Source organism: Lichenostomus cassidix, chromosome 3 (assembly GCF_008360975.1).
Source record: "Lichenostomus cassidix isolate B80296 chromosome 3, HeHo_3.0, whole genome shotgun sequence".
Classification (NCBI taxonomy): Eukaryota; Metazoa; Chordata; class Aves; order Passeriformes; family Meliphagidae; genus Lichenostomus; species Lichenostomus cassidix.
Window position 1 is genome coordinate 56,035,222 of NC_139483.1, and position 52,194 is coordinate 56,087,415.

The 52,194-nt window shown below is 41.5% G+C and overlaps 2 protein-coding genes and 1 long non-coding RNA gene across 4 annotated transcripts in view; 1 reads left to right on the forward strand and 2 right to left on the reverse strand.

The window, feature by feature from the left end:
• The first annotated feature begins 6,806 nt into the window (after positions 1-6,806).
• Positions 6,807-31,604, forward strand: SLC22A3 (solute carrier family 22 member 3). Its single transcript, XM_085055885.1, has 11 exons — positions 6,807-7,542; positions 16,784-16,887; positions 18,452-18,606; positions 21,006-21,171; positions 21,953-22,070; positions 25,870-25,967; positions 26,077-26,291; positions 28,700-28,808; positions 29,053-29,165; positions 30,535-30,634; positions 31,358-31,604. The coding sequence occupies exons 1-11, from the start codon at positions 7,129-7,131 to the stop codon at positions 31,413-31,415; spliced, it is 1,650 nt and encodes a 549-aa protein (XP_084912011.1). The 5' UTR covers positions 6,807-7,128; the 3' UTR covers positions 31,416-31,604.
• LOC146439771 (uncharacterized) lies at positions 18,600-24,988 on the reverse strand. Its single transcript, XR_014850898.1, has 3 exons — positions 24,807-24,988; positions 20,385-20,418; positions 18,600-19,045 (listed from the first exon to the last, which is right to left on the reverse strand). It is a non-coding gene; the product is annotated as an uncharacterized LOC146439771 (long non-coding RNA).
• Positions 31,605-35,256: 3,652 nt separating the features above from the next.
• PLG (plasminogen) overlaps positions 35,257-52,194 on the reverse strand; it is a 24,415-nt gene continuing 7,477 nt past the window's right edge. Inside the window, exons 4-19 of one of the 2 annotated variants that reach the window (XM_085055884.1) lie at positions 49,887-50,001; positions 49,110-49,249; positions 48,404-48,521; positions 48,163-48,281; positions 47,117-47,279; positions 46,372-46,502; positions 45,444-45,609; positions 44,502-44,668; positions 43,434-43,582; positions 41,887-41,980; positions 40,244-40,364; positions 39,439-39,513; positions 38,955-39,095; positions 37,763-37,869; positions 36,763-36,908; positions 35,257-35,968 (exon numbers count right to left, since the gene is read on the reverse strand). In XM_085055884.1, the coding sequence (XP_084912010.1) occupies positions 35,807-35,968; positions 36,763-36,908; positions 37,763-37,869; positions 38,955-39,095; positions 39,439-39,513; positions 40,244-40,364; positions 41,887-41,980; positions 43,434-43,582; positions 44,502-44,668; positions 45,444-45,609; positions 46,372-46,502; positions 47,117-47,279; positions 48,163-48,281; positions 48,404-48,521; positions 49,110-49,249; positions 49,887-50,001 (2,114 nt within the window). In that variant the 3' untranslated portion in view covers positions 35,257-35,806. Of the gene's footprint in view, positions 35,969-36,762; positions 36,909-37,762; positions 37,870-38,954; positions 39,096-39,438; positions 39,514-40,243; positions 40,365-41,886; positions 41,981-43,433; positions 43,583-44,501; positions 44,669-45,443; positions 45,610-46,371; positions 46,503-47,116; positions 47,280-48,162; positions 48,282-48,403; positions 48,525-49,109; positions 49,250-49,886; positions 50,002-52,194 lie in introns of both variants that reach the window. The other variant, XM_085055883.1, reaches the window with a different exon arrangement.

Here is a 52,194-nt window from a genome sequence, read left to right on the forward strand (position 1 = left end):
TCCTGCTGCATCATGGTGACACTGGCAGGGACCACCTCTGTAAGTTTCCTGATCACTGTACTCTCCTTACACAGGGTTCTCTGTTAAGGCCTGGGCTTGGTGACTGAAAGCTCAGCCTAGAAATACAGAAATCATCTCAGGGACTTCCTCTACTGCCTACATTATTTTACCTGGTCCAGCTCCCCACCATGCAGGTGTTACACTTGCCATCCTGTTACTGCAGAATTGTTTATTGGGAAAATGGATACAATCACTGCACCCTTTTCAGACACCCTCATCTTGAAATGCCTTTGTTTCAGTTCATCTAGTTGCTCAGGATTTTGGGATCTTAGACAAATGTAAACAATTCCTTCATTTCTGAATTTGTTGAATCATTTTTGCTTTGCATCACCACATCAAATATTTACATCTTTATGGTTTTTTTCTTAAATACTCTCAGGAATATTCACTGAAGGAAAAAGGAAAAACATTCACAGGAAGGAAAAATGTAATAAATCCTGTGTAATAAATATTCTGACATTTGAAATCAAATAAATGCTAAAATAACTGAGTAACTGAAGTACTCTGTGGTAGAGCCACATAACTAAAAATGCCCATTTTAAGTAGTGTGCTAAGAGCTGGATCATGGACAGAGAGCATGTTCATCCAGCTAAGTGGTCTGATGAGACTAGTCTGGTCCCTCTTCCCATTAATAAAGCATTCTAATAAAGCAGGAGGTAAGAATCCAGCTGTGAAGAATTCCTTTGAGTTGGTGTTATGCAGTTAGGACAAAGGACATGATGTTATATCAGAGATAAACTACAAAAATAGAGTGAACTTTAAATAGATTGTAACCACAACGGGTTTCCAAAAACAACTACAGAGAGAATAGGGAAAGGCATTGAGGAATTACTAGCTCCCATCCATCCTTACAGGATAACTTGAACTTTTGCTGGTCCGTTTGGAGTGTGCTGGGTCTCTGCTGCTGCTCTGAATTGACCTGATCCTGCAGCTTTTTTTAGTATCTGCAGAGCTGTTTCTCAGTTATTTTTCAGTGGCATTAAAAATAATTTGCTATTGTCTAGGAAAAAGAGAAACAGAAAATCTGCTGAGATCAAATAATTTTTCACATAAATATGAAATGTATATTAATTCTACTATATGGAGTTTGATCAAATAAATATTAAGGCTTATGGGGTATTTTGAACCTGAATTGTCTTCTACCTCAGATCAAACTGCTTCTACTCAAAGCTGCCCATAAGATGGACAGTAGTGGTCTAGGGGAATTTCTCTGTTAGTTTCTTCTCATATGTATGAATGCTGGCATTTTGGTTACACTGGATACCTTAGTGATCTTTTACATTCCCAAGAGTTCTGAGCAAAAAAATAAAAGTGCGATAGAAAGGCCACAAAAAAAGGCTTGTTGGGAACACTGAATATAAAAGTAAAACTGAGAAACAGTATGAAAGTAGATAATAGAGTCTAATGTTAAAAACCCTGCAAGGTGTTTCATGTGGGGTTTTTTCTCTTTTTTTTAAATAGAATCCCCCCTTCAGAAATAGCTAGGGAACTATATAGCCAGAGAGGGGCACTCTCAAAACTCTTCATTTCATTGACACCATCCTTGTTAAGATAGAAAAGTTTAATCTTTATTATTGTAAAATGGATCTAGAAACTTCAAAGCAAAAAGTCCTTTTCTTAGTATTTAGAAATGTTGACTTCCAAGCTTAGTGGAAACTGAGTTATAGGGGAGGGATGTGCAACAATGAGGAATCACAAACAAAACTGATGTGAGTTTTTCTGACTGCCCAGGCAGGAATTGGGGCCCATGCAGCTGAGAGAGGAAGCAACCTTGTGATTTACATCTGTCTGAAAACATGAGAGGGAAGATTTTCATTTTATTAGGCCTTTACACCCATCTCTGGAAATACGCCTTGTCTGTTCCATTGTGTAAAATACCCTTTGGTGAACTTGGCTTGTCTTATCTTATGGCTGAAACGCTTGGTTATTCTGAGTCATTAACAAGGATCCTGATAAACCTGCAGTGGAGTTACAGCATATTTATCTGAACAGGAAGGTAGAGCCTGGTGTAACCTCTTCACTGTTCTCCAGGAAGACTGGGTGAAAAGGACAATTATGTGGGAAGCCACATACAGACTTATATGAATATGTGTGTGTAGGAACCCCTTTTCCTCTGTCTGCCTTTCCTTCATATGGCCTTGAAGAAGCTGATGAACCTTTTCAGCTCCTCAATCTGTCTGAGATCCTGAGCTGAAATCCTGGCAAGCAGGTGTTCCCACACGTGTGTGGAGAGACACATGTTTCTGCTGCTTTCCCTCAGTAGGTTGAAAGCCAGTGAGGAAGGCTATTGTCTGCAAGCACCCAAATGTGCGGTACCTGAGCATCCCCAAGAGGCAGAATGCAAGCACCGTGGGGGTGAAACAGCACTGTCTTTGGGTAATAAAGCACAGGCCCAGCAGGATCCCATTTGCCTTGAGCAGAGACTGCTTCACCCCAAGAAAGAGCCTGTGCAAGGAAAGGTGTGGGACGACAGGGAGGGAGACCTGGTGGCTGCAGAGGGGATGAGCCTGGGGGAGCCCCAGGGGCTGTGGGCATTGTAACCCTGTATGTTCCCACTCTCTGCACTTGCCGAGTGGGAGGAGAAGCTCAGGGTGTGAGAATGAGCACAGGCTGCAGTTTAGGATGGCATCCTTAACATGACAGATACAGGCACTCTTCAGTGCGGTCACTATTGGTCTGATTTTTCCTATCCTATGAGGAGAGAAACAGGATCCTCTTTGCTACTGTTTTGCTTTTCCTTTCACTCTCCATGTTTCTTTTTCCCCTCATTTTGATTTTCACTTCTTTCCTCATGTGTCCGTTTTCCTCTGCTATTTCAGCTGCTGTCCTAGCAATGAGTACAGATTCCCCTGGTTGTTGTATCCTACAGTTCCAAGTGCTGCATTTATTTATATTTGGTTTTGGGGTCAAGATGGTAAAAATAGCTTAGAGTCCATGGAAATAGTGAGGGAGTGAAGTGTAATGCATTGTGCATTGCTTTAATGGATTGCCAAAAGGTGGAAACCCTGTTGATTGGAATTGACTTTTCCCATGTCTCAAAGTCAGCCTAAAACTTGCTAAGTTGATCTGAAGGCCTGGGAAAGGACATATTTCATTGAGTACATTTGCCACCTTTTTGAAAGAAAAAGAAGAAATCTGGAAGAAGAGGAAGGGGAAGATAAAAGAAGAAGATGAAAGTGGGTGTGGGAAGAAGAAGAAAGATTAATAAAGTGAAGGGAAAAAAGCCAACAGCAACAAAAGCCAAAAATACAGGAACTGTCAGAGAAAAATCTACATGTAATTTAGTGTCCTGACCTGGAATGTAATTGTACCATGTGTGGGAGAGGGAAGCCTCAGCATCTCTAATTGCCCCATAAAGAGGTCTCACTCTGATCTTAAAAAAATCCACTATTTATTTAATCTCCAAAACTGAGCTCTGATGTCCTCTCTAATTCCTGCCATCTTCTGCTGTGAACCAAGCCTTACCATTAACATCTGTGCAATATGCTTTGAGCTGCTACTGCCTGGTTCCCTCTTGCAGTCTCTGCTGTGGGGTCACCAGTTAGCAGAGGCTCAGGTAGTCCCTAAATGCAGGGTTGTGGAGATCCCTTCCCCTTCTCCTGGCATGGAGAGTGAAAGAAAAGGCTGCGGTAGGCAGTCTCCTGGCCTTAGGTGTGAAGCTGACTGGTTTGCACCCCTGCTGCTTAAGGCTATCTAGTCTTCACAGTTTTGTCTGGGGGACAAATATTTGGTACAATATGAAGCTGCCTCAAGCAATGAGATAACACGCTGGGTGGATGATTGCTGCCCAAGCTTGTTCACTTTACGCACTCTTTTATTTAGCAAGAGGCATGTGTCTGTAGGGATCTTAAACCTAGGCCATGGTTTTCTGAATAACTATCAGTGCTGTTACAGAGATGGTGCCCTGAGGTGCCTGCAAACTGGGTGATGTCACTGCCCCATTGCATACAGGGTTCCAAGGAGGACTTTGAGGTTTTTAAGTGATTATATGATGCAACAGCAGAGGTTATCTAGGGTGTTGCAGTAAAGTTTTAACTTTCCAGGATTCAGTCAGAGTAGGTATTGATTGAAATGTCTCATGCTGTTATCCAGGCATGTATAAATGGTAGTCTAATGCCACATGTGTAGAGAGAGTGTGTGTGCCTTCCTCTTTAGACTACATAGTTTTCATTCCGTGTCCAAAATAGCTGTGACATTTGGGCTGCTAAACAGAGCTCCCAGGGAAGATGCTTGTGATTGTAATTTGGTTGTACTTGTATGTCTCTTTCTCCTCTGCTCCCCTTTCATCATCACTTTTGCATCTGCTCTCTCCCTGGCTTGCTCCCTTTACACTCTTCCCCCTCCTTCTTTCTGTTCTCCGTGTCTATTTTTACTGCTTCTGTCCTTCTCATCAGTCAACATATTCCTTGGCTTCTTTCCCAATATTAAAGAGTATAATTTTTTATTGTATGCATAGGATAAAATGATGGTTTGACCCAGAGATCTGTTCTCAAAGATTTAAAGGCATTCTTTCATGAGGTTACAGTCACAGGCTTTGTGTACAAACCCATCATCTTCCTGTCCTTAGATGTGCTCAGCTCTCACAGCCCATGAAGCTGAAGTTCCAGGAAAACCATGCGGAAGCTAGGAATTGCTTGCTGTAGAATTAATGCACTAATGCACACTCCCATGAATCCGTCACTGGGGTTTTTCTTTGACAAACTGGAGTTTTGAAGTACACTGATATGGTGGCAAATACTGATAAGCTGGTTTTGGACAGAAAACTTAAAATGCAGGTTAACACTGAGGAACCAAGGTCGCTTTGACATCACATATGCCAGGTGGTGGAAATTATTTCACTGAATGAATCTTTGCCCATATGACCAGCAGTGTAGCTGCAGAGAATGTTAGGGAGACACCCAGATGTGCTTGGCCATGACTGTAGCACTGCTCTCTCTCAGCTACAATGCTTTCTGACTTCTGGTCTGACAGACTACGATGCACATGCTGTGCATGACAAGAGCATAATGGACAGGGATGTGTGAAATTTTGCAAAGGGCTAGTAGACCTTGCTTCCTTTTGGGAAAGAAAGAAGCTCCAGATGCAAACTTGCAATAGTGGACTCTGAATCTGAATTCTCTCAACTGAATCTGGTCTGGCTCCACTGATTAGCAAAGAACTGGCTGCAGTAATTACACCAATGGATTTCTGAAACAGGTGGAATTCTGGGCACAGCTACATTGGTGCATAGCTTACAAGGGACTGACTAACCCTCATGATTCAGAGCTGAGCTAATATTCTCTAGTGTAAGAGTGGGAGGTGTCCCTGCAGAGGGGTTGGAACTAGATCTCCAAGGTCCCTCTCAACCCAAACCACTCTATGATTCTATGGTAATATTTAACAGGGATAAAACCAAGACTTTTTTACTGGGGTAAGGCTTGAAGAGCAGTGATTGTTTCATACACCCTTTAGTGGAGCTGTGAGAGCAGCACACAGCCTGATTATCAGGCACTGTCCCCATTTCTTGTCCTTATGGTGTTCCCTACAGAAGCAATCTAGTCCCCAGTCACTGGAAGCTGTCGGAGTCAACAATATCACCTTCAACATCTCAGCATGATTGACTTCCCAGTTAGCCCTTTTGGGACAAAAGAACTTCTCTTGTTTGAAACCACCCATCAGAGTGTTTGTTCCCCATCTCCACCTGGACCCAAAGGTGATACATTCATGGCCTCTAAGCTTGAGTACTACAAAATAGCATAACCAGGCATCAAATAAAATTCCTTCAAAAACATATTCTGATGCAAGCACAGAAGTGTACTCACCTAGAAATCTGCATCTTCACCACAGCATCAGTTTTCATGCCAGATCACCTGTATAGTAATCAAAGCCTTCCTTGAGTTGCATCTGTTTTTAAAATTGTACTTTGTTTCAAAATCACTGACATCCATAGTCAAAGCTGTAGGTAACCAGACAAGGGATTGCAGGAGACATCTTTGGTAGATTCTGTCCCTCAGCTCCTAATCATAAAAGAATAGTGTCCATGGACCTCATGATCCTGAGCAACGTTCAAAAAATCCCACTATTGCATGTCTGATTTGATTCATGGTGTCCTGCACAAGATATGCTCATTACACAAAATATGCACCCCAGTCCTGGCTCTCTCTTCCCTTCTCCCCCTTCTCAAACAAACAGTTGAGTAGGAAAGTGAGATAGTTTGTTTTCCATTCATTTTTGAGGAAGAAACACTGTCATTTATCTTTTAAGTATTTTGAAGACTTCGTGGAATTCAAATTAGCAAGGTCATAACCCTTCTTGAACAGGTAGATCAAACTTTAAAAAAAAATCTTGGATTTTTGATGGTTGCATTTTGGGACTCTGACTTTATGCCACAGAAGGAAAAGGCTCTTGGGAACTGTGTGTACAGATGCTGAAGTAGCACCTTGGAGAAGTAATTAAACTGCCGCGGCATTTCTATTTGTGGAAGGAAAGACTATAGATCTTTTGAAACAACTGTTTTCCTGCCCCTGCCATCCTGCAGAGAGCCTGCATCACTGGCTGATGCTTTTTACAACGGCTTCTGTGCTCTTTCCCATTTATCTCTCCACTTCATCCTTGCACCTATTAATTTCTCGCAACTGCTGCGGGACCTGGCATTTGCGGCTCGCCCTCCCCGAAGGAGTTAACCGGGTTTATTACATAATCTGTTTAACATTCGGGATGAATAGGAAAAGCACGCCCCTCCTCTCCTACAAACTGTTTGTGCTCTGTAGCTGGGACTTCTCGCCGGCGGTGTGCGAGCCCAGTGCCACTTGTCGCGCCTTGTGTGTCCCCGGCTGTGCTGGCTGCGCTCCTGCATGTCTGCCTGCAGCCGTGCCCCGCTCCGGCTCCGCTCATGCCACCGGCAGCATCGCATGTCTCCGTGCCTGTCTGTCTGTCTGTGTCTGTGTGTCTGCGTGTGCACGTGAGGAGAGAGGAGCGAGGGGAGGCGAGATCGTCACGTTTATAAGCAGTGCCGGCAGCCGATGCGAAGTGTGAAAGAAAACTCTGCCATCTCCCGGGCTGCTGCAAGCGGACGGATCACCTCACATAATGCCATCTTTTGATGAGGTTTTGAAGGAGGCTGGGGAATTCGGAAGATTTCAAAAGAGGGTCTTTTTCCTCCTTAGCCAGACAGGCATAACTTTTTCTTCCCTGTTCGCCAGCGTGGTTTTCCTTGGGCCAGCACCAGACAACTTCTGGTGCAGGATCCCCGGGGCTGCTGAATTAAGTGAACGATGTGGCTGGACACTGGAAGAGGAACGAAACTTCACGGTACTGCCCCTGCACCTGGGGAACGAGTCGGTCAGCGGGGAGTGTGAGAGGCTGGATGTCACTTGGGACACCTCTGTCAGCTGCAGCAGCCCTCTCACCCACCATGGCAATCGCAGCACGGGTAGCCTGCCGCTCGCCGCTTGCCACGATAGCTGGGTGTATGAGCAGCCCCACTCCTCCATCGTCAGCGAGGTAAGGAAAACTCCCATCCTCTAATCAGCGGCTTCTGTCCTGGTGTGGGATTGCAGCAGTAAAATGGGATTGCTAATGCAAGGGTCGTTGCTTTGCTGGCTGCTTTTCCTTTCCTGATTTATTTAATTTTGAGTCACAGGCACATTGGGACAATGAGTATGCTCTAGTGCTGGCATCAAGCTTTTAGGAAAAGGTGAGCTGATATGAAAGGTAGCTGTCCAAAGCCAAGTGCCCATGCAAAGTCAAATACCCTGCACAGATACTGCTCTGTCTGTAGAGGAACGTCAGATTAAAACAGAGTTAAGTCCTTGCAGCTGAGGCTCCTGGTGCTCAGTTTTGGGCCAGGAACTTCGGTGGTGTAAACTCCAGGTGTACTTTATGACCTGGATCAATTATCTATTATTACATTAGTACATTATGTATTTTCTATATTTTCAGTATTGAATATTTAAGTTTTCAGGTAATAAAAAACAACAGGTGGCAGACTGCGTGAGATCTGGCAGGAGTCAGCAGAAGTGATGTGTACACTATGACCTGGATCTATGTACATTATCTATTTTATGTATTTCCAGTGTTGAATCTTTCAGTTTGCAGGTAATTAAAAAAAAAAAAAAACAAACAGGTGGCAGACTGCCTGAGATCTGGCAGGAGTCAGCAGAAGTGATTGTGCTTACTAGAGAAAAAAAACCAAAAAACAAATACACATTTTTACCCAAAGCTAACATTCAACTTTTCCTGAATTCAGTGCCAGAGAACAGCAGGCTATTACCACTAGTGGTAACCACTGGCAAATGCAGTGATTTTTTAATGAGGCTTCAAAAGGCCATTGAAGATGCTTTCCTAGGAGATCCTCTGTGTAATCTGTAATTGAGCTGTGGATGTGCTGTGGTCTGTCTGCAAAATACAGTCTGCACACTACGAGTGTGTCTTTCAGGGTCATTCTGACAGCAATTGTCACTCATATAGTGATGAAAAATACAAAGTGTGCTTAGAGGGATTGGCTCAGAAATAAGCAAGGTGCACTGCAAAATGTGTCAGCACAGCTGAGGGCTCTGGTTCCTCTCTGTCTCATGAGCCTCCTGCTGTGGTTTTTAACTGGGTGCTTGCAGTGGAGCTGTGTCCTCTGAAACACAGAGCATGGCACAGCAGGCAAAGCCCTGAGCAAACACTGGAAAGAGATGCCTATCCCATCCTCTCAGTTCACCACCCTCCTCCCGTCCAGCTGGGACTGCTGTATCCACTTGCTGGCCTCAAGCTGCCCATAGCAGCAGCTTTTTTCCCTGAGCACTGCATGCAACCTGAGCAGTTTTAGCCAGGGTCTCTGCTCAGGGGAAATCAGAGCACCTGACTGGCCTCGAGCAAAGGTTCAGAACTGACTTTTGTGTATGATCCGTGAAATCAAGGCTGCTCAGAGGGCTGCAAATGACATGCAGGGAGCTGGTGTCAAACTTTGGTCCCTCATAATGACATATCTCTTCACACGTTGGCAGTGGAAGGCAGGGCTGGGTGGGCAGGAGGACAAATGGTGCCTGTGAGCTGCAGCCTGGCTCTGGAACAATCCATGGGACATGGCTGTTGTGGGATGTTTATACTCCTGCTGCCTCCAAGGTACCTCTGCTGGGGAACTGTGAGGAGTTAGACCTTAAAAATAAAAATAAAGAAATTAGTTTTCTGTGGTTGTCCTCTTTCCCCATCAGCCTATAGGAAAGCATATAGGTTGTGTCCATAAGGTTGTGCTCAGAGTCCGTTTATAGCAGCAGTTTGTGTATCTAACAAAGCCACAGGCATTTTCCAGCAGCAATGAGCCACTGGATACAGCTATGGGAAAAGGAATCCAGTATTTGTCTTGCAGCAATAAATGGGAGTGAAAGGTCCAATGTTCTTGGCAAATATCTCGTCCATCTGCACTTTCTTCCTCTTTTCTGCTGGGGAGACCCTGCAGGGCCAGGGAAGGGAGGAGGGATGAAGGAATGCTTGGGAAAGTGCTCCTCACCTGTACACCCGAAGGTGCATATTGGGAAAACCATGGAGTAACAGCCTGCAAGGAATGACAGGCTGGGACTGTCTCTCCCCTGTGCCAGGGCAGCAGGTCCCACCATCGGTGTCACTGTGACTCCTAGAGACACTCTTGCTGGCCAAATCCACCTCGGATGGAGGCTGCTGGGCTGTGACCTGTGCCACTTGGAACCTCTTCCCACTTTTGCAACATTTTCTGGATAAATCGTATCCCACGAGGCTTGATTTCTTCATCTAAAAAGGAAGCTTGTGGCATGCATGTCCTGACTCAATTCCTCTGAGATCAGCTACTAAAAGGAGCTTGATATCTTATTAATAAGTTACACATCCAGCAAAGACAATTTCAATCCCAGATTTAATTTAGTCTCTTTTCTCCCAGCTGAGTCTGTAAAAAACCATGACTCAGTTAAGGCTCTGTTTAATTAGCTCACCAAAGACTTACTTTTTCATCCATCTACTTGTAAATGCTTCATTTTGTCCATGTGTGCAGAAATCTTTTTGTTTCTTTCAACTAAAGATTTCTGGCATTTTATGTCTTGTTGAATCAACATTGGAAGTGACCAGGGAGACAAAGTTAAAAGGATGAGTTACAAACCAGTCTCAGGATGTATGTTCAGGGAGAAAGAGAGAAGAAGGGGGGAAAAGTCAGTGTAGTTAAGGAGTCCTTCCAGGCCTATGGCAAGCACAGATCCAGTGTGGATTTGCAGTGTGGCAGGAGATTCAGAGGGAAAAAGGAGGCATGTAAAGCCTTCTCTGAGAAAAGAGATCCCACAGCAGGTCTGCAGCCAAACCACAGGCTGTTACAATAAGTTCTGAGCATCCTTCAGAAGCTAAATCATGTGGCTGGATAGACTGATTTGTGAGGAGCTGTGAAATGAATGACATTGTGGTGCCTGACTTCACTGCTCTTGTTGCTCACTGGCCATTCTCATCTTACATAGTTGTCTTATCAAAGGTGTTCACAGTAACATCAGCAGATGGAAGCAAAGGAGAAAAGGGGACTGTGGACTGATATAAAGCGCACACTTCTTTGTAAGCAGTATCTGGGCTGTGTTTCTGTGCATCACCTGCTCCTGCAGGACTTCTGAGTCTCAGTGTTGAGGAACAGCAAGGTTCTGGGAGAACATACCAAGACTTTCCTCCTACAGCGTTGAAGGGGAAGATTAAATTTTATTAAGAAATCATCAGAGGAGCAACACATGGCAAAGCCAGTTACCTTTTTCTAGTGATGAGCAGCACAGTATTGCTAAACATTCCCTCTTAAAATTTTCTTTTGGTGTACAATGGCCTTTGAGAATAGGTCCCCACTTCTGCAGTGACATGGCCAAGGGTTTCTGTGCCCCATTGCTTTAGGTCAGGCTTTTCTGTGTTTCAGTCCAGATTCGAGAAAGTTGTCACTGGTGCTGCACACACAGATCAGCACTGTGTTAGGACTGAAAAAACTAGAGCTGGGTTGACATAAAGGTTTCAAGATAGCATTTTGGGACACAGCTGTGCTGCAGGTGGTGGATCTGTGCAGGGAACCTTGGCCCAGTGCTATCTGCTCTGGTTTAATTGAGGGGGTTTTTCCACATCTCCCTGTGAAACTGAAAGATGCAGCTGCATGCATCATCAGCAGGATGGGAATGCAGTGGCTTCTCAGATTTTGCCTGGAGAGGGAAGCTGAGGGGGTAAATTATCAAGCTAAATCCATTCCTGGCTCATGCCAGCTGGTACCATCTGAAATGATTCTGGTCCCAGCAGGTGTCTGGCACTGCTCAGGAGGGAAGGCTGGTGTCAGCAGCAGCTCTTATAGAGGGTGGATTGAAGGAAAGGGCTGTGTTTCTGGGCAGCAGATGGAGATGGAGAAAAAACAGGGGTGCTGGGAGACTGCAGTGGACCATGGTGCCACAACCTCATGCTCTGGCTCAGGTCACTGCCCGAGCTCTGCAGCACTTGAAACAGAAAGCATTTTGCCTGCGGAGTCCTGCTGGGTGAGCCTTGTGAAGGACCCCTGTATCCAGGACATACCAAATGAGCCTAATTCTCCCAGGAAACTATGCTGAAAATGGGATCACTGATCTTTAGTACTGCTGGGCTTTGGCACTATGTACTTTTATCCCAGTGGAGACAAACTCAGCACTTTGTGACAGGGCGGCTGGAAATCATGTGCAAAGGGAGAGCCATTTTCTTCAGACATTTTTGTCATTGATGACTCCTCGAGGCATGGGCATGAGTTACAATTGTGACTGCTGGTGGAATGGCCTGAGGTGGTGGAGGAAAGGAAGACGGAGATCTATATGGTCATCACCAGCTACAGCACAGCTGGGTGTATTTTGGGCAGCATTTATTTCAGCCTTTGTTGGCAGGAGTTGAGCAGAAGGGACAGATTCCAATTTGTCCTATCTGCAGCAAGTCTTCACATTGTAGGTAATGTCATTTTAAGACTAACAATAGTTTGTTCCCAAAGTGTGAGGTCTGAGGTGGAAAAATAATCATCTGAACACAGCCTGTTACACCTGCTGGGAACCAATCTTCGTACTTCTCTGCTCGCTGGCCATCTCAGAAAATATCAGTCAACATTCGCAGAGAAACCTGGAAGGAAACAAATAATGTTTTTCTCATGGTTTTTTACAGTCCCTTAGAGAAGGAGATAACGTCAGTCAAACTCAGGGTGGAGAAAGCACACATGGTCTTTCTGCTATCCTCTTTCAAGAGAATAAACAACTAAATTCACCCTCAAATTGTTGATCTAGTGTGACTGTTGTTACTGGCATGGCAGCATATCCCGTCTTATTTTCACTGTCATGGTGGGATTAATACTAATTAGTGGAGGGAAAGGGGAAAAGGGCACATAGAGAGCAGAGGAAGCAGCAATTGCAGAATTTCTTATGAAACTCTGACTAAGATTTCTCTGTATGGGAGGGGCTAGAGCAGTTGTTTGCAGGTGTTATGCCAGTGGGACTGGGTTTTTTCCACTGCCATTGAGCCCACTGGTACTAGTTAAGGGTTCAGTCTTTTTCTTATTGTTTTGAGGACAGCTGCTGCTTTTACCCCATTAGGAGATGGTGAGTTTCTCTGCCTCCTTCTTTGCATTGGCCCTGAAGCAATGTAAATAAAAGAGAAGTACAGAACAGAACAGAGTCTGTCCTAGGAGACTCAATGAATAAGATGATCTGTGTGGCAGGGACACAAAGGTAGTGGCTGGACTTTGGGTCATGCACAGGAGAGAAACCTACAAAGCTTTCAAAGCTAATCTGTTCCTCAGGCCTTGAGTCCCATTGTCCTGGAAGCAGAGTAGAGACTCACTCTGCTTGTCCTGTTAAGTGCTCAGCTTGAAACAAGACACGGAGAAGGAAAGTTGCTTCATCCCTTAGCACTGTGACCGAAGCTTTAACAGAAAGAGAAAAACCAAGTAATTTCTCCCTTTCCACTGCATGCACTTGCAGAGAGGTTTGTTGCACTTAGAATGCGGGAAAGATTGCAGTTTGAAAGGCCAGTGGACAAGACAAGTGGAGAAAGAGCTGCCCAACAACAAGTAAGGAACATTCAGCAACAGTCAGCGTCTCCCTGGGTTTCCTTAAATGATGAATATTTCACTGAACCATTTGTCACTAGGAGTGAAAGGGTAAACCAAACTCTTTTTGGTCAAATTTATGAATGCCATTTAAAATGTGTGTGTGAACTCTTGACATGATGCTGCAATTGGGCTGGGGAATCACTGTAAAACTCTTTATTGACCATTGAGTTTAATCCATTGGTTTGTAATTTAATTGTAACAGGCAGTAAAGTGCTTCAAAACTCCTACTCAAGGCTGCTACTTTTTGAGGAGCTTTTAATGGCATATTGTGGTTTAAAACAATATATTTCTACAGGGATATGTGTGCTGAAGTAAATAAAGGTCTGCCATTTACCAGGAATTACAAGTTTGTGGTTAGTCTGTAGGTCAAACCAAAATGGAAAATGTTTGCCTTGTTCCAAAGCTATGAAGAAGTGAGAAGTGGCCACAGCCCCATATTTCCCAGTCATTAGTCATGTACAAGCTCAGCCAGTTGCCACTCCTTCCTACAGTGATTACACCACTAATGAGCTACAAGGAGCCAATGCCAAGCCTCTTCCTTCTCCCACAGACATCTCACCACTCAGGTGGTTTGCTGCTGCTTTATAGATCAGTGAAGCACAGCAGTGCTGTTCCTTCCAGTCACACCACTGCTTCTGTAAATCTGAGCATCTCATTGGTGTCCAAGCCTCAGCAGGTATGCAAACGTTCATCACAGGGATGTATTTCCAACCAGCAGTGGATGGCTGCATGGACTGCAAGGCTGGCAGGGTGGACAGAGCTATTTTTCCTATCTATTAGGGACACTACAGAGAAATGTCCTGAAAGAGATGGTTCCTGCTCCTTGTCTGTGATGGCAGCACCTCATTTCTGCTTACAATGGCAGCTCATCATCAAGGCTAAGAGAAAAGGAGGGAGGAAGTGGACTGTTTACCAGTTTGGCAGTTTTTAGTCAACTCCCTGAACAGAAAGGGTCTGTGCTGGGTGCCTGCACTTGTGCAGTGAGGGGCTTGGCTGGGAAGCACAGCAATGCCAGGAAGAGGATGTGCCCTTGGCTGGAGCTGGCCAGCTGAGGTATCAACTGCTTGATGATTACAGTGAGGAGGCAGCTCTCTGGGGTCTGACAGGGACTGTTAGGGTGTAGCCAGTGCTGTGCAGAACAACAAAGAGGCTTAAGATCAGGGGAAGAAAAACCTACGGCTTTACTGTACTTTTCCATATCCTTCTCCCCCTGCCCCCTGGCACTGAAATAAATGTTTTAGCATTTTTAGAAGAGTAAACACAAGCCACCATGTAAACATGGATAGGCGTATGAGTGTTCAGAAACAGAGAGGAGGCACCATGCCACTACCTTTTGTGGAGGCTGCTAGCAAGGATCATGGGAGGTGTTTGGTAGGGTTGTCATGCAGGAGGACTACAGAGTAACTGGAGGCAGTCTGAAAGTGTGGGTAAACTGTTGCAGACGATTTTTATCCAAGGGATGTATATAAGGATAGCTTTCAGGCACAACCAAACCGGGTCACAGCTGAAGCAGTGAGGTGGATCTGACAGGCAGCTTGGATAAAGAAAAGATCTCTGCAGGGTGTTCAATTCTCTTTTAAAGGTTACATTCCCCTCTAAAGGTTATGTTTGCAAATGAAAACCAAGACATTAGCAGGATGATGACTTCAATGCTAGGTGCTACGTCAGGCAAACAGAAGTGCTTATCTGTACCAGAATTTATTTAAGTGCTTAGAAAATGACAAAGTGCAGGACTAACTTAGAAGAACAGTTAGTGTATTGCTGCTAATCTTCAGAAAGAGCCCATAGCTCCTTAGAAGTTTTCTGTATGTTCCTATTTCCCAGCATACATACAATATTTGACTATAGTGTTAGTGTAGGGGTAGTTTCAGCTGCAGCATAAATCATAGGAAATTGCTGTACAGATGAAAAAGTCCTCTCCATTAAAGATACTTTCTCCTTCCTTTCTGGCATGTGTTTGTTCTCCTGCCTTTTTTCATGATAGTTTATTCCTTGTCTGTTTACAGTAAAGAGAGATCAAATAATTTAAAAATAAATACTTTTTTTTTTGAAAGGGGTCAAGGACAGTCCCAACCTCTGGCATCAGCACAGGCAATTGCATTGTGTTCTAAAAATCTTCTTTTAGTGGTCATTCTCTTAAATCCCCCCTGTTTTCCAAAGATACATATTTTAATGCTATTTTCCAGGCTTGTCATAGCTTCAAAAAGCAAGAAGTTAAGCAGCATTTGAAATCTGAAGGTGCTGCTCCATGTTCAGGCTATTTTAGGAAAGCATTGTAATTGCCCTTGAGTATGACAGCTGAGAGCAGGTTTTATTCCTCTCAGAGGTTTCTGCAGCTCTTGCTCAAGATTTACAGAAGTGGAAACCAGGTGCAGATAGCTTGACTTGGCTGAAAGGTGGCCAGTCAGGCTCCCTGGAGTAATGGGGTTGACATCAAACCCATGACTTTGTTTAACATCCGTGAGGTGGGATGTCTGTCAGCTTGGAGACCTATGAGATGCCCCTTGTGGGTCCTGCACAGGCACCTCTGGGATCTCAGGCCCAGATAATCCTCTCTGGACATTACACCATGAAAATGGGCTGAGATAGAGCTTGGGCTCAGGACATTAAATTTTAGGGTCTGGAGAACTGTAAATGGCAGAAGAGGGTGCTACCTCTGTAGCCCACCCTGTGGCCATTCTGTTCAAGCACAGTGCTCGAGCAGTGGTGTTGTCACATGCTGGTGAACACAAATGTGGCACACTGTGTGTGCTTCAGCAGCCAGCACTTTGTTGAGATGAAAAAATTTCTTATAAGACACATCTGAAAGCAAAAGGATCTCTCTAGGGTAAATGGTGGCAGCTGCTGTTGTCTGTGGCTTCCTTTGGTCCCGAGGCCTCATTGTTCCAAAGATTACCCCAGGTATGGACTGAAACCTCCCAAATCCCGTATAGTCTGCAGTGGTTAATACTTCTTTATTCTCCAAGAACCTCTAAAGTAATTTCCAATGCTGTGCCATCTATTGAATTACTTTGTTTTTAGTTTTATTCTAGTTTTAGTTCCTAGTCCCTTCCTTCCTCTCAACCACTCCCCACTTCCCTTTGCCTGCACACATCACCATCCCCATCCCCTTTAGTGTGCTAGAGAGTTATGGATGCTGCAGTACAAGGAATAGAGAAGTCTGAGAAAGCTACACCAAGAAAATACTTATTCAACGTGTCTCAAATTGTCCTAGATCTGTTTTCACTTTTCTCAGAGACATGTTTTTGCTTTCATCTAGAAGGCACTAAGAAGAATAACCAAACCATTTCTATAAGATGATGTTTTCACTGGCAATAGCTGTGGACCCTTATTCTGCACCGAGCAAAGTCAGAACTTTGCCTTGGTAACGTATTTAACAGTCCTGTTTGCAAAAGAGTGATTTGCTTTCCAAATCTGGACAACTGATACATGAAAGGCAGCATCCTTTTGGCAAGGAGGAGCTTTCCTCCTGTCTTCATGACCACTTGAAGTGTGCTTGCTATGGGCCCACTGCTGCTTGTTACTGAGCAAGTATGTTTGAGCTTTCCCGTCCTCTTCCCCTTCCTTTTCCCCTTCCTGTGTGGACCCATGCAGTTGTATAGTGTTTTGTCCTGAGGGTGACAAATGACCCACCTGGGTGTTTATGCCTCTCCCTTGTTCCCACAGTATGATCTTGTGTGCAGCAATGCCTGGATGTTGGATCTCTCACAGGCCATCCTCAATCTGGGGTTCCTGACTGGTGCATTCATCCTGGGCTATGCTGCAGACAGGTACAGTATAAGATCTGCTGTCCTTTGTTTTGTTGGGAGGTGAAATAATTTCCAGTATCACCTGCAATAGGTATGTGTCAATATTTTGCAGGTTTAATTCACTTTGGATAAACATCCCCAAACTGTGTTAACAAAATCCAGCCAATATAACTTTTGCTTTGATTCAGGCTGGAAACTTTATGCAATCATACTTACTGGTCCTGTTTGGACCTTAAAATGCCATGAAATGAGCTTTTCTTGTGTTTTCCAATGCTTCCTATGCACATCTGGACCCTGTCACCCTGTGCATTGGCTGAGAGCACCACTGTTGATTTCAATGACAGAGCATTTTTCTTCAGTCTGTTAAATACTTTCTGCCTGGTTTATATTTTCTTTGGTATCTGTAGTAATAATAATAACTTACAGTATTATTTCTTCATGGGCGGACTTATCTGTAACGTAATCTCAGAAAATTTTGAACTAGCAAACAAAAAGGACTTTCAAGGGAACCCTATCTTTCCAAGGGATATAGTAATAAGGGAAAAAGATAAGCAAAAAAAGAGGCCATGGCACTGACTAACTTAAGATACCTTTTCTCAGTGTCTGGCTGTGCAATTGTGATACTAGCACCTTAAAACTGTGAAAGAGCAGAGATATTAGAGCCAATTGTTAAAATAATATATATAAGAGTACTTGTGTATTAAGCATAATGTAACTACTGTACAGCTGTGAATGTTGTATATCAACAATGCATCAAAATGTGCTGCAGCCAGATCATTTGACTCTTGTCTCCTTGACAGCCCTCAAAAGAATGGATCTGGTTGAAAATTGCCTGGGTTTTTTCCTGCACTAATTCTTCTCATGAAACCTTTTAAAGAAAATGAACAAACAAATACTGTTGCAAATACTTTATAGTAATATAAAAAACAACATCATTTTTCGCAGTTTCTTCTTAAAACATCAACAATGGAGAAAAGATCTAGTTGTGTTCCAAGGACACAGTTCCATGAAACTATAGGAGGATTTTTTTTTAAATTATGGTTTACCTTGGGCACACAATTATGTTTCCTGATGGAAAATGAGACCACTGGACACATTAGGCAGAGTTTGAAAATAAGCTGTTTAAACCTAAAGCAAACCTAGAAAATCACATAGGGTAGTTAAAGCAGAAATTACTTTCACACCACTGGCTGTATTTATTATTAGGAGACTAATTTGTGAAAACAGAAATTTTCAATAAAAATTGCCCTTATCAAAAACCTGATCAGATTAAACTTGATAAAAAACCTGAACTAGAAAATATGGGCTATAGTTTAGGTACAAAGAGAGAAACAGTTTTTAAAACAAAATGGGGACTGGTGAATTTTGTTTTGAAACTAGTGATGTAAAGACAGTGATAACTCCCAGAGGGAAAAAAGTTACATATCCCAGGGGCCAAGATTACAAAGTTTCAGAGAGCCACCCTTTGGAAAAAGACTGGTCTCACACAGGCACTTTCAGATCTAGCATTGAAATAAAATGTTAGAGAAAAGAAAAAATCTTTGTGTCTTTTCATTATTTTCACTTTCTTTTCCTTTTTCAACAGATATGGGAGAATCCTCATCTACCTGCTCTCCTGCCTTGGAGTTGGGATATGTGGTATCATAGTGGCATTTTCACCAAATTTTACTGTATTTTTGATTTTCCGTTTTCTCCAAGGCATGTTTGGCAAGGGAACCTGGATGACAGCCTATGTGATTGGTGAGAGCTATTGCCTTCTTTTTTTCTTGGTTGGAAAAAGGAGGGATTTTTGGAGGGCAAAGACTCTGACTACATCTGTTCAGCATAGTATTATTTATTGGTAACAAGGCACTGGCCCTGGAATCAGTCAATCCTATTTAATGCATTTGTCATCCAATGTTTAAGAGGTGAAGGAATAGATTATGGATGTATAAAGGTTTTCTTACTACACTGAAGATCACCAGGATGATAAAAAAACTACAGAGCAAGCCCCAAATAAACCGGATGCACAAACATGGTTTATTTTGGCAGAGTCTGAACATCTTCCACAGATGCTCAGAGGAGTTAGATGTTTTTCCTCCCTGAGAGGACAGCTTGGCTTGCAGCTTTCATTCTTTAGCTGGGAGACTTTGCTTAGTGTCAGGCTGGACACCAGGGTCCATATATGGATTATTATTTCCTGAAAAGGGAAAAGGAAGGGAAGCTTTCTCATAAATAGCATCAAAACAGCATCTTTGGTAGATTATAGTTTATCTGTTGGTAGATTATAGCTTATCAGTCCATAGTCTACAGCAATGAAGCTCCTTGCATAGGAAGCTTCCTTTTGACACGGAAAGGATATTGTGGCATCTTGAATGACTGCCAGGTTCAGCAGAGCAGTCATAGAGCATGAAAGAGCAAGATGTTGAGGAAGGCATCCTACTAGAGATGGGATGTCACATTTACTTAAAATCAGCCATTTGGTAATCTACTGTTATAAATCAAAACGGTGATTACATCAATATATAGGGCAAAAACTTGTACTGTTGCTGTTGTCTATGAGGCCTGTGGCAACTGTTTAAAATTCCTAGTGGAATTTAGATGAATGGGAGTGGAATTGCAACCAGACATAAGCACAGTGGGACCTGGGATGATGAATGTACAAACATACCAGTCTAGCCCTTTTAGCACCTCAAGCCCAGAGGAGCCTTGTTTTTCTGGGCAAAGTTACACTGCTGAGCAACTCATGTCCAAGATCCAGTGAAAAGACCAGAACCCATTTTTCCTTACTGCCATGCACATGGCTCAGTTTTAAACTGAGATCTTACCCTGAAACTCTGGCAAGTACTCTGATCAGCAATATGTTTTATGACAGACCCATGGCTTCCTTAAAATGGCCAAGCTTTAATAGAAAGGAGTGTTTTTCAGTGCTCAGATCAGACTGCCTGACTCTAGAGGAAGATTCAGAGATGCTGAGATCCTGAGGGACAGTGTATTACTGCAGACCTAAGCAAGGTGCCCGACTCTTAGATAGAGTGATTCCTTCTAAATCCCTTCAGGGATCAACTTATCTCCCGAGACTACCCAGAGTATTTACCAACCTAACCTATTTTAAGAAACATATCATAGGTTTGGTTGCACCAAGAGGGTGGCTGCTATTAATACATTTCCAAAGCTGTTGATCTGTGTTTCAGGATGCCCCAATAACCTCCCTTTGCTTTTACATACAACCCAGCTCTTTCGGAAGGCAATGCTAAGCAGCTACCTTTAGGCAGCAGACTTGCCTCTGAGCTATGCAGACATGATGAATAGTAAATCAAAATTTACTATGGTGTCATATCTCTCTGCATTGCGAGCCAAACCAAATCATTGTTACTTCGAAAATTATCTCCCCTTTAATAAAATAAATAAATACATTTAAAAGAAAGTATTTTCTGTGTATTGTAAACCAAGGTAAAACCCTCTGCTTTTATTCTGAAGGCCATGTGGTGGTGACAGTTTCAGAGCTAACAGGAGACACTTCTTCATGCATTGCTCACCTCAGTTGTAGATGTCATGGCCATGGGATATTGCCTGAAAAAAGAGCATAGGTTTCAGAGCTATTAGACACATTCACAAAATAGAAAATCCACCAAATGATTAAAAAAACCCCCAAACAACAAAGGCTATAATGGTTCCAGTAAATAAACCAAACTGGATTACACCTTAGCCCTCAGAGCAACCAGCATGGTATGGTTAAATTCTCTTCTCCACAGACACCTTTTCCATATTACCTGCCAGGAACAGCCTCTGCCTGAAGGATCCTCTTGTCTGGGGCATGTGCCAAAACTGCACCAGGGAAGGTGCAAACAATTTCCCAGTCATGAATATGGTGCAATCTCAACCCCCTCTTGTGGCCCCATGTGATTCAGTAGCAAACAGGCAGAAACCTCTCTGGCTGAAGAAGGGTGGGTGAGTTGATGAGGAGGTGTCACCCCTGTTTTCCCTGGACAGCCACAGTGACATGCTGACACTGCTGAAGACAAGATGCTGGGCTAGATGATGAAGACAAGATGCTATGAGCTGATACAGCATATCCTTCCTTATGTTCCACCTCTAATAATTTTTTTCCAAATTAGATTTGTTACTGTGTGATTTATTTTTGCTTTGTCTCTGCTCAGTGACGGAGATCGTTGGTTCTGATCAGCGGATTGTTGGAATCGTGATTCAGATATTCTTTACCCTGGGAATTATGATTCTCCCTGGAATTGCATACTTGATTCCCACCTGGCAGGGGATCCAGCTGGCCATTTCACTGCCCAACTTCCTCTTCCTGCTCTACTATTGGTAAAGTTGCAGTCATTGCTCTTGTCATTATTGTTATTGTTATTCTAGCACTTTGAGAGTCCTGCTGTGGCCCCAAGTCTCTAGACTGGAAGATGTCATAGGTTAAGAAGAAGATATTTGCACATTGTTGATTTTGTAATTTGTAATTCCTTTTTTGTGAATTGATGAGAAAGCAAAGTGCTGTGCCATGTAAACACTTGTCTCATTGTGGCCATCCAATGGAATGGATCCAAAGAAACTGACCCACAGAGCCTCTTCCTGGACATTGCTTCCTTAAACATTGCCGTCTGTGAACTTTTAAATTGTGAATCCTCTTAACCCTAGGCTAGCAGAAACTAAAACACACGTCAGTGGTTTGTGTTCAGTTTATAAAAGATGTATACATTTGTGTGTGTGTACCTTACAGTGATGCAACCAGAAGCTTCCTGATCTGGCTGTACATTTTACTACATGTGTTCAGCGTTGGCTTTCATTGTTGCTGTTCTACAGGAACCTCCATTGCTTGTTGGTTACGTTTTTGACAACCATTGTGCAAATACAATAGTTAGATTTTTGATTTTTCAGCTGTGCAGAGTATTGATATAGTCTATTTTCTTCTTTCTTGTCCACTAGGATCAAATATTTTACAGGAAACTGACTGCAAAGCAGTCCTCAAAAGAGTTTCTTTATCCCAGAGACTGAAAAATCCGTGTGTTTTGTGTTAACACAAAGATAAAAGACTTTGGTTTACTTATGATGTTACAGGGTTAAAGCCTTGTTTATGACTTTTGTGTTCTTACAGGGTGGTTCCTGAATCTCCACGTTGGCTCTTGACTCGCAAAAAGGGAGAGAAGGCATTAAAAATCATGCGCAACATTGCAAAACACAATGGGAAATTTCTCTCACCACATTACTCAGAGGTACAGTCATGTGTTTGAGCTAGAGGTTTTTTCTAAGCTTTCTTAAACTTTGGAAGGTTCAGTGGTGTTAAAATGCATTCTTTTTAAGGGATGGAAAACACTCCTGAAGGGTCACACCAGAACAAGATCGTCAGTCCCACACCTAGTTTGTAAATTACGAGATGGTAAAAGTGAACTGGTTGGAAATATAAGGGCTGAAAAAAAAAAGAAGTTTGCAAAACAATATATCAGGTCTTTCTTTTATAACACTCCCACTTAAAAAACTTGTGGGAAATGATGGAAACTAACCTGAGGGGCAATTTCAGCTTATTTCACAGCAGTTACCATTTTAGGTGACAGAGTGCAGATAGCAGGATCCACTTTCCTGCCTCTTTTCTAGAACTTTCTTTTACAACTGAAAGAGAAAATGAAAATAGAATTTAAGTATCAATTTTCTTTCATCCCAATAGGGGGAAAATACACTGCAAAATTCACAATTGAGGAAGCTCCATTTGAGATTACTATTTACGAAATAGGAAATGATATGTTAGAGCACCTTCCAGTACCTAGAGGGGAGTTAGGAGACAGCTGGAGAGAGGCTTTTGTCAAGAGTGTGAAGTAACAGAACAAGGGGCAATGGTTTCAAACCGAAAAATGGCAGTTTTCTATAAGATATTAAGAAGAAATTCTTCACTGTGAGAGTGATGAGGCACTGGAACAGATTCCCCAAGACACTATAGATGCCCCATCCTTGATGTTCAGGGCCAGGGTGGACAAGGCTTTGAGCAATCTAGGCTAGTGGACAGTGTTCCTGCTCATGGCAAAGGAGTTGGAACTTGATGATCTTTAATGCCCCTTCCAACCCAAATCAATCTATGATTCTATGAATTATTGTCTTTGGCTGGGGCATTTACACTGGTGAGATTCCCACCTGCTGATCAGCATTACTCAGTGCCAAGCGTGTCCCAAGTCATGTAGCAGAAAATTGTGCTGCTGCAGCTTCCCTTCCACATTCAGCCCTGCATTCCTACACCCACTTCCTCACTGAACATCAGCATTTTCAAAGCATCCTGTCAGAAAGATGGGTGTCTTTCCTTGCTTTTTGTTTTAAGTTGTATTTATATTTTTTCAAAATTATCCACACTCATGACCCTAAGCCACTCACAGCTGCAACAGATTAACCTCCACACATCCAGATTTGTGCTGGATCTGTTCCTGAGACCTTTTTAATATAGAATGCCTGTCATCCTGTGTGCTGTGCCCAGACAAAAGAGAGCATCTCCAGGAAGAGCATGAGTAATAGATGAAGTGCATTTCTCACATTAGCTGATATCAGACTTCTGTTTCACAAAGCACCTCCAAAATTTCAGACTAAGAGCTGCAGGTGTGGGGGGACAGTGAGAAGTAAGAGGCATTATCCCTCAAGGCACTTGGGCTCAGATTTTCCAGTATGTCTGTATCAATTTCATTGGCCAAGTCCCTTACACAGCTCTGGATGCTGCAGCTTTGAGTTTTTGTTGGCATGCAAAAACCAGAGATGACCTTTGTATGAAAAAAGGATAAACATTTGCTGCTTTTGCTCTGTGAGTTACGACACTGGTACAGGCCAACTCCAACCAGAGTTCATTAAGTTAACTGTAAATTATAAACTCTTTTTTTCCAGTTGCTCATACTTATCCTACCATGGAGTGCTTTTTCAAACTGATTTTCTAACTCTTAGTCTCTGTCCAAAACCAGAATGAGCTGCAACCAGCTGAGTAGGAGCTGCTTCTTAAGACAATTGTGGTTTGAACCCATCCCTTTATATACAGTTTTTTCCCTGCCCTATAGACTATATCTAGACATCTGTATTTCTTGCATACATTAATCTACATGTGTAAATTATACATACATGGATGTACATAATAACATGCATGGCCCATGCAGATTTATGCATGTGTAGAACTATATACACAAATATTATTGTGGAAAAAGTGATATGTAATTTTGCTGGAATATGAAAATATGAGGGAAGTTATAAAACTTCATCCAAGGTTTTCAGATAGTGTATCTTTGGAAACATGGGCCCTGTCACTGAATTCCTGACTGCACTGATGTGAATAGCAAAGTTCTTCTTGACTTCAAAGAACAAAAAGAGGATTTTTTCCCCTACAAAGAGCTGACTCTCCATCGTGCTTTTTTTCTTCATCTATAAAAAGGTGCTCAGTCATGCTTGGGGTTATTGTGACTTTATTAAGACATAAAAATACAAGTGGCAGTTGTGCTGAATTTATCTCTAGTCCTGTGGAAAGCTAAAACCATATTTGCACAAAGTCACAACTGATGGCTGGCAGCCTGTTCTTATAAACAACAGACATGGCAGCTTTATAACCATATTATTAGACAGCCAAGAGCAGTGTACAAACCCAGCAACCTCAGCCTGCATCACTAAGGGCTCTGGCATTCAGCACAAGTGGCAGTGCTTTGAAGAAAACTTTTGGCTCTGATTACAGAAGAAAATGAGAGGGAGTAGAAGGGAATTTCAAACAAACATGGCATTTCTCTGTCTGTCTTACAAAGCTTTGTATCAATCAGTTATGAAAAAGTCATCTGTAAATCCATCCAGCCAAATCTCATTGAAAAGCAGCTGTGCTACCTTATCATATAATAAAACAAATAAGGGGTTAAAGCTTTGGGCTCAGCCCTGGCTGAGCTGATGAGACCCCCAGGCAATGCCTTCAGCTTTACCCATGTTCTCATCGTGGATCTGCACGTTACCTTGAGCTTCTCCATCCTTTCACTCCTGTCTCCCCGCTGGCCTGGGCTCTTGCACTCGTGTGAGCAGCAGGTGCTGTGGGAATAAAGAGGGGTTTGCTCTTCTCCTTGCCCTCTTAGGCCTGCTCTCAGGAGGGATTAATAACTGAGAGTTAAAGCAGCAAGGCTGTCTGAAGTCCTTCTAAAATGGCACAGCAGGTTTAATCCCATGTTCCCCACAGCTGTTTTGAGAGCTGATAGCAATCCCAGCTGTTGCCAGTTCTTGGCCAGTATCATGGTTTGTCCCTGCCTAAAACCACCTGTGCTTATCTTCCTTGTGTTTTCCTCACTTGCCAAAGGATCTTGTGAACAAAGTGTTTCCACCTGGCTTGGACATTGCCATTAAAACCGCTGGCCAGAGTTAAAAACAGCCTAGATCAATGTAACTAATCCCTCTTTGGCCCTGCTGGTGTTCTGGCTCCATAATATTTACAGCAATGAATTTCAACAGGTAAACACAGACTGTGTGAAATCCTGCTCTGTTCTGTTAGTGTTAAACTTTCTAACAAGTAATTTCATTGTCTCATTGTGATTGTATTGGAGGCAGCTGAGAACAGATTTATTATACTTTGTAGGCAGTATGAGGACCATTAATTCATACTTCTTCTATCAGGGTAAAAGCCATATTCAGCACAGGGTTTTGTGTATTTTAAAACCCTCTGAATTTCCTATGGCAAAAGGCAAATCTGCTCCCAGTGGTCCTGATGTGACAATGACTACTTACTGCCTTCCAATAAAATCCTGGTCAACAACAAGGAAGAAATATTTTTTCCATTTTTAAGTTGAGATTGGGAATTTTTTTAATGGATTTTTGCTTGATCAACATTAAGGAAAGCCCACAGCTGTGTCCAGTGATAAGCTGTTCCAATACCTGTGCACGGCTCTGGAGTGCAATGAGCAGCAAACTGCTCATCAGCACCTTTGCTCGCTGGACTGCAATATTGCAGATCACAGTGTTTACACAGAAACTCTGGCCCAGTGCCTGCCTGACCCCTAACAGCTGACTCCTGCTCACTTGTCTCCTCAGATCACTATTAGCAACGAGGAGGTCAGCAACCCCTCCTTTCTTGACCTGGTGAGGACTCCCCAGATGAGGAAGAACACACTCATCCTGATGTACGCCTGGTGAGTGCCCATGTCAGTCCAGCTTGTCACCAGGGTGCTGGGTTTTGAAGAAAGATTCTCTTGTGACTTTTATTTATTTGCCTCTCAACATTTTCCCTTTGCTGTTTAGGTTCACAAGTGCCCTGATCTACCAAGGCCTTGTGATGCGCCTGGGAATTATTGGAGGAAACCTCTACCTAGACTTCTTCATCTCAGGAGCTGTGGAGCTGCCTGCTGCTTTCCTGATTATAGTGACAATCGATCGCATCGGCCGGCGCCTGCCTTTCGCCATGAGCAACATCGTGGCGGGAATTGCATGTCTCATTACTGCCTTCTTGCCAGAAGGTAATTCCCTTCTCCATGGCAGGCTCGTTGGCTCAATGAATCCTCTCTGAGCAGGGACAGCGAGCCACACAAAATTGCAGATAAAAGTAAAAGCATCTGGTGATAACAAGCAGCACCACAGTCATGGAACAGCACACCTTATTTACATATAGATGGCCCTGGGATGTGGAATAGGTATATCTTTGATGGGTTATGAGCAACAGCTGGGGGTAGTCTTAGAGAAAATGTTTAGAAAGGCCCTGTACTCTCTTTGAAGGCAAATGCAAGGGAAGAGTATGCAAACATAGTGGGAAAATACATTTCCGGGTATGGAACACATTTAGTGATGTAAGAAAACAGTGATTTAGGTGAGTCATCTTGGTAGTCTTTTTGTTTGCCAATAAAACAATGCAAACCACAACACAATGTAGGGGCTGTGGTAGACAACATAGAGATTGTAGCCTTGCCCTTGCTCTCCCAGGGTTTGGACAATGCTAAGAGGCTGGGAGAAAGATATGGCTTTCAATTAAGCTTTTCTTATCTGGTTTCAAGGACAACTAAAAGGTCTGATACTGCACAAAGGCTTCTCAGCACTTGTCTTTTCTGTAAATTGTTTTCCCTACCATGTTTGGGTTTTTTTTTGTTTGTTTTTGTATTGTTTTTTTTTTTTTTATCCCTAGGGAAGCATTTGGAGGTGCTTTGAATTGTATATAACCATAGGATTATGCTTTGCCTTACTGTAGCTGAGGACCAGCTGCTGAACAGACATTAGAAAGGCTCATTCCTCCCCAGAACTGTTCCTGTCAAAGTGAGGGACAGTCCTGGCTGTCCTAAGAGGTTTTAGTTCCTGAAGTTATGTCATGGGGCTGTCAACAGCCTGCTCTCAGCAGTGGTGAAGTGCTGAGAGGACCCTGCCCAGGTGAGGAGAGTACAGCCTGGGGATTAAGGTACTTGCAGATGGGGCACTTGAGGTCCAAGTCCTGGTTGAAAGTAATCTGTTTATACAGATGGAAAGAGCTGCAGTGACAGCTCTGAGCTGTGAGAGTCCCATCACACTGTGGTGCTCACACAGTTTGAGTCCCCTGGCAGAGGGAGGATCCACACAGACGTCATCATCACCTTGGGAATCTGATGGACTGAAGGGGTTCTAGGGAGATGATGTGGATTTGTTTTGTTCTCTCCAGCCTTTGTTTTTCTTATATGTTTTAGAAAACAGAAGTTTTCAGGGCAAAAGCAGCGTCTCTCAACATGGGATGAAATTTGATGGGGGTTTGTTTGGTTGTTTTGGAAGGGAAATAAACCCAAGTGTCTCATTTTTGGTTCAGAGCAAAATGAAATGTTTTCTTGTTCTGCTTATTGAACTTTTGAGAAAACACAATCACTGCCAGAGCCCTCTCCAGTGGCAGAGCTCCCCTTTGTGCCAAGTTCAGGCTTGTTTCACTTGCCTTCCTGTCTGCCTAGTCATGGTTAGACCACGCAGGAGACTGTCCTCTCCAAAGGGCACAGCAGAAGTGTTTATCGCATTCCTTGGGATGCACTTCCAGAGAGCGCCAGCTCTCCAGAGAGGGCGCTTGGACTGCTGAGGGCTGCTCATGAGAGGGGTGATTCTGTCCTGTGGGGTGTGTGTGATCATTGCACCCCTGCTGGTGTACAAGGGCTTCCCACTGATGTATTCAGGGCAGCGGCTGCTCACCGGAGCTTGAGTGGAGCTGGGAGAGCTGGGCAGAGCCAGGGGGGCACTGTCAGGTACAGACTGCGCCAGTTGTGCCAGGTACAAAGACAAGCACCAGGGAAGGGGAGGATGACCACGAGTAGCATAATTACCAGTGTGTCTAATGTGCAATGGCTAGAAAAATTATGAAGAGTAAGTAGGTGGACTGCTCTAGGGAGAATTATTTTATCCCTGGAGGTTGTTAAGAGATGTGTAGATGTGGCACTTTGGGATATAGTTTAGTGGTGGAGTAGCAGGGCTGTGTTAACAGTTGGACTCAGTGGTCTTGAAAGTCCTTTCCAACCTGAATGATTCTGTGATGCTATGCAACTTTAGAGGTACCTTCCTTGTGGTCAGAAGGCTTTGGCAGGTGACTCAACAGTGTTTCTTACAGCATAACATCCCAATATAGATAAATACTCCTTTCTGGAGCAAAATTTGGATGTGGTCATGGAAGCTTATGATGTTCATTCTCCCACCCATGCTGTTATGCCCCATCAGCACCTTGAATCAGTCAACTCAAGTGATTTGTAATTCTCCAAAGCAGCCTCTCATGATGTTTAAAAGCAATAAACACCTGCATATTTTGATATTTAGAGCAGTGGCCTTTCAGTCTGATTTGCACTGATTCTGCTGACAGAGCCTGGGCCTCTCAGAAATACTCTGCTGGTGTGGCAGAGCACATTTCTCATCAAAGTGTTTCTTTTTGTATAAACAGATATCTCATGGCTCAAAACGACAGTTGCCACGCTGGGAAGACTGAGCATCACAATAGCTTTTGAAGTTGTGTATCTAGTGAACAGTGAATTGTACCCTACAACGCTGAGGTATGTCAAAAGCTCCCAGCAACCTTCCAGCTTTTTCCTCAGCTTCTCCCCATTTCCTATTTCACTGTCCAGTAGTTAAACTTGGTTTTCTCCAAAATTTCCCAGATGAATAGCCGCTGCTCAAATGTGGATGACATATGCTGATAAGATAATTTTGGAAGTAAATCTACACTCTGCTCTTGAAACTGCTGGTAAATCTGTTTAGTAGCACTCTCTAATATCTGGTACTTTTTGTCTTTTGCAGAAACTTTGGTGTTTCCCTGTGTTCAAGTCTGTGTGATCTAGGTGGGATCATAGCCCCATTCCTGCTTTTCCGATTAGCGGCCATTTGGTTGGAGCTACCTTTAATAATTTTCAGTAAGATTTGATTTGCAATGTTCTTTTGGTTTAAATATTCTTCTCTTAACATAGCTTTTCTTTCTGGGTAAAAGCAGTATGTGGCCTCACCTTCCCCTCAGACCAGCTGCTCTGCACCTTAATGACTAGAGCAAGAGGCTGAATGGTGAGTGGGTGAAATGTGATTTCACTGCACAGAGTGAGTGAGGTCTGTTAGGATAATTCTGCTGAAGGAGCAGAAAAGAAACCATGTGAAGTGCTTTAAAACTGAGAAACCTTACAGTTAGGTTCTGTGATTGCAGAGAAGTAAGCTTAGGCTGCCAAGAGTAGAGGTTGATCAAAAATCTGAGGTTTTTTATAGGTACATTTATGACTATGGATATTGCACTATCCATAACTTTGTATTCCTGTCAAATTCTTTCCCTCAGTTGCATTTTGGAAAAAACGTAAGTCCTGTGCAGTAATTCTGTGGGGGGAAAAAGTAGTTATTTCCAACAAGGACACGGGAGTCTGTGGCTAATCCAGACTTGTGGGAAGTAGATGTGACTGGGAAAAATCAAAATGAAAAGGATAGAATAAGAAGGGAAATTGGCACTAATGAAAACTTTAGTTGAAAACAAAGTTGGAAAGACAAAAGACATTTTAAAAGATTACCATTATTCCAAGAAAAGACATAGATAGAAGTATAGTGTTTACATTATCTAATTATGAAATTCTGCTGCTTCTGAAAGACATATGAATTCCCTCTGTCTTAAGTAAACAGCTACAAAATCAGAGAGGATCTGATTGAATTGTGCAACAGTCAGGGAACATTTGATTTTTTGCTTCATACTCTCTATTTTCTACTTACTACATTATTTAAATCATATCTATGCAGGAAATTATTCCAAAATATTCATTCCTAATTCAGATTGCCTCTGTATCTGAATGCTGTTTCCCAAGGAGGAATCTTTTTTCTGAATCACATAATTTACTTTGGCCGTGGATAAAGGAAGAGAGTATTTCAGGAAAATCCCAGTGGTTTCAAGAAACACAGATGCATCTACATAACAGAGCCCTTTGAGCAAAGGCAGATTTTTCTTAAGTGAGAAATATTATCCTGGTTCTAGTGCTGTTTTTATACATTTGCCCAAGTGCTCTTATCTCAGTTTTTTGACTTCTAAGATCTCCCTTTGGGGAGATCAGGTGGCAAATAAACTCCTAGCCCTCAAGTGATTTTGTAATAGGCTAAATTCATGTAACATAGAGGTGTTTGATTAGACATAGCTGATGCACTTAAAAAAAAATCACACTTCAGACTTAACCTGAATAAACTTTTCTCCGTGGATAAATGCTGAAAATAAAAAACAATGTTCTTATTGCTTTTGTGTTTCTTCAATGTCCATTGTAGGTATTCTCGCAGCTGTCTGTGGGCTCCTAGTATTGCTTTTACCAGAGACAAAGGGAATCTCATTACCAGAGACAGTGGAGGATGTGGAGCAACTTCCAAGGTATGACATGTTTTTTCTTACTTTTACTTGGGTGAGGTGTCCTGAGGATGTTCTCCTCCAACTTTACCAACTGTCATAAAGTATTGATGTTTTCCAAGTGTCAAATTCCCTAGCTGGGCTTGTATTATATGAGCAGGTGGTATTTTCCTCAATAGAAACCTGAACTTTGCAGTATCACTAAGGAAGGCTGTTAAAAAAATGTATTGTGATAAAATCTGTATTTTTCTCGGAGAGACACAAAGCAAAACAGTGTGCAAGAGAGGTGCTGCAAAGCCCAGCCTGCAACTCTCTGCTCGAGAAAACCAGCCATTACATCAATCAAGCATCCTGTGAAGAAGGGATGCAATTATCATGGATGCAATTCCACAATTCGTAAAGTCATTTAAAAGACACGAGATGGATTTCTAGCTGAAGGGTTGTGGGCACAGCTTTCCCACTCCTGGCACACAGCAAGCCAGACTCTTCACTGACCTGCAGATATGCAGGGAATATTTACACCGTGGCTAAATAATGTGAGAATCTAGTGCTATACATTAATGTTTCAAGGAGAGGCTTTGAATATTACATTAACAACTTTTGCCTGATTCAGTGTAGAAACTAAAGAAAGTGGAAATTTTCTATGCAAAAACTTAATGTTTCAGTACTGCATCTTGGACTACAACTTGAACTGCATATTTTCCTGTTTTTTCACGCTGACACCCCTCTCCCCTTCTGTTTCAACAGTCATTTTGGAAAATGTGGCAAGAAACGGAAACACCAGGACACCAACTCTTATATTTGACTTTTGAATGACAGCACTGAGCAAAGAACTTTGTTCCCATACTGGGAATTTGTTCTCTACTTGCCACTACTTCAAAATTTGCTGCAGAATATGGATTAAACTTCATGTTCTCCTTCTAAGCACAAGGACATTTAATACAAGTAGTGTATTTTTCTATGAATATGGAATAAATTCTTTTTTTTTTCTGAAGTACGCTGTTTGCAAGAAGGGAATGTGGTTCCTCATAGAGAACAGACCAGTTTTAAAAAGATGCACTGTCCAGCTGTGAACTTGTATTTATTTCTTTATCTATTTGAGACATTTGTTTATTGTTTTGCTAGGATTTATGTTTGGGTGGGAAGGGTTTAAACAGTACTGCTTGTTTAAGATTTAGATGACCTTGAGGAGGAGAGAATGACTATTTCAACCTGTCCTCCTTTGCCACTGAAGAATCTGGACAAGTAGAAGATATTATTGCTCAGGAAGGAGGGCACTGATCGGGGTGACTCTTTCCCTGGTTGGCAGAGATGGGAATCAGCAGTGTGCATCAGGAGAACCTCTCTCTGGTCTGATTGTCATCCACAGGGACCCTTTTCAACAAAAGCCCTGCTTCCCTCCTTGTTCAAGGGCTTTCTGAAATGTGGCAGCTGTCCTCCTCACCTTTCCAGAGCTTTGTGTAGGTGTCATACCCTGCACAGATTGTCCTGCTGCCCATTAGTGCCTTTCCCCAGACACAGCTCCATGGGAAGGGCTTCTGCCTGCTCTCCTCTATTGAAAGCTTTTCCAAACACCACTTTCAAGAGCATGCTGATTTTTTTTCCTGTGCAAATAATGCTCTCTGCACATCTGTAAAAATCAAATTCCTTGAGCCTCACCACTGCCAAGGTGACCTGCAATTTCTGTCTTCTGTTCATGATCATTATTTGTCGTCTTTCTGTCTTGGGGATAAATTTTTTGGGTTGTTGACAGAGATGTTAAGCTGTCTTGGGCAGGGATGAGCTTTGGTTATGGAGGAAAGTGTTAATTGGTCCTGATTGTTTGAAGCTGACTTGTAACAGAATAACTGGCTCTGCAAGCAGATACCAGGGACAGACTGCCTTTCCTTTCTCCTGTTGACCTTTGTCAAAACTTGCGTCCTGGCCACTGACTGGTGAGCAATACACTCCTTACAGCAAAGGACTTGAAAAGGTGTGGTTTTCAAAAGGTATCCTGTTGCCAACAGCAAAATAAATAAACAAAAGAAAGTCAGTGAGCAGCTGTTAAGGGCCTTATAAGCTCAGAAAAAAACATGTTTGGCATAAGAAAATATAGGACTGAGATTGGAAGGTTCATACCATAAATGAGTAGCACTGCATTACAGTCAGTGAAGCTGAATGATCACTGCTCCAGTCTCACCATCCTAAGAGCACATATAGGCAGGTTCCTGCACAGCAGGATTTCCTATGGTGAGGAATCTACTGTGCTTTTCAACAGTTGCCAACTCTCCATGCCTTTTCCCAGTAACTGCCCTTATCACCAGCACTTCTGGAGGAAAACAGGACCTTTAATTATAATCCCAGCCTAATGTTTGCACAATTTAGGCAGTTAGTGATAAACGCCTGTCTTTCAAGGCTGTTTCTGACTTACTCTGAGGTATAATAAAGGTCAAAGGGATGCTTAGCAAAAGTCAGTAATGACTTAAAGATATGAAACTAAAATGAACATTTCACAATATATCTGGCTAATCTAGAAGACAACCCAAAACTGGAGCTACTGCTACAGGGAGAAAACTTCTCCTACAGCAATACAGTCTTCTGTAGATAGCTGAAGACAATACCCCAAGGCTGGCTGGCAGAGACCAGCCCTGAACTGGAAGCTGTGCTCTTGTTCTGGCCAGGTGCAGTGCCTCGGTGCAGGGTGGAAAGTGCAGGCACCCAGCCACAGAACTCAGCCCAGCCAGCCCCTGCTGAAGGCACAGCTCTTGGAGAACCAGGGTGAAGTGATCACATGGGATGCTGGATGAGCTGAGCCTCCCTCTTCCATTTTGTGTCTCTTCTTTTTGACTTTTTTTTTTTTTAATTGGTGTCTTAAACACTTTAGAAGTTTGAGAAGAACTGCAGAGATCTTTTAAAGCTACGACTTTCCAGATAAACATGAATGATGTTTGCCAGCTTCTTCTGTTTGTGGACAACTAAAACATGTTCAGAAGGGGACATGGGAATGCAGGCCACTGGACAGGCTGTTTGTTTTAAAAAAGATATTCTAAATTTCATATATGCCTCAAACCGCTCAATACTTATGGAAAAGTCCTACAAGCTTCTCAGGAGGCACAGCAGTGTTCTCCTAAGCTGCATGTGTTGACACTGAAATGGCTGTTGTGACCCAACTCACTCAGTGAGAGGCACCTCTTCAAGGAGGGCCTGAGCTCTGTCAGCTGGAGTTGTCCTGCATGTATACCTTCCAGAGGCTCCAAAGACACATGAACAGTGTGACCTCAGAAACCCAGCTGTGCTCTTCCTGTCAGCAAAGAGGTTTCTTGGACCAACAAACAGGTGGAAGTGTTTTTTTGGGTCAAATGTGCCACTGCCACCAAAGAGGCTGAGTTACTTCGTCCAGTCTGTGCGAATGGTTGCCACAAAAAGTGGCAATTTTTATTTGCTGCGGACTGTCTTGCAGAAGGAAAAGATTACAACTGTCATTCTTTGAAGGGTTGTGAGGTGGGACTCTAGCCACTTGGTCATGTCAAGGCATTTCTAGCCTGTTTGGCAAGGAGAGCAGGGCCATAGGTTTCTCTGCTGACAAGCCAGGTATTGAGCATGCCTTCAAGAGTTCACATCTGAAGAGCTTAACAAATCAGAGACCAAGCTGCAACACAGAATTTCTGCTGTCAGGGAAGTATTGTACAAATCTCTTGGCTGGCTTAATGATCAAAGTGGATATACACAGAAAATATGCAGGAGGATATTTGTGCTCAGTGAATCCCTCTGACCAGACAGGTGGGTGGGATGTACTTGATCAGAGCTGCTCCTGCTCAGGAAAGCAATGCCCTGAGATGATTGCAACTCCCAGAATCAGACTCCAGATGGAGAAGCTTCAAAAATCACCCTACCACCTAACTCTCTTTTATACTTCTCATTTCCATTTAAGGCAATGGGAAAAAAAATCAAAACCAAACCACAAAATTCCTAGGATGCAACCCAATCCTTCTGTATGTACAGGAATACAAAAATGTAAAGACAACTTAAAAACACCATGCAGCTTGGCTTGCCTGGGAGTGCACCTCTGCAATGGTGAAGACAAATGGAGAAGACAAATGGAGAAGACAAATCCCACCCCAGGAAGTAGCTGTGTTACTTGGAGTAGACTCAGCACACCCTGGGGATTCAGGAAGGACCCCGTGAAGAGCTGGGAGTCCCCAGATGCCTGTGGGGAGCTCCCTGGCTTATCTGCAACAGAGGGAAGATGTGAGGAGGAGTTCATAGCAATTGTTTCCCTTTGGCAAGCATCAGTCAAGCTTTCCCTGGAAAGCATTTAGAAAGGTTTAAGCTTTCACTTCCTATAATCACATGTGTACATAACCTTCTTTTAGAGAAGAAAAGTGTACAATAAGAGTTGTGTAGTCAGATAATGTCAGATACAATGAAAAAAATGGGTACTATGGACAACACAATTTTATAAGATGTAGATGCATTGTCACTCCTTGGTATTATTACAATTACTACTGTGATAATTATTGATAGTTATTTCTCTTTCTTCACTAGGTACTAACTTTAGGGTGAGGCTATTTTTTATTCACTGTTTTATATCCTTGATGCAACATTTATACTTTTGCCGACATGTGTATTTCCATGCCAATAAAAAAAATACAAAAACACAAACCAAATGTGTTTGCTTCTTTTTTTCCCCATCCCATGTATTCAATGCTATCAGATATATCTAATAAAACTTCACAGGCATAAAACTTATATATCTAATAAAACTTCACATGTACTGTGAGATTCTTCTTTGGTTTGTAGCATCAAATTGGTAAGAGGTTCAGACAACTCATAGAAAATAAAAAGTATTCTCATTTCTTCATTAGTTGGAAGCACAACATCGTGGAAATGATAACCTTAGAAGAAAATGTCATTGCAGAACCTAATATAAAATTAAAATGCAGGCGTCCAGTTACAGCTGAGGTTGGGATTTTCGACAGGTATTTCAGAGGTGGGTAAGTGTATTGTCAGACATAGCAAACCACAGAACATATAGAAAGAGGGTAACAGACTGTCAGCTGGGCTTCTTGCCAATAACTATTAATTTATAGCAATTTAAAATGAATAATCGTATTTATTTTGCTTCCTTATGAATGATTGTAGCTTTAATATTGCACTTGGAATCTTGTATTTCTGATGTGCATATGCTTTCCAGGAGAGGGCAGTCCATACCCAGGATCAGTAGTTTTCCATTACACTTTTAATCCAAGGAATATAGTTGGAGACTCGAACATAAACACCAGGTTTCATGGGTTGGGCACAGCCAAGGCCCCAAGAGGTGACTCCATGTTGGACAAATTTGTCTTGGTCCAGACAGACTAGAGGTCCTCCGCTGTCCCCCTAAACAGAGAAAGAACAGGATGATTCCTTCTTGGACAGACCCATGTGGCCTTCCCACAGATGGCACGGAAACAGAAGTACCTCTTACATGTGAAAGCTGCAGAAGTTATAAGGAAACACCAGAATTCTAGCCAGGCAAGAGCTCTCTATTCATGTTGTTGAACACTTTTGTAAAGTCATCTCTTCATGTCACTCAGGCATTACATTAATTTTTGAAGGGGATTTATTGAGAAAGAATCTGATTGCCCTAATAAAGTTAAACTGTGCTTCTTCCCTCAGTCTCTTTTCTGAGGTCTTTGTGGGTTAGATGGTTAGATGGTGGTTAGATGATCCAGTGGCACTGATACTTGGAAATTCATAGTTCCTCTGGCCCTTGTTTTGCCTGCATGGCAGGCTCCACTGCATCCTTCCTTGACTGCTAACTGAGATATTGTTAACTGAGCTAGCTTGGACATTGGTGGTAGTTTGCCTGAGGCAAGCAAGGGGGTCTGGGGAAAGAAAATCAGACCTTTTGCCATTCTAAGCTGGCTTCCATACACCTAGCTTGTGCAGCTGTGTGATACCATGCTGTGTTACTGCTCTGTAGTTCAGGCTTACCTGAAAAATTGCCCCACTTCCCAGCAGCAGACAAGGGAGCAAGGAAAGAGCAGAATACATGGGCATTTTTCAACTCAGATGCCACGTAGTGTGGTAACATTCCAAGGATAATTCTGGGCCTCTAAAGCCCAAAAAGCAATGCACTACTTGATTTGAATGTGCTTGCAACCAACTCTGATGCTCACAGACTTTCTTACCTGGCAGGTATCTGTGCCACCATGAATATTCCCAGCACAGAGTTCGTGCTTTTTGACTCTACCATTCAAAAATTCAGGGCGGTTGCATATTTTATTCTCGATCACAGGAAATCCAGTTTCCTTTAAGTAGCCTTCACCACGGGTACCTTTGCAAATAAAAATGAAAACAAGAAAGAATGAATGACAAAGGTAATTATCATATTCACAAAACACAAATATCAGGATATGGATAAGCAATAAAATCATCATAGTGTTCACTGTGCATAATCTTCCCATGCACAATATGAAGATATACCAAAATCAGTAAGCATTTTCACTGTTATGGTACTTATCACCCTCTACCACCCATCATTGACTTTCCTGCTCTCACAGTACATCCATGTGGATCCAATACCCATGGATACTTGTGGGAGTCATTCCCAAGCCATTTTAGTTCTCTATATCAGATATATATCTCTATATCTGATATCTCTATATCTATATAAATGAGGTAGAAAGTAAACAGTTGAAAATGGTATGATGGGCAAGGAGGCAGAGAAGGCACCAATGCACTTCTCAATGCAGAGAGAGTGGGAGGTTTTGAAAATGAGGGCTATATTTGTGTGAGATGTGAACCAGACTGGCTGGGAGGAAGAATCATTCAAGAGGATGAGCAAACTCATATTTATGTGAATAAGAAATAACCTAAATCTAGAAAAACTTTCCATCCAACTTGGCAAAGGCCCACTTTGGGGAAAAGCATTAGTGGACTGAGACACAAGTGGTTCCTCAGGTCTGGTTCTCCTCCTGTAGCATCAGTTTAGTGGGTTTCAGTTTTTGAGAGATTTAGGAGGATCTGTGTCAGAGAGAGACAGTGGAAAGATTGGACACGCCTGATGAATTGTGATGAAATAAATTTTTCATCAATAGCTTGTGGGGAGCACAAAGAAAACACACTTTGGATACAAGTATATACCAGTCTCCAAACACAGAGCTTTTAAATGTGTTAATGCTGTCTCACCTTTTGTATCCCCCCAGCCTGTCACATAGCACTCCTCTCTTCCTCCTAACACAGAGTTTTCTTTTGGTAAACAAACTGGGATGACATGATTATTAATGAGTGCTGGTCTGAAATGAACAAACAGGAACAATCATCAGCACAGTGATACTTGATGCTACCTCCAGGTTTCTAAAAATACTTTATATACATTCAGCCTTTTACAATTCAAATCCCTAGTTTCAGTTGAGGCATTTTTCTGGTGTGCAAAATCACTTTTTAGGCTCTAAACCCTCAGAAAGAGATACATAAAAGGTAATGTCTGAAATGGAGAATGACATAAAAAGAACCAACATTAATTTGGGAGAATGCTGGGCTTAGACTAATCCATAGCCAACAAAACCTAATTACAAGGCTGTTACAAAGGGTATGTATATCACAAAGTGGCATTTAACACCCAGGTGTTAGCTTGCTCTGTCTGCATCCAGTCTGACTATAAATCACTTTCTGTTGGGGCACTTAGCACACAGCAGAACCTAAGTCCATCTGACTTGCCTTTGGGTGCAGCTAAAGCTCATTTACAAGGACACATTTTTATGCTGACCCTGCATCTGTTTTGGACCTGTACTGCAGCCACAGCAATGAAAGCCCAGACATCACATGTTCACAGCTGCTTGCAGCTGTATGGACAAATTACTTTTGATTGCACAGTTCCACAAAGAGCATTTCTGATGAATGAAAACAGATGCAAGAAGGGCCATACTGGGTATTACATCAAACTCTTTGCCTGGCCACTGGCCAGACCTACTGGAAGAGGAAATCTCCCCACCAAGCATGGAAACAGCATGCACTGACATCATGCTAATATTGCAGGTTTCAATCATCATTACCTTATCAGGGTAGAAGCATGTAGAAACACAGACTGAAAGCTCCTCTAGGCATTACTTTCTCCTATTCTGCTGCCACTGCCTCACCCTCCAGCAGCTGGCACCCAGCATACTTCCAGCCTGGGTCACTGTCCCTAGCCTTCCTCCCCTCCCAAAGCAGCCTTTCCCTTTCTGAAACCCTGGAGCTTCTGCAGAAAGGGAAGAAAGAGAGGGTCTCATCACTAATTGAACCCAGAGTGTGCATAAACACCCATTTCTACAGCACCAGCAACCACTTTTTAGTCACCTTGTCCCATCAGAACAAAGGAATGCTTCGGGTGAAAGTTTACCTGCTCAGTTTGAGCAGAGCAATGTCTGCTCTGTGGGGCTCCTTGAACAACTTCTCTACATTACGTATTTGTACTGATGGCTCTGTTGCTAGCTCTTTGTGTAATCCAAGGTACACTTTATATGCAGCTGGTCGTGAGGACCTGTTGGAAATGGTGGCACATGGTGAGTTGATGAATAGACAACCAGGACATAGACCACTTACAATGTTATTGGGCACCTTCTGTCAAAGCCAGAGAGCCAACTGGAGCAAATGTAATCCCTTATTATGGTACATGAATTCAAATTGGCAGAAGTTATCACTGTTGCTCTGTTTTACAGTCAAAATTCAGCTTTAATGAATGACAAATAGACTTGGCCCAATTCTCAACTGCTTACAAGCTGTTTGCAACCAGCTCAGGTTGGTTATTGGGTCTCTTTTATTTTCTCCTGTGATTTTCTATCCAGTGTAAGAAGTTGCTGGTGCAGACTATAACAGATACTTACTTTTCTAAGCAGTGGGCGGCAGTAAGAACCCATTGAGGATCTATCAGAGTTCCCCCACAGAAATGCAAGCCAAAACTGTAATAGAGCAAAAAGGCATGAAAAGGGCGTTGGTTTAAGATGGGGATGGTAATCTACTGTAGTTTATCAAGTAATATTTTTAACATATGGGCCTTTAAAAACTACATTATTCCACAGTTTCATTAAGAAATGTTATACTTTCCTTGAATAATGTTTTTGACAGTGACAGTAGGGTTCTGTGGACATTTTTGTGAGGCCTTGTATGGAAACACCTAGATCTTTGCTCTTGATCAATGTTTCTATTACTAGAAAACCTTGTGTTCAGTGAGTTTCACCATTTTAGAGATTCGGACTTTTTCTAGCTCTAATTGCAGTCATAAAACTCCGCAATTGGTCTTGATTCCTAGTTTTATTAATAATTTTGCCATTAGGGTCAAATACTTACACAGAAGGACTGATCGAGAGGTGTAATAGTCATACTGCTGCTTTTATTCATTGGAAACTGATTCTATTGTAGAATGTAGTGACAGATTTAAAGTCATTCTACCTAATAGTGAAAATGTTTTTCAAATTAACAATTTTATTGATCTTCTGGCTATTTGTCACAAAATAGAGCATTCTTGGTTGTCTAAATGAACTTCCTTAAGAATAGCACACACAGTGTTCAACCTTGAGCTATTTCTAAATAAAAATCAAGTTTAGAATGCTTAAACCCCATACTGTAACATCCTATGAGAGGCAAAATTTCTTTGCATGTGAAGTCCAATGTAATGGGGAATAACCATACCTGGTACGGAGACTGATCTGCCAGGGCCAGGAGTGTGGATGTGAAACACACCCTGCGACAATCCTTTGAGCACACAACTTTGGCCTGAACTTGGCTTTTCCACATTCATACTGAGCAGGAGCTACAGAACAAGAAAAAAAATCCATGTAGAACTTTAGCAATTTGCTACACACTCACTATTGAACTCAGAAAGCCAGAAGGTGAACTTGTTTCATTTGTCACTTCACCTTCTGATTCTCTTCAAGAAATTCTATACCACTGTGATACAGTGCACCTAATGATATAGAATCATTATATTTTGTTAGGTTAACTCCATCTGGAACACCTAAAAATGCCTAGTAAGTTTTTTTTCACATACAGCTCTCTGTAGCTCTACAGTCAGATAGAAAAAAAACAAAACAAAACCAAAACAAAAAATGAAAGGGGAAGGAGAAGGAAAAAGAGAGAGAAAGAAAAAATGAATTCTCCCAACATTCTTAAATGTACTTTTATGGATGTCAGCAGAGCAGAAGTTGCACTGGTGGATGTTTTAAACTAATCTTGGTGGTACAACAGGTGAAATTCTATCGCTGTCTCTGTGGAACAAAATTTTGTCCACTCTTATGTCAGGATCATTTGGCAGTTCAGGTGTCTCTGAGTTATTAAAAAGGGTAATTCTTATTTGGCCTTGGTGCACTGACTCCTATCAACACAGAATTTAGAACTTTGTCAGCAAAAAGAGCAAACTAAAGAAATTAAAGGCAAAAGCCATGTTTCTTCTGTTTTTTAGATTAGATTAACATCTCAACAACAAAAAAAAATCATTTAAAGAAGAAATGCAGCATCAAAATTGACCACAATAATAATTTGAAAATGTTATTCTTCTTCTTAAGGGTCTCAGCCCAACACGTTCAATGCAGTAGTCCTTTTACAGCTACAGTGTGTGCATGTATGGAAAAACTTTCTTTTTCTTGTTTGCTCCATTTTTGGATTTTGATCAGAGCACATTTTCTTCTGCTCATCACTGAGAGAATAAAGCAGCAATAAAGTCACACTTCTTTTGAGAGCTACCTCTCTTCTAGCATAGTTTCTGGTTTTGATAGACACGAAGGGACTGGAAACCAAAATGTTGTAAAACTTCAAAATTTTACACTTTGTTGCACCACCTCATTCAGAGTACCAAAAGGCTTGATTACTACTAGCAGAGGGCATCTGGTTAAATATTTAGGGTCAAGTGCACTTTCCAGACATCAGATACGGCACAGTATCATAGGAAGGACAATCTGGTTGTCATCCAGAACAGAACAAGAGACACATGAGCATGAGCAAAATTTTTCTGGGATAAGAACATGCCTTGTTCAGCCAGGCCACACACAGAATCAGGCCAGGAGATTAGGCAGGAGCAGGGAAAATGTCATAATTTTGAGAAATGTGGCAAAACCCCATGAGCTTAATTGGGCTCTATATCTTGTGGTGTGTTTGGGGCTTTCAAGGAATAAGATCAATATGAAAACACAGACCTTGAACATCACTTCCCAACAGCCTTAATTTCTAATTTAAAGCTATTGCATTTAGATCAGTCTTTAAAACTAATGACTGACTGCTCTCTAGTTGTCAAAAAAGTTACAGGAAAGGGAGACATTAGTGTTTAAAGGAATAATTACGGCACTTGGGAATGTCACAGTATTCCCAGGCTTTTCTTGGGTCTGTTGTGTAGCACCAAGGTCCATTCACATCTCCATCAGGATTCCTGCAATACTGCAATAAAGAATAAAAACGACAGCTATTACCAGTGAATGAAAAGGCCAACCAATTAAAGTTTCAAAATTAAATAAAATAAAATTTGGAAAATATTTTTTTATTTCCTTTCTTGTAAGTGATTTCCAATTCCTTTTGTCAAAATTTGTTTCATTTTTCCATTTGCTCTGTGACTTTAGAAAAGGGTAATAAAAATCAGACTTCTTCAACTGTCTTCAGACAGTAAGCTTCACTAGGGCAACCTTGGATCTCTGAAGTCTCAAAAATTAGAAGATCTTGACCTTGAAAGAAGCTTTCTAAAGTAGAAAAACTATCAACTCCTGTTTTCACTGCAGTTAGTGGGAGCAGTCAGGTCAGTCCTGAGGTCTTTTCACATCCACTCTGGCTGCATGACTCAGGGACAAGTGAGTATTGTGTAAGCTGTTCTTGCACAACCTGGTGATGCCTATGGTTATGCAGGGCTGCAGTCTTCACCCTCGTGTGGGTGCTGGTTAGCTGAGTCACTCTCAAGGTTTTTTCTGGGCATACTGACTGATCTCTGCTCAGCATAGACACCTCACACAACTGCATGCTCCCAGGTATCTTTTCTAGTTCCCTTCCCTATCCTGAAATATATCCCATGTCATAGAAAAAAGGAGAAAATATTTGTTACCAAGAGCCTCTGACAAATGAAAGAACCAAGAACCAAGGCAGGCAGCTTTTGAGAGAGGGTCTCCCCAGTCTGAACTGGAATTCAATACAGGGTATGTGATGCCATCAAAGAATTGATTAAAGCAAGATCTAAAGTCCTCTACCTGGTGAAAAAGTAGTTCAACCTGGCAACATCAAACAAGCTCCTTATATCACATACAAAGCTTGTCACAAATTATTGTATATGGGATGTTACAAGTCTAAAGAACTGGTGATGAGTACATTTGTTAGGACTAGGGAGATAAGGTTAGGAAGAGAAAGTGCCTTACAGGATGGTCAGGTACATGTATAGCCTTGAATAATGGGCTGTGGCAGAAGCTGGAGGGCTGAGGGGCAGCTACTAGAGGATGGGGGCTACAATGAATCAGCTATAAATCTCAAGGAACTTGCTCTGAACATCAGATTCATCACCATCTCACTTGTCCCTGGTATTACTGAAACCTATGACCCCAGGTGTTCTTTCTGTCAGAGGAGACAGAGGTGCTGCCCACAGACCAACTCTGGTTAGTCCTCAGTAGTGAGGAGAAGCAAGTGCCTATCTGAAGCCCTTAGATATGCTACAAAAGCATTCAATAGAGCTTCTGGGCATCTCTGTGTCCCACAGAAGTACGGACTGGCCATGTCAGCAAGAATTATCATGATCAGGTTCTTGGATTGAACTGAAGGAAAGAAATTACTTAACAAAGACCTGTCACAAAATGCTTGCTGTGGGACCCTGAAAAGGCAAAGCTCAATGACAAGTATTAAATGAACAGCTGTTTACATTTTTCTCCAGGCCTGCTCTTGGATGAGTTGTGGGAGTGAAATAGTCGTGGTTATGAGGTGTCTGAGAACTCCAGTCTTGACAAGTCCTGCCCCTTGCTGTTTTTGCCACTGTGCCACGGTAGTCTGCGCCATTTTCAACCATGCAGTCTGTGAAAAAAAGAAGAAAAGGAAATGCCTGTGAGCTGTTGGGCCAAGTCCACACTTAATGGTGGTGAAGCAGGGATAAATTTGAGGAAATACTACTACAATTTACATGTCCTACACAATATGTAGACAAGGAAAGAAGGGCTACATAGTGTCAATGATTACTAACAATGGCATTTTAATTTCCTTGGATTTTAAGAGTTTTCTTCATGATCACAAAAGTCATATATATATCAAAGAAGTTTACATTCAGTTGATCCTTCATGACTCCAGAAATCAGTACTACAATGACCATGCACTCATAAAGTGTTTTCCTTGCAGACACTGATATCTGTCCAATGCCACATTTTACAGTAGGTAAAAAGCAGTAACACATGCTCAGCCGAAATTAGTAACCCTTTGACCAGAAAAATGTGTCATAGCAAAAAAAAATTTTCACAAAAGAAACCTGCAGTACTCTGACCATCTACTGCATAACGAAGTTGCATCTGAACTGAATCAAAAAAAGCCAGCTGTCCTCTGATGGGAAATGGAACCCTGGCAATGTGAATGCATGGCACAGGAAAAGACTTTTTGGAGCAGTTGCCAGCAAAATGCCATTACTGCTGCTTTTTCTGTCATTGCTAGTTGCCCTCCCACAGCTGTGTGGAGACTAGTAGCCATCTGCTTCCTTGTGTTTCTCATATTGCCAGATGTAGCAGATAAAAGATGTGATATTAGTCTTAAATCTAATGCAGAAAACCTGCTACAAAATTCCACAAGAATGCTCAGAAAATGAAGGTAGTGGATACAATAATATATTAATTTTTGTATTTATTTAGAGTTTCCTTTATTTCATCCTCTTTAAATTCCTGAAGATATTTCCATAAAAACCAGCTTGCTGGTTATGGGCATTTCTGGGGGAAGCTGAAAGTATTCTCACCAGAATTTGTTTCCTGTGTTGTCTGAGGAGGCTTAGGAACAGTCGGTGGCCCTTGGCTATCACACTTCTTCAGGTCACAATACTCCCACCTCACGCTGGGGTCAGTGGTGTAGCACCACGGACGGCTGTCGGCATCTGGATTTCTGCAGTAATTTTGGCTCAGGCCCCTACAAATGCAAACATATATTCCTACCTGTGCCACTGCTCTGGGGAGAACTCAAAAGAACATTTTAGAAAGCAGATCTGCTACGGAGTTAGCATATATCATTTATCATGTGCATTCTGTCATGGCCAGTTGAAATCTTTTACAGCAAAAAAGCAGAATGAGATCAGGACACATAGACAGAATATTTAAATATGCCAAATACTTATTCACTGATTAACACTTATAGTAGAATAGAATTTAATCATCCAGATAAGTAAATGCATACATGTATAAAAAAGATATAATTTATTCTATTTTTCCAATTACAGTAATATCTTTTAAAAAGGAAAAGTTTTTTGCATTTTGCAAAAAAGAAATTATAAATATCAGGAATAAGAAAACAACCTATCCCTTCCTCAAAGTTCTAATGATTTGCAGCCTAGGAGTAAAGACTTAAACTCATTGATAAATTGATAAATTGATGTATATAAACATTCATTTCAGCATTAGGGAAAATTTATGATAGTTATAAATTGCTTTAGAAGCAATGTAGAATCACACAGTTAATTAATCCAATGTATAATAGTGACAACTGTGCTTTCTTTCAAAATGAGGTTTATAAAAAATGTTCCCATGACAAAAAAAGAAGAAAAGGAAGGGATTATTTTTATCAAGTACACTGCCATCTCCACTTTATAATCATTGCTGTGCAAAGATGATGCAAATCAAAACAAATTCATGAATGATCATTGTCCAATGAAACCTGGAAGTTTATATATACAGGGAAATATACATACGCATTTGGGAAGTTCTCTGCCGTTTTGTTGTGCCGGTGAGGCGACATTGAGCTCCAGGCTTGGCATTTCTTTCCCGAGAGAGTGAAAGAAGCTGTACCACGGTAAGTCACCCCATTGCCCTGATAGCACTCCTCAGAAATTTGGGGCTGCTCAGGAACATCAACAGCTGTAGTGAATAACAGAAACCAATTTCTTGCATCTTAATACTCTGACATTTATACATGAGCACTGAAAGACAACAGAAAACAACAAGCCAAAGTGTTTCACTGACCACCCCAGCATGCTCTCTGTAACAGAATCCTTCCTAGACTGTAGATCAAAAGGAAGATTGCAAAAGATATTTGCAAAAATTTAATGATATGCTAGATTAAAAGCACTTGCACATCAATTTTACTGTCACACATGGGGGTTTATTTCAGCTAACAAGCCAAATAATTAACATATGGATCAAAATATTTTCAGGATAGGGGGAAGTCTGTGTCTTTGCCACAGACATACATATGGGACAAGCCGACCTTGTGTAAAGAGAGTTTTTTTCTCATTGTTTTCTATGAAGTCTTGGTTCAGTGCTCTTGTATTATCTTAGGTTTTCCTTCAGATTCAGGTTTTAAGGAATTGGCATGTAAAGCAAACTAACTTTTCCATGGAGCATTTAAAAATTTAGAAGTGGAGGTAACCGCCACTTGGCAAAATGAAAGGTCCTCTCTTACTGCAGTATTTTCTGATCTGAGTCAATAGCTGATTTAAAGCATTCTGCACTTATTCATCAGACTGAGCACACCAGCCTGGGCTCCACATCAGACCCAGGAGTTCAACCAGACATGGCAATGCTGACAGCAACAGCAGCAGTGCAACTGAACAGAGTCATACAAGATTTTTCAAAACAAGCCATGATGACCCTTCACTTCCACTTGTCTAGTGTTCTTACCAGGGGGCTCTGGCTTGGTACTATCACAGGAGGGGATGTTGCAATATTCCCACCGAGCAGTTGTGTTGGTGGTGTAACACCATGGCCTCTTCTCACCATCGGGATTTCTGCAGTAGTTTTCCTCTAGGCCCCTAAAACAGAAAACTTGACTGATAAGAGTCTCTCATGGAAATCTGTTAAAGGTTATAAAGAAAAGGAGGATCTCTTACTGCCTAGTTTACTGTTGTATTTACTGGCAGGTAACTGCTACTGTCATTTACTGATGAAATCTATTACATGAATAATTGCAATTCACTGGTGTTTCAGATGTGCTAAACCAGACACTTGCTTGAATACTGGATGAATTAAGAGACTGTAGTACTTTGAGGCCAAGAGCAGCACAGCAGAAAGAATCTAGGGTGAAAGAATCTAGCCCCAAGCAAATATCATAATTGTAGCTTTCTTAGTCCACATGGTTTCATCTGAGCAACCACACTGTAAAAGGATGAAATGAGGAGGAAAAAAGTCAATCAAGGAGGAAAAAAGTCAATCAAGCAGAGTTTGAAAGTTGGAAGAAGACACACCAGTATTCAGGAACAAAGAAGTCAATAAAAAGAAATTAGCAAAATAATTGAAAATATGATAGCCAGCAGGTGATACATACTGGTGTAAATAAAGAACTTTGCAATATAGATGAAGAAAACTGAAGTAGTTTTGAGTCTTGGTATTTCTCATGGATACTGAATAACAAAGGGGTTTCACTTACTGGCAAGGATAGTTCTCAGGAGTGCGAGCATGTCTGTGAGGAGATTGAGAGCTCCAGTGCTGACAGGTATTTCCAGATTCAGTAACAGATACTGTGCCTCGATAGTCTTCTCCTCTTCCTGAGAGACACTGCCGCCCTGGTGCAGGAGGTGGTGGGGGTGTTGCTATTACAGAAAAAGGAACTGAAATTAATCATTGCCTTCCAGATATAGTAAAGAAACAAAACAACAAACCACTCTGAGCTTTATAATTAAGTGGGTTTTTTAGATTTCTTTGCAGGTAAGGTTTAAATATCAAAATATTGGAACAGTCCGAAAGGCAGAGAAGAGATCCAAAGATATTTTTCTTAACTTTTCTTCCTCCCATTTTAACTTCTTCAAAAGCAGTCAGGGTGCCAGGAGGTCATTTGCATCTGCCTCTTTACAGTGGCCAGGTTACAAGACACAAAAGTCAAGATATGAAAGTGCTAGCAGCCCCATCAGAACATGGATGGAAAGTGAGCAAGTGGCAATACTGTGAAGAAAACTGGGGTCAAAGTGTCAGGCTCATCAGTGATATGTACAGGTGTAGGTGCAGGTATAAAATAGATGTACTCTAACTGGTGAGAGATGGCAAGGATGAGGTCTGGTGAGAAGTCCCAAGGAAAATGTAATAGAAAGGACAGGCTTTTAGGGGAAAAGAAAACTGAAAAGGGGGAGAATTGATTTGGAAGAGCAAAATAAAAGCTAGAGTATTTTCAGGTAGAGCGAAACTGTTTGGCATCAAAAGAGGAACATCAGAAAAAACACCAGAACCACTGGAATGCCTGATCATAGAAAATCACATCAAGGAAGGAAGATATGCTCCAGGCAAAACCATTAGAAATGCCTATGACAAAAATGTCTAGCCTCATTAAAGCTATCAGAGGTTCATTTCAAGGTGATTAATTCCTTCCTTTGAGATAAAATTCAGCTGTCTTTTATACTTTTCTTTATCTTTGGGACCTCTTCTGTTTGTTCTAGATCCTTGTATCACTCTGACTGGAAGAAATCTAGAAGTCAGACTCACTGCAACGAGGAATGTCACAATATTCCCAGCGTTTAGTTGGACTGGTAGTGAAACACCAGGGCCGAGGTTCGCCATCAGGATTACGACAATAATTATTCTTCAGATCCTTCTCTGGAAAACTGAACCAGAAAAATAAGTTTTAAGGTGTGTTACTAATAGCTGTAACAATTATCCTGTCTGGTGCAGGGTTTTCTTCAGATCACCACTGATGATAAATAGACCATCACAAAATCTGACTTACTTTTCCGGGAGGTATCCATGAGAGTGAGGTTGCTGGGAGTCCCAGCGCTGGCACTCAAGCCCAGACTGTGTTGTTGCAACTACTCCATGGTAGTTTTCTCCACTGCAATGCATGCACTCTACTGTAGGAACAAGGCAGAATAAGGACAAGAGAGACAGAAAGCCCCTGATGAACTGGGCCATGAACACTCCCACTCATCGCACATGAAACTCAAGAGCCTGATCAGAGCACAAGGCTGAAGTACAGTCATTTTTCTGACAAAGTAGAAGCTTATTTTCCTTGGTAAGATGAATTCAACTAGTTGATTACATTTATAGCATTCCAATTAAAAAGAAAACAAACCAACATGATAGACTATAGGTTTTAAAAGAGCTAAATTGAATCTATTAAGATATAATTTAAAATCTGTGCTTTGCTACTGTCATATTTTATTGACAACACTAGCAACTGTCATTTGATTAAATTCTAAGTTTATGACATGTGAATACACCCATATGCTATTTTTTATCCAGAGACTTTGTATAGCTGTTTTCAGTGTCTTTTAATATCTTCCTTGTTGGTGTTGAAAATGTTTCAGAGAGTTTTGTGTTGAACTAAATTCAAGTTTGAAATAAACACTCAATTGAAAAGAAAAGTATCTGAATAACTTCTCATTCTTGAAAATATTTTGTAAAAAATGGAAAGAAGTCAGTATGTGTATCCTGACCTTCACACTCAGGGATGCTACAGTAGTCAAATCTGGTATCAGGATCTGTTGTGTAACACCAGGGTCCCTTTTCATCCCCATCAGGATTTCTGCAGTAGTTTTCCTCCAGTCCTGCATTGGGATATTTTTCGGGTGTGTAACTGAAACAGAATTAAATGGGAGTACAGAATAAGGAAAGTGTCTCAATTATTCAGCTGAGAACTTTAAAAATGAAATCTTTATCTGAGGACCATTTTGTAGATGTTGGTCTTTAGAGGGCTCCTTATTGTCACTGTGTGCTGTTGGTGAAGCATCGGAAATGCCACATTGATAGACATTAGGAAACACAGTGCCTCTAAGGCCAGTTAGGTATTTTTTATTAAATACAAGGAATACTGCCTTGATAATTGTGGATTCACTGATAAAGTGATGCACCTCTACCTCATCTGTCACGTTATACCTTCGGCCAAGAGAAAAAGATCTTGCTCTGGTGAGATTACTGGAAAATTCTGATTGCAGCAGAACCAGATGTTTCTCTGTCTAGTGTTTTATGCATGTAAAGACTACAAAATTTAAATACAACTGCCAGGGCTGACAATGTCTCTATTGATCATGTAGCAGCACTTGGAGGTCTCTGAGTAACAACTCATGTTAGAGAATGATCTTATTTTAAATAGGTATAGAAAAATATAAGAAGGCTTCTAACACCAAACAAATTGTTTACAAGGCTAATTGGCACATATGTATGGCTTGACAAAATTTCAGAAAAACATATAAACAGATATGAAATAACCTTACTTTGGCTTATGTGGGGAATCATCAGCCCACTTCTGGCATTTCACACCTTTCCGAGTTTTGGCTTCTGTTCCTCTGTAATCCACACCTTTTCCCTCCTTGCATTCTAGAAGATAAACTGAAATGATATGTGCTTAATCAGTATCATGACATATCCATTGGATTCTAACATATACAAAATCCCTTTTCATGCTAATACATTTAAATTTATTTGGTCATGTTTTGACTTTCTTATGCTCTCAAAACTAGACAGTTCACATTGTAAAAACCTACTAGTTAGCTGATTTCTAAGTTGACTTAATTAGGACTGAAAAATGTATGTGGAAGCAAAAAGGTTCCACACCAGAATTCCAGAGAAGTATGATACAACCCAGTTATTTTGAGAACATGCCATAGTAGGTTTAAATAATAAAATATGCTTTTAACATTTAAATAGGTGCTATAACAAAATAGCAACACATTCTCTTTTCCTTACCTCCTGTGATTATTATAGTTGGTCACAGTAGTTAAACCTTTAAAGACAGTCACCTGAATTCAGCTGAAGACAGCAACACAGATTCGGAGATGCACATACATACTATTTTGCCAGTTTAAATAAACAATTTTTTTGAGTTTGTATAATTAATATGACATTTTTTCATTAAAGCTCCCTCTGTTATAAATGAGATTTAATTAATTTATTATATGCTAAAACAATGACTTTCTACTGTTCAATATAAAATGGATAGTTGGTTGTATTATATATAGCTTCATACTCTTATATTTTGGAACTTAATAGTACTTTTATGTAAAATAGAAAAATAAAGACTGAAAGAATTACCAATTAAATCCTGTCTCTGTATATGACAAGGGGAATTTTAATGCTGATTAAGTCTGGGGTTAGTATTCTTAAAATATTGAATAGTTTTAAATTAATAATCATTAAATTAAAAGAGAACCGAAAGCTCAATATTGTAATTTTTTCCCAGGAGATGGGAGCAGCCATAACCCCACTGAAGTGGCAAAGATTTTCCTAGGGGACCTGGGCAATCACCTTTCCCAGCACAGAACTGGTGGCTGCCAGGGGAGAGATGGCTTGTAAGGGGCATCTCTTCCAAGACACATCTGAAGGAGCTCAGATCTTGGCATATTCCCTCAGAGCTTCTGTATCTGCAGTTTAGGGACAGTCACTGTCAGGCACATGTCCTCTAGCTAGGAAAACTAAGCAGGAAACTCATTTATCATTTCCCTAGGGAAGCAATCTGTCTTTTAGGTTGTGACCTGGCCTGTCTCAGTGTCTTTAAGTAGTGTCCAAATAGAATACTTGTAGAGACCCAGTTTTGCAACAGTTTTGCCCAGCATCAATGTTGTAACAAAGCTGACAGGCAAGCAGAAGATTAACAGAAATCTGGAGAAACAATGTCATTTTACACAGATCTGTTTTGCCCAAAGTGAAAAGAACTGATATTTGAATCCAAAACAAGGTTCAGCTTTCCTGAGGGCTGATGGTTTAGACCTGGATTTATGGATGTACTTTTAGGCATGCTTTTATTTCAATTTATATATAGAGGCAAGTTCACTCTAGAAATTTTAACTGGAAGCCATTCGGATCCCTCAAACAATTTTGCAATAAAATAACATTAAACCCCTCAATTACTGAACATTGAATCAGTCAAGTGTTGACTCTTTCTGTTTGTGTAAACCCTTGACCGTTTATATAACCTTTAGGGCTTTTCTTTCTGATGAAAAATGTCTAACTTTGATCCCCAAACTCAACCCGTGTCCCTTGGGTTAACTATTTACAAACAGATATGTAGATAACAATTCCCAAATGTAGCTTTAATTGTTACTAATTTACGTTAAGTCAGAGAAGGTTAACTTTCTCTTTTATAGCACCCACTATAGAAAAAAAAACTTCTGAAACTCTCAGTTTTATACTAATTGTCATCCTTTTCTTTGAATGCCATGATAAATAGCAACTAGGTTGCATCAAGTAATTGCTTCGACTGAAAAAATTACTGCAAATAAAAAGATGAGCAACACAGAAACCATCTGACACATAACACAATAGGCTGTGGTTTTGATGTTCATGATACCAAGGTCCATCTTTTGGTTTCTGCAGGTAGAGGCGCAATTTTTGGAAATTTTGATTATGTCAAACAACAGTTTTTCACACTTTTAGTGGTGTGGTTCTGTTATTTCAAGAAACTAAAACACATTTCAATGGCTTCAAAAGATGCAGTAGCAAAATCCTCAGCGAATATTGCAGGACCAGGTTCTAACCTCAGTAAATCTAAGGGATGTCTCAAAAATATACCAAACCATGGTCTAG

What these genes read in the sequence shown, in the direction of transcription:
- SLC22A3 (XM_085055885.1), top strand. Translation starts at nt 7,129, where the DNA reads ATGCCATCTTTTGATGAGGTTTTGAAGGAGGCTGGGGAATTCGGAAGA. An exon ending in GATGACAGCCTATGTGATTG is followed by an intron (nt 18,607 to 21,005) that starts GTGAGAGCTATT and finishes GTCTCTGCTCAG; the next exon opens with TGACGGAGATCGTTGGTTCT. An exon ending in GATGTGGAGCAACTTCCAAG is followed by an intron (nt 30,635 to 31,357) that starts GTATGACATGTT and finishes CTGTTTCAACAG; the next exon opens with TCATTTTGGAAAATGTGGCA.